Consider the following 53,079-nt stretch of genomic DNA (forward strand, 5'->3'; position numbering starts at 1 on the left):
GCAGTTGGCCGGAAAAGAGTGCAGGACGCCGAAGGCCTTGTGCCCACCGCTGGACCCCCAGGATTCAGCGCAGCGAGCCCAAGGGGAGGCTGGGTTGGTTGGGGAGCAGGAATGGGGCTCCCTCTCCCTGCTGCCTCCAGAGAAATGCCCCAAATTCAGGACTAGCAGCCAGAGAGGGCTTTGCCGCTGGCCAGACCAAGGGTTTTAAGGCGGGGGGGGGGGGTTCCCGAGGACCCTCCAAAGGACAGAAACTTCTGGGCACAAGTTTAACAGGAGCCCATTCAGACAACGTGGGCTAAGCTGACCTGCTATTTAACTAGCTGGGCCTCTGTCTGGGCCACAGCAACCCGCAGAGGGCTTTGTGTGTGTGTGTGTGTCGGTGTGACTAAACCCTTGTGGAATGTCTGTGGCTGGTTTTGCCTAAAAGTGGGGGGAAGCCCTGCACACCATGTTTGTTTATCCAGTGTGAGTTGTGTGTTGTCTGCCCCTCATCTGCCCTGTTCGCGGGAAGGGAGAAGCCATGATGTCACTTTTGCGGAGTCTTCCGGGATTACCTGCAACTTCCTTTTGTTTGATTTCAGTTTAGTATTTGTATAATTTCAGGGCCCAGAAACAGCTGCCCCATTCCTGCATTGATTTAGTGGTAGGAAAAATCTAGGAAAAAATCTGTATAGGATGAAGTTTAACTAACAAAAAAAAAGAAGGCGAAAGAAGAAAGTTTTTTAAAAGCTAGTATCTCTTACTTAAACCATCATTGCCGCCTTCATCCAATCATGATTTATTTCTTACCCCGAGAGAAACTGAAGGATACGCCTTCAAGCTCCAAGAGTAAATAAAAAGGCCTCAGCAGATCCAGAATGAGCAACCTTTGGAGGACCCGAGGCGTGCACTACTTCTTCGCATAAACTGCAAAGTGCAGCTTCCAGAAATGAGGCTTGGGAGCCTTTGAAGAGGGAGGTCCCTGCTCAGAGGGAGGAACTCAGCTGTGGAACATGTGACCCAGAAACAACAGGGCAGGAAGGACGCAAAGAGTTGACTTCACTGCCAGGAAGGGTCAAAGGCTGAATCGCAGCAGATTGAAGGATGAGGGCTGAACTGTTGCCATGAAGACAAAGGTGTTTGGATGGGAGGGATTGGAAAGCGCTAAAATTAGGCTGTTGGTTTGAGCTCCAAGGTTGGCAATTTGGTTGCAAACGTTTCGTCACCATCCAAGGAGACCTCGTCGGTGCGCTTTGAAGTGTGCTTGTCTGTCTGTCTGAATTGTGCTCCTCTGTCAACAGACAAGCACAATTCAAAATGCACTGACAATATCTCCTCGGATGGTGACAAAACGTTTGCAACCAAATTGCCAAGCTCGGAGCTACTGATAGTCAAACACATTTCAACCACGCAAAAATGGCTCTGGGCACGAACTACATACAGGGAGTCCTCTACTTACAGCCATTCGTTTCACGACCAAAGCTACAGTGGCAGTGAAAAAAGGCAACTCACATTTAAGACCATTGTGGTGTCCCCCATGGTCACGTGATCAGATGTTGGGCACTCGACAACCAGCAGGTATGTATGACGGCTGCAGGGCCCCAAAGTCACATGGTTCCCATTTGCAACTTTCCCAGCAGCTGACAAGCAAAGTTAGTGGGCAAAACAGATTCACTTAATTATATCTAAGGGGCTGCCAGAAACGGGAGGGGGGTTCAGCTTATTCTACAAAGCACTTGAAGGCAAGACAAGAAACAATGGACTAATTAACCAGGCAATTAGCAGCTTCCCTCTAGAAGTTGGGGGTGCTTCATTACTGGAGGCTTTCAAGAAGAGTCTGGACAGCTACCTGTCTGAAATGGCCTTGGGTCTCCTGCTTGATCGGGGAGTTAGCAATAGCAATAGCAGTTAGACTTATATACCGCTTCATAGGGCTTTCAGCCCTCTCTAAGCGGTTTACCGAGTCAGCATATCGCCCCCAACAACAATCCGGGTCCTCATTTCACCCACCTCGGAAGGATGGAAGGCTGAGTCAACCTTGAGCCAGTGAGATTTGAACAGCCGAACTGCTGAACTGCAGTCAGCTGAAGTGGCCTGCAGTGCTGCAATTAACCACTGCGCCACCTTGGACTAGAAGACCGCCAAGGTCCCTTCCAACTCTGTTATTCTGTTATTAAGTGAACTGATTCACTTAACAACCATAGGATAAAAGGCCGTATAATGTTCCCACCCGCCTGGCCTTTGGCCATAGTCTAGACCTGACTGTCAGTTGGTTTGGGCCCCAAGAGGGTTATCACACTGGAGAATAGATCTGGAAGGGACCTTGGAGGTCTTCTAGTCCATCCCCCCACCCAAACAGGAGACCCTGTGCCATTGCAGACAAACGGCTGTCCAGTCTCTCCTTGAAAACCTCCAGTGATGGAGCACTCACAGCCTCTGAAGGGAAGCTGCCCCACTGATTGATGGTCCTCACTGTCCGGCTGTTTTCCCTTCGTTGTAAATTGGTTCTCCCCTTGAGGAGCTTCCTTCCGTCACACCTTCAGGTGCTTTGGAGGATAGGTTGACCAAGAGAAGATCCCCCCCCCCTGCACATCCTGTCCTCTCCTCTTTAATTGGAATTATATTGTTATGGTTAATATTTCCCATGGTTTTACTCTCTTGAATGTTGCAAGGCACCCAGACGTGGCTGTGGGGAGGTGGGAGGGCCAGGCAAGTGAAATAAGGAACTGCTTAACAGCTGCCTCTCTTGGTCCCAATTACAGCCGTAAGCCAAGGACTGCCTGCAGTCTGCCTGTTTTCAGGGGCCTCCGATAGCCTGGGGGGGCTGGCTGGTTTCCCTCTGCCCTTGGGGTCTTGCTCCAGAGAGCAGAAGGCCAGGAAGTGGACAGAAGCGGCTGCTGGATCTGAGGCTTCTTCGCTCTTCAAATATTGTCCTAGGGCTGCTAATGGCTCCTCAAGGCCTGGCCATCCCCCACCCCCACCCCCCACCCCGCCCCCAATGCAAGAGGTTTTGGTGGGAAGAGGCTTCAGCTGCACCTTCCTATCAGGCTGGGTGGGGGGAGGCTCCAGAAACAGCCCCTACCCTGCAGCCCCTCTTCCCGCCCTCTTCAGACCGTTGCAGGTGGAGGAGATCCAGGCGGAAAGCGAGGTAAGGAAGGGCTGCAGGGGGGGAAACAGTGCAATTTAGGCAGAAATCCTGGCCGTTTTGCATTATTTCTACCAGGGGGAGGGGGAGGGGGAGGGAAAGAGCTTGGGAATGTTTCAGTGGCCACTCCTGGCCTGGCCCCGTTCTCAGAATCGATGCGTCTGTTGTGACAGGCATTGCTTGTTGTGGCACAACCGTTCTTCCCTGGAAAGGGGATAATCCCCTTTTCCGGTGCTCAAAACTTTATCCAAGTGACTTTTGCCGTTCTCCTGATGTATGAGCTGCTTCGAGGGGGCCCTGGGGTTCATTTGAATACCCTAGAACTAATTAACAGAATAACAGAGTTGGAAGGGACCTTAGAGGTCCTCTAGTCCAACCCCCTGTTCAAGCAAGAGACTTTGTAACATTGCAGACAAATGGCTGTCCAGTCTCTCCCTAAAAACTTCCAGAGTTGGAGCACCCACAAGTTCTGACTGATTCTTCTCTCCACCTGGACGTTCCTCCTGGTTCGCTCCTTCCCCAGTTTCCACCCGTTGCTTCTTGTCCTGCCTTCAGATGCTCCGGGAAATAGATGGACCCCTTTTCTTTGTGGCAGCCCCCCAAATACCGGAAGGCTGCACCCCTGCGCCTCTAAATCACCCCTTTGTATGGGAAACAGCTTCTCAGTGGTTGATTTCAGCAACAAGCGACTAGTCCACAAGTGTTTTCCCCATTGGCCCACAGACTGGCCAAGGATTTCTTTGCTCGAAAGAGGGAGAAGACCACGGAGTGGGTAAAGGCCCCTCACCCAACCAGGGGGCAGGAAGCATTTTACAGTCGGTGCCTTCTCTGGTTCGGCAGCTGGAGAAGAAAGGTGGAAGTTTTATTTTCTTCTAAAAAGTGTGTCCTAATATCACAAGCCTCATTTATACGTGGATGTATACATCAAGTGGCTGTGGCTGCTGGGGTGTGCATCTCATTTGAGGATGGGGAGCCGAGCAGAGAGCGGGGCCCTGGCTGGCCACAGAAGGGGGGCCCCCTGCAGCCTTTGCAAGCGGCCCTTTGCCCGCTCTCGGTCTCAGAAGGCTGGTCAGAGTCGCACACAAACAAGTCCGCGCCAGAATGTGGGGCTTCCCGCAGCGATGAACTCTGAACCCTCCTTATCTCCAAGCCACCACTCTTGTGCAAGGTTGCCCGGCTCTCCTGCTGCCTTCAGAAATACCTGAGCAATGTGTCACTTTCCTGCAGTCTTTTGGCCTGGCAGCTGAAGGAGTGGGGAGTGGTCTCCACAAAACAGCTGATGATGATGGGGGGTGGGGCTGACTCCCTGCTTGCACCACCAGGCAGCACACGGGCATTGCTGCTGGCTGCCAGTGTGTCGAGAGCCAGCCTGGGGAAGCCCACTCTGTCTCTGAAAGCCCCACCCCACACAGACAGCAGTGAACCAAAATAGCTAATTCAACCCTGGGTCGCATGAACAGAGGCACAGAATCAAAACCGTGGGATGTATTAGTGCCTGTAAAGGCTTAGTAAAGCTATCCTGGCACCCAGTCACCACATTTCAAAAAAGATGTTTGGAAAAAGTGCAAGGAAGATGATTAAAGGCCTGGAGACAAAAAATAAATAAATATGAAGAACAGTTGCAGGATTTGGGTTTGGCCACTCTAGAGCAGTGGTTCCCAAACTTGGCAACTTTAAGACTTGTGGACTTCAACTCCCAGAATTCTCCAGCCAGCTCCCAAACTTGGCAACTTTAAGACTTGTGGACTTCAACTCCCAGAATTCTCCAGCCAGCTCCCAAACTTGGCAACTTTAAGACTTGTGGACTTCAACTCCTAGAATTCTGGGAGTTGAAGTCCACAAGTCTTAAAGTTGCCAAGTTTGGGAACCACTGCTCTAGAGAAAAGGAGGACCAGGGGGGTGACATGATAGCAGGGCTCCGGTGTTTGAGGGCTGCCAGAAGGAGGACGGGCTCCACCTCTTCTCCAAGGCCCCAGAAGGCAGGACAAGAAGCAGCAGATGGAAACTTAACCAAGGAGAAAAGAAACTGGGAAACGGAGAGAGAGAACAATTAACCGGTGCCTGGTTTGTCTCTGCTGCTTCTTCCTTCTCTCTCCCACCCTCAACAGCTTCGTGCCCCAAGGAGTGAGGAAGGATGGGCAAACTGGGAGACGGCGCCACCCCCGTGCACAGTGAGCACCTGCCCTTGCTGGCCAAAGCAGCCCCCAGCGCCACCTACCTGAGCCAGCAGGAAGTGGCCGAGCAGGGCAGCGCTGCCCCCTGGCCCGGACTCCGCAAAGCCCTGATCAGCCTGCTGGGCGGCCTCTTCACCTGCATGCTGCTTCTGGCCGTGGCCCTGCTCTTCTCCCTGCCCCGGCCTCGCCCACCCCTGGGCTGGTGGCAAAAGGCTGCCTTCTACCACCTGCCCCCGTCCTCCTTCCTGGACTCGGATGGCGATGGGTGGGGGGACCTGGCAGGTAAGGACAGGAAGACGTGAGTGCTGGGCAAATGGGTCCCAGGCCGTTGGTTCCCCCTCAATGCCCGCTTCCCTCCATGCAGGCGTCAGGCAGCAGCTGGACCAGCTGGCAGCCCTGCCCATCCAAGCCTTGGTGTTGGGCCCTATCCTTGAAGGCGGAGGGGCCAACCTGACCCAGATCGTCCCTGCCCGTGGATCGCTGGCACAGCTGCAAGCTCTGCTGACTGACGGGCACAAGAGAGGTACTGGACAGAACTGCCGGGTGGGGCTGGACCCCCCCCCTGCCCCTTTGCTCCCAGTCTCCCCCCATCCAAGGGGCTTTGAGGGGCCGGTCAATTGCTGTGGTGGGCCCGGTGCCCTGAAAGAGGGGCCAGGCTGGTCAATAGCCAGAAGGGGTCTGTGGTGACCCTTGCGTGGTGTCTGGCCTGGCCAGCTCGAGTGGTTAAGAAATGGACAGTCCCAGAGAAATGGCATCTCTGGACAAATCAGGCCCATGCCGGACACCTGATAATATTTGGGGGGTGAAGAACCCACCGGTAGTTTCTCTCCTCTAGATATTCCCACAGCCAGATCAAGCCAAAGTCCATTGAACTGATGCTGCCTGGGGGATTCTGGGAGTTGAGTTTGAGTTTCATTTTATTTATATGCCGCCCTATTCCCTGCGGGACTCAGGGCGGTGCACAAACCCAAGGAGGGGAAGGGAAAGACACAAAAATTACAAAAGTAGAGGGCATTTAAAAACAACCAACAGCCATACAAGTTGAGAGGGGAAGGGAACTCATCGACCCCAGGCCTGCCGACACAGCCAGGTTTTAACGGCTTTTCGGAAGGCCTGGAGAGACGTGAGGGTCCGAATCTCTGCGGGGAGCTCGTTCCAAAGGGCCGGAGCCGCCACAGAGAAGGCCCTCCCCCGGGTGGTAGCCAGATGGCATTGGCTGGTAGACAGAACCCGGAGGAGGCCAACCCTGTGAGATCTAATTGGTTTTTGGGAGGTAATTGGCAGCAGGCGGTCTCCACAGTAAGTTATCCAGGTTGTAGCAAGCTGACTCGGGGGTTGCTCTGCTTCCCCAAAGGGTTGACAAGGTTCCTCAGAGAACCCCCCCCCCATCCCCCTAGCAGTGACAAGAAAAGGTCCTTTCCACTCTCCTCATTATCCTTCTTATCCCTTGAGGTAGACTGCCTCTGAGCTTGGAGGCTCCATTCAGTTGTCTTCTATATCCATGGATTTCCATTTATATGGCTACCCAACTCAACATGCTGACTTTGGGCAGGGAACAGAGGTTAAAAACAAAAGAAGGATGGCACTCCAGGTTTTGGCTAAAAAGCTGTGAATAAACCTATCCTTTACTTCGCCCAAAAATAGGTGATACAACTATTAACAGAATTGGAAGGGACCTTGGAGGTCTTCTAGTCCAGCCCCCTGCTCAGGCAGGAGACCCTCTACCATCCCAGACAAAGGGTCGTCCGACCTGTTCTTAAAGCCTCCAGTGATGGACACCCACAACCTCTGGAAGGAAGCCGCACCACTGGCGAATATTTCTCACTGTCAGGAATTTTGTCTTTCATTACAGGCTGCTTCTCTCCTTGATTAGTTTCCACCCATTGCTTTTTGTCCTGCCCTCAGGTGCTTTGGAGAAGAGCCTGACTCCCTCTTCTTTGGGGCAGCCCCTCAAATATTGGATGATTCTATCATCTCCCCAGTCCTCCTTTTCACTGCGCTGGCCGTACCCAGGCCCTGCAACCGTTCTTCGTATGTCTCAGCTTCCAGTCCCCTCATCGTCTTTGCTGCAACCTAGGATTGCATTCGCTTGTTTGGCTGCTGCCACACACTGCTGGCTCAAATTAGCACCCCTTGGAGCAGCGATGGCCTCCGAAAATTAACCTTGGGTCAATGGCTGGTTTCTTTGATTCTTTGCCACCTGTATTTCTCCCTTCCTGACCTCCCAGGAATCCGAATTCTGCTCGAACTTCCGCCTTGGGGAGAAGAGGGTGACGCATCAGCTGAGAGCAATCAGACAGTGAAGCTCCTCAAGGTATCACCAGCATTTACAGCCTGTGATTCGGAACGCCCCCCCCCCCAGGTTCAGAGGTGGGCCAGGGGTTGCAGGGGGGCGGCTGGGAGGGTGCAGTGGCACCTTCCATTCTCAGGTAATCTTGGCTTGGAATCAGACTGACGGGCAGGACATCCTGACTGCGGAGGGGCAAATCCATCACGCTGTTTGCCTCAGTTCTGCATTTTCCCAGGCTTCAAATTGTTCAATTCTCTGCAGAGGAGCACAACTCCTGCCCAGAAGTCAGTGCTGCTGTATTCGGCGGCTCCCAGGCTGGGCTTCTGCCTCCATTCCCTTTCTTTTTTCGGCTGTCTCCTGCAGGAGGCCCTACAGTTTTGGCAGTCCGAAGGCGTGCACGGTTTTTTGGTGGCCAAAGACCCTGCCTGGTGCCTCCTCACGGTCAGTTTCACTACTGGAAATCAACTGGTTATTTACAATAACAACCTGAGTGGGATGGAAAGCACCCTGTGATCACCCTAAATCACGCTGCAGCTTCCTTTGCTTGGCATAACATCCTCTAGGAAGTGGCTTGTAACCCCTGATTTAAGGTTAATGTGATGCCAACCTACTGTGGCTTATTCAATGCAGGCCGAACAAAAACAGGTGTAGCACGGTGTATAAACTTAACTTGCTGTATATATGTATTTGTATTGTATATGTATGTGTTTGTCTGTATTTATATCGCATATGTATGTGTTTGCTGCCATGCCTAATCCTTCCTGGAATACAGAGGTCACCTACGCGGCAATCCAATTTCTGCACCCCACAGGCACAATGGCTTCGTTTCGATGCCTCCTTTTCTCTCTCTGCCGCATTTGGGCGCTTCTGAGCACGCTTTCATAGTACATAACATCTTATGGGATCCAAGAGGCATCAACTGGCTTGTTTTTATGCGACTCCCGACTGTTTTTTCCTTTCTTCCTGCAGTTTTATCAGTGAAGGGGAAAAAACATGGAATTAGAGTTTAGAGTTTTAGAGTTTTATTTAGAGTTTTATTTCATTTGTATGCCGCCCTTTTCCCTGAAGGGACTCTGGGCGGCTCACAACTCAAGGGAAGGGGGATACAGACAGTTAACAACAACACAAAAACAATACATAGTTAAAACGCAACAATCATACTATTCGAGATGGGGGCAACAGCTCTTTAGCCCCAGGCCTGTCGGAACAGCCAGATTTTGAGGGCAGCGCGGAAGGCCTGGAGGGTGGTGAGGGTACAAATCTCCACGGGGAGTTCGTTCCAGAGGGCCGGAGCAGCCACAGAGAAGGCCCTCCTCCGGGTAGTCGCCAGCCAGCATTGGCCGGCGGATGGAATTCGGAGGAGGCCTAATCTGTGGGATCTAATCGGTCTGGTGGAGGTAATTGGCTGCACGGGTGTCTCTTGGGAATTCCTGGCTGGAAATATTCCTTCTTGCAGTTTTGCAGCAAACAAAACATAAACTTTTTGTTTTTCAAAGTGTTTACATTTCATTTTATTGCTGAAACGATTGTGGGGAAAAAAAGGCTGCTTCCAGGCAGGCAATGTGTGGCGTGAGGACCTCATGCCCCTTGCTAAATGTGCTGCAGGGAGATCCCATTGCCCGCACTGCATGTATGGACAGACAGACACGCACACAGAGACACCCCTTCGGATCTGGCCCCTTTGATGTGGGGCTAGGGAGAGCAGGGAGACAAACCGTCCCCAGAAAACTCTTATTGAATTAATGCAAGCCCGAATTCTCCCAGCCTTCCTTACATGCTTTGATCCCGACCTGTAAGGGAAACAGGGCTTCGGTTTGGTCTCGGTCAAAACCATGGATCGGAAAGGCTGAAGAAGCCGTACTGCCAAAATGGCAGCCTGGAAGCTTTCCTTGTTTTTTTTAATTACTGTGCTGTATCATTAAAGGACTCTGCAGCCCTTTCATGTCAGCAGTTTTTTTAAAAGAATATTTTAATACTTAGCTGAGGACGCACTTTAAGTAGAAGGATGTATCATTGTTTAATGGAGTTATAAAATGCGAATTGCTGCATACGTTAAGGGTGGAAACGGGGGCCAGTTTGCTGTCTAGCATTTTGCTGCTGCGAATAAAATCTGGAGGACTTGAACTGTGGGCCTTCAAACCGAAGCCCTGCTGATACGCAGGAGGCCTGTTGGGGGGGGGGGAGCCGGAGTCCCCCAGCCCAGGAGTCCTTAGATCAGTGTTTCTCAAGCTTGGAGACTTTAAATCCTGTAGACTTCAACTCCCAGAATCCCCCAGCCAGCTATGCTGGCTGGGGGATTCTGGGAGTTGAAGTCCACAGGACTTAAAGTCGCCAAGGTTGAGAAACACTGTCTTAGATATTCTACCTTAAGCAGCCGGGGGGGGAGATTCGGGAACGATGGATGTTTGTGAACTGTGCTTGCAGGTATTGAAGGCCTGGGGCGCCCTTGATGACCGGAGGCAGAACGATCCACGGGACGAACGGTCAGCTGGGGGCATTTCCACTATTTTGCAATTCCCCCTTCATTGCAGCAGGGAGGGCACCCCTAGTGGCGGCACTGGGGAGTGCAGGCGTGGGGGTGCCAAGACAGATCGGAGATTCTGCTTCCCCCCCTTGCAGGGCCCTCATCGTGTGGGACCGGAGCGAGACCTGCGGAGCTTCTCAGGGGATGCCCAGCAGGGTCATCCTCACCTGCCACCTGCCAGGAACCCAGAGAAATCTCTCTGCTCAGGCGCTGCTGCAGCTGGCACAGGGGTCCCTGCAGCCCCCTGGCACGCCGTGGCCCAGCTGGGCAGTAAGGAAGGGGTTTGGGGGCACACCTTGAGCTTCTGGCTGGTTCTATCCCCAAGCACACCAGAACACTGGGAGCCGAAGCTGCTTCTAGGACCGTGGGTGGAATCCAGTTTTTGTCACCCATGTGGTGCCCTGACCAGCAAGAGCTTGAGACTGGCATGGGCAGCTGGGAAAGAGGGGAGGTGGGCAAAGGGCATCAGGCAGCTGGTGGATCAGAGGAGGGGGACCCAAAGGTCCTTTTGTGCTTTCTTCCAGGTGCCCAGGGAATCCTCGCCCATTGGTGGCTGGGGGGAAATCCTTGGGGTGCTGCTCTTCACCCTCCCAGGAGTGCCACTGGTGCAAGGGGGGCCAAGTTCACCGCTTCCGCTGGAGTTCGAGCTGATGGTGAGAAAATCCCCCCCCCCACAAAGGCCTGGCCCACCTTCAGCCTTTGCAAACCTGCCAAATAAGAATCTCTCCTTAGTGGGGGGAGGGGGAGGTCAGCCTTTACCCCTCCAAAAACAGAGTTGGAAGTCTTCTAGTCCAGGGGTCTCCAATTCTGGCCACTTTGCTCTTCTAGTTTCACCTTAATCCAACTTCCTAAAAAGGCCCAGAGTCACTGGGTAAAACCTTCCATCATGGTCCATTATCTTGAATTCGGAGCAGCTTCAGCAGTTAAAAGTAGACCAAACCCCACTTAGCAATAGCAGTTAGACTTATATACCGCTTCCTAGGGTTTTCAGCCCTCTCTAAGTGGTTTACAGAGTCGGCATATTGCCCCCAACAACAATCTGGGTCCTCATTTCACCCACCTCGGAAGGATGGAAGGCTGAGTCAACCTTGAGCCAGTGAGATTTGAACCGCTGAACTGCAGATAACAGTCAGCTGAAGTGGCCTGCAGTACTGCACCTTAACCACTGCGCCACCTTGGCTCTTCACACGAGATGAAAACTCACCTGTCCTTCACTCATGCGGTTTGCATGAATCCAGCCAAGTTTTAAACCCGAGTTCAGCGAACTGTATGTGGGATAACTTTTTCTTGAAAGTCATTATATTACTGAACTCAGCTTCAGGAGAACTTGCCACTTTATTACTGGTTTTAAAAGTTTCTTTTTAACGTGAATTATTTTACGTCAGGAATATTTTTCTAATTGGCTCAGAGTTTTGATTAACCAGAGTGGAATTCAAAGTGTCACATGTGCAGTGGGCACCCACACAGGTACGGTAGATGAGGCAGGCCAGGAGAGCATTTTGCAGACCATGACATCACCGGGCGTCTGACGTCCCCCGATCACCCCACGGCAATTGCACCCGGGGAAGCCCACGGGCACGGATCCAGGTTCCAGAGGGCACAGATCAGCCGTTCAGGCTGGGGGCCAAGGACAGGCCTACTCGGTGGCACCCCGGAGGAAGAATGGGGCTTTATTCCCATCAAAGGGCACATGGCTCGCGGGCGTTGGGGACGTTCCCAGCGCAAGTGGCATCAACCATTTCTAGGGGGGGGGGGAACCTCGGCTGGGGAGCCGCCTGCTGCGTCCTTCAGTGCCAAGTGAGAGCTGAGTTTTGCTTGGTGTGAAGGGGCCACCCAGCCGCCCTGCGCATAGCAGGCGCACGTAGACAAACCGTAGATTCCGCTTCAGAGTGCTTTCAGCAGGGGCTCCCAACCTCTGGGCCACAGACCAGTACCCATCCATGTCCTGTTGGGAACCACGCTGTGCAAGCAAAGCTTTAGTTGGCATGCGGGGGATCTAGATGGCCTGTGAAACCCTCTCCCCGGTGGTGTCTTCTGCAAATCCGGTCCGTGGTGCCACAGTGATTGGGGGACGCTGCTTTCCAGCCTTCTCTAAGCGGTTTAGAGTCAGCATATTTTCCCCAACAATCATTTGACCGACTGATCAGGATCGAACTCCTGGCTACGGGCAGAGTTAACCTGCAATATTGCATGCGAAGCACAGTGTTACCAGAAGACCCATCTCAGCTGCTGTGGTCTCTCCCCCCCCCCTCTTCCTCCTAACAGGAAGGAAAGCGCAGGAGACCCCCGCTGGCAGCCCTGTACCAGTCCCTCCTGGAACTGCACGCAAAGTCCTTCTCCTTACAGGACACCAACTTCAGCCCTCTGCCCCTCCCCAGCCATGCCGAGGACCTCGTGGCTTTCCTCCGGCCAGGCGCCTGCTCCAGCCTCCTGGTCATCCTCAACCTGGGGCTGCAGCCCACCCAGCTCAGCCTGAAGGAGCTCAGCTTCTCCGGCCAGGCCAAGGTAGTGCTCAACACCCACGCCGAGCCCCAGAAAGAAGCCAGTGTGGAGATGGTGAGGCTGGTGCCCCAGCAGGCCCTCCTGCTCCAGGTGCCCCGAGGATACCAGCCGTGACGGGCAGCCACGGAATTCAGCCAACCGGCAGCCCAAGGATGAGAAAGGAGCCACACGCGGCGGCCTCTGGTGGGGTTTGGGCCGATGCGCGTGATGCTCCTGCCTGAATTACCTGGCTGCTGTAATTGCCTTCTGCAAATCAGTAAAGTTGCTCGACCTCATTGGTTTTGAGGCTCTTTTGGTTCCAATGCAACAATGTGTGTTCTGGACCCACAAATGTGGTGCAGGTGGATGTTCTGTGAGTATGTGGGAATCCACTGTGCAGGAGGACCTGGGGGTCTGGGCTGGGACAAAAAGGCCACCGAGCGCTCACTGCTCCGAGATGCCCACACCTTGGGCAAGCCTGGCTTCCCTCCCACAATCCAAACAGAGGAGAGGAGGAGATGGGTGCCAGCCCTGGGCTTGGGCATAGCTGCCTTCCCCTGCATGGGGCTGCTGGCCTCTTGGGCCCCTGGAAGCAGCTGAGGAAGTGCAGGAGAAAAGGGCCTCTGAGCCTACAGATGAAAATCATTCAGCCCCCCTCCCCCTCATTTAAGGGGGCTCCTCCTGCCCATCCCCCAAGTGGGCTGCCCTTGCACAGGAGAAAACCTGAGTGGAGAGAGCAGGGCAGGGTTAGGGCAACTGCTGGGATGCCATCCCTTGGTGGGGGGGACCAGCTGCAGAGCCAGTAGAAGCAGGGGGGGATGGGAAGGTGAGGGCCACCTGCTCCCCCCCCCCCCAGGACCAAGCAGCTGCTGTCTGACCAACCCCCAAAGCTGTGGGGGGGGTGTCTCCAAGAGGGCTCCGGCAGCTGGCCCTCTCTTCCAAACCCCCTTCAGGCTACGGAGTTCCTCGTTCATCCCGCTCAGCTCCGCCGGGAAGGCCGGCAGGAGGGCGAAAGTCCCGGCGCAGTTTCGGGCGGGGAGGCCAGGCTGCCTTTGCTCTCGGCCGCGACGGTTCCAGCCGCGCCTGCCCCAGGAAGCGCCAGCCTGCCCGGGGGTTCGGGGACCCCAAGGAGCTCGGCCTGCCTCGCAAGGGCGCTTGGTGGATTCAGAGGCGGCTGTGCGCGAAGGCGCGACTCGTAGCCGGCGCCCGCCTGACGCCCCACCGGGGAGACCCCTCTCCCCCCGCCACGCCCGCAGCGGCCCTCGCGGTGCCCCTTTAAGTGCGCAGGCCTCGCCCCCTTTAAGAGGCGCCGCAGCGGAGCCTGCTGGAAAGCGGCGGGCTGGCAGGCGAGCGCGGGCGGGCAGGCGGGGGGCAGCGCACGGGCACCGCCGCCGGATCAAAGCGGGCAGAGGCCGAGCGGGCGCGCGCCTGCCTGCCTGCCTGCCTGCCGTCCCCGCCCGGCCTGGCTGTGCGCGGCGCGGGATCGGGGCCATGAGCCCCCGGGGGCGCCGGGCCCGGGGAGCAGCAGCCGCCGCCGCCGCCGCGGGCGAAGGGGCGGAAGGAAGCGGCCGGCGGGCGCGGTCGGAGGGCTTCCCGGCGGGGGCTGCTGCGGCCGCCGCCTGAGCGCAGCCCGCGGCGACGGAACGCGGAGGCCGCCCGGCCGAGGTGGGGGAGCAGCCCGGGCCGGCCCCACCCACGTCCCCACCCAGCCAGGTCTGGGAAGCGGAAGCGGCGGCGGCGGCGGCGGCGGGAGAGGAGCAGCGCCGGCAGCAGCAGCAGCGCCAGCCGCCCAGCAGCTGCCGAGGCTGCAGCGCCGCGCACAAAGCAGCAGACATGAGGTCAGTACCTGCCGGGCGGCCGCCTTTGTTGTCTGGGCCCGCGCCCGGCCCGCCACCCGCCCTGCCTGCCTGCCTGCCTGGCTGGGGGGCGGCGCGGCGGGGCTCCCGGCTCGTCTCCGCCCCGAAGGAGCCGCAACTTTGGGAGCGCGGCGGGGCCGTCCGGCCGTGCCTAGCTGGGGGCTCAGGGGGGGGGGTCGGCGGGGCAAGGGAGGGTCGCCTCTCCCGCCTGGCGGGCAGCTCCGACGCGGCTTCGGGGGCCGAAGTTGCGGAAGGGCTGCTGGGGAGACCCTCCTCGTCCCGGAAACGGGGCGACCTCTCCGCGTGCGAGAGGGGCTTCGGCGGGCGGAGGGGGGCGCCCACCCCCGGAGAAGATCCCGCCCGCTTTCCGGAGCGGAGTGTGGGCTCTGCACGCCCCTTCCTCCGGAAGCGCGGAGTTGGGAAGCCCCTTCCCGCAGAGGCGAGGGGGAAGCAGGGCTGCCCGCGTGCAATCCCGCCCCCTCCCCCCGCCAGGGGCACCTGGGAGCCCCGGATGACCGGCAGAATGGAGCCCCCCCCCCCCGGCTGATGGGGCCTTTGCAGTCCTTCCCTTGAGCCTCGCTTGGCTTCGCCTCTGCCCTCCCGCCGACGTGGGGGGGGGGCTCACCTGAGACTTTATTGGGCGTGGGGAGCATCGCCGCTGCGACCGGCCGGCACCTCGGGAGGAAGATGGGGGTGCCCAGCGGGGGGGGCTGCGTGGGCCTGGAGTGGGGACAGAGTCCCCGAGGGGCGGGGCGGAGGGGGGTCTTGCGAAGGGGGCGCGCGGGAGATGCCAGGCTGGGGGGGGGAGGGGGGGCATCCCCATCCCAACTGGAGACCCCCTCGGCCTCTAGGCCCCGCCCCCGCCCCGCCCCCAGCCCGGAGCTGCCGGTGCTGGGCCCTTCGCGTGCCCCCCGCCCCCCTTGGCGGCTCCCCCGGGCGCTCCTCTGCCAATGGGGCAGGCGCCGCACAGCTGGGCCGGAGCCGAGGGGACGGGCGCGTGCAGGGGGCTTCTGTGGCAAACGCCCTCGGGCAGCCCGGGGGCGAAGTGGGGAGGCCCTGCCAGCCCTTGGCCAGCGGAGAGCCAGGCGGCAGGCCCTCTGCCCGCGGCGCTGCTTCCTGCCTGCCGCCTTAGTCATCGAGGGCCGGGCCGGAGCCTCCCCCCACCCCGCCTCCCTCAGCCCTTCTGCGGGGCGCTCCGAGGCTGCGGCCCCCCGGGAAGAAGGGGTCTCTGGCCGGCTCTCCGGAAGGCGGATCATCTCGCAGCCGTCGGAAGTTCCGCCGGAATAGCCGGCCAGGTGGGCCTCGGAGGCAGGGATGGCGCCGGGACTCACCTGGCCGGAAGAGCCGCGACCAAGGAGCCCAGCGGGGCGGCCGGGGGTTTCTGCGGTTCGGCGTAGCCTCCCCGACCCGGGTCGCCAGGTTTGGCTTGTCCGCTGCACGGAGCCCCCTTCAAGGTAGAGGGGTTTGGTGAGCGGCAGCCGGGAGGTTGGTTGGGTTGGGAGGATGTTTATTAGGGGAAGGGGCTTTGGTAGAGAGACCCTGGGCTTTGGCTGCTCCCGGTTGCCTCTTTTATAACCACACAACCCCCCATCTATTGGCTCTCCAGCAGCTTTGGATCCCAGTTCCCATTATCCCCAGTAAGAAAGCCCACAGGCCTTCTTGTAGCCCGGGAGTAATGAAATTCAAGGGCCACTTGGAGAGCCCAGATTTGGGGAGGCTTTTAGGCAGCCCTTAAACCAAGCATGAGCGATAAATCAGTCCTTCCTTTACTTTTGCTGTTGGTTTGATAGGTATACAATAGCTGTACATGGAAGCTCTTATCAGCAATTGCTAGAAGTGGACAGTAAACTTCTGTGAATTTGTCTGCTAACCCTTCTTATTTGAGCTTGTAAGAAAATCTTGATTTTGTTTTGTTTGTATGTGGGAGAGAAAAATGCAGGCCTTGGTAGCCTTTGTAAGTTAGTCCACAATGGTTAAGTTTGCTGGGTAGTTTAGTAGGCTTGGTTCAAAGTTTTTGAGGAAGCCAGCTGGATCTTTCCTTCTTCCATGCCACTTGCTACAACTTTTTCTTCTGGCTCAGTGTTTCTCAACCTTGGCCACTTGAAGATGTCCGGACCTCAACTCCCAGAATTCCCAGCCAGCGAATGCTGGCTGGGGAATTCTGGGAGTTGAGGTCCGGACATCTTCAAGTGGCCAAGGTTGAGAAACACTGTGACGAATCTGGCTGCTATATTATTTTTAATCATGCTTTCATCCAAATGGACATGCAGGGTTTCCTTCAGTGGAAAAAATGTTTTTATTTAAAGGTGTGCAGCATCACATTTTGTGTTCATTTTCTAAACCACGGATGTCCATCCTAGGCAACTTTAGGGCCTGTGAACTTCAACTTCCAGAATTCCCCAGCCAGCAGAGAATTCTGGGAGTTGAAGTCCACAAGTCCTAAAGTTGCCCAGGATGGACATCCCTGATCTAAGTTTTGTTTCCTAATTTGCTCCTGACTATGGATGGACCTGCCCTCTTGCGCATTCCCGGGAGGGGGGCATTAGGTGGGAGGGAGAGTGCAAGTGCAGGGGAAGGAATGGGGGGGTTGGAAAGAGCCAAGATGCAGGGACTTAGAATTAAGGCCGGGCTAGCATTTCAGGGAAAGCAGAGGTTGGTTATGCACTGGACCAGCCAGCTCAGGGTATAAATAAAATAATTAAAATACTTTCCTGCAAACTTCTCTCAGGTGAGGAGCGCAGGCCAGCTGGGTGGCCTCTGGAAAGACAATGGAGGCTTTGGAAGCATTATGACAGATACTATCCCATGCCTTGCAGCCAGATTAGAGAGGGAAAGTTTTATGCCTTTCTCCAGCTGCGCCCCTGAGGCCAAGGCAATCAGCCACAAGCCTTGGGAACAAGGCTTTTTGAACTTGGCAACTATGGAGGATGGGTGGACTCCAACTCCCAGAATTCCCCAGGCAGCATGGAGGCTGGAAAACCAGAAGGGAGGGGAGGGGGGGTTTATGGTCACCTGCTTTGTTTCCACTGAACTCCTGCCTTTCCAGACAACAAAAGTCCACTCAACATTTGCTTATCAAAGAGGCAAGTAGAAAACGGGACCATTACCAAATCCACTTCTCCTGTCCTCCCCCCACCATCTGCTCCCCCCCCAACTGGATGGGCAATGGTGGGAACTCTGGGAGTTGTAGTCCAGAGGGTGTAAAGGGGCCATAGTTGTAACAGAGAATCCTGGGTGCCTGGAGGGGGGGAGGGGGCAGGGACGGCACAGCTTTGGTGAGTAACCTGCCCACTTTTGTTCTCTGTGGTCAGCATCAGAAAGAGAAGTTGTGGCTGTGAGTGATTCTCCCCCGTGGCCCCCGGGGGTCTTGCAGCAGCCGCTTCTAGTCAGACTTTTGAGGAAGGAGGACAATTCCCCCCCCGCCCCCCGCCCCAGTGAGCCTCTAGTGTTTCTCAACAGCCGCCCCGTCTGCACTGGAGGGAGCCTGTCTTTCATTTGTATTTATTTGTGTGTCCCGCCTGTATTTATTTTTACAAACAACTCAAGGGAACAAACACACCTACGATTCTTTCCTCCAGTTGTTTCCCGCACAACAACCCTGCCAGGAAGGTTGGGCTGAGGAAGAACGAGTGGCCCAAAGTCCCCCAGCCAGCTTTCATGCTTGGCAGGACTACAAACTCCCAGCCACCTGGTGATTGGCCCCAAATCGCCCAGCCGGCTTTTGTGCCTAAGGTGGGACTAGAACTCGCCACCTCTGACCTGATGCCATAACCACTTCAAGCGCTTCCCTGTTTTTTGTTCTCCTCCCCCCCCCCCCACCCAGAGCTCTCTAGGGGGCTGGAGACTGGGGGAGATTTCCCTGGTGCATTTGGTAAGGGAAGAGGGGGGTGGCACTAGTGGGGGAGAAAAGCAAGCCCAGTTTGAGGGGCCTTTGGGGGGTCCAGAAACTGATCCAAACCGAATTGAAGGGTCCTCAATGCTGAGTTTGGCTGTTTTCTTGCAGACGTTTCATAACCCAACTAGGTAACATCATCAGGGCTTGTGAGTTTTACTTGCTTTAAAGCAGTGTTTCTCAACCTTGGCCACTTGAAGATGTCCGGACTTCAACTCCCAGAATTCCCCAGGGGAATTCTGGGAGTTGAAGTCCGGACATCTTCAAGTGGCCAAGGTTGAGAAACACTGCTTTAAACCCTTCCTCTGCCAGGCCACACCCATCCAGTTTGGATTTTCCCTTCTGCCCTCCCTACTTTTTGGTCTGTATGACCTCTGGAAGTGGAGAACCGGCCGGAGGGGCACTTCTGGCCAGCCGGGGGTTTGGCCGGCTGCTTCTAGAGCCACCAAGTCTGCTGTTTCCCACAGAGCAGGAAGCTGGGCTGGCAGCTCCCCCCAGTTCCCCTTTTCCCTCAAGGCCTGTGTCTGTCTGGGGGTGGGTGGGTGGGAGGCATGGTTCATCTTAGCCTTTGGGGCTCCGGGGAACCGGACTCGGTGGGTGAAGAGTCGGCCCAGAACTCAGCAGCCCATGTTGCTCTCCTTCAACCAAAGTGCAGACCCTTAAATTAAAAGACCGAATACTCCCATGCTTCTGCGTTGCTGAATTTGCTCAAAGGGCAGAGCCTCAAACCCAAAGGAAGGTCTGATTTTAGAGCAGGGGCCTCCAACCTGGGCCCCTTTGAGACCCCCGGACTTTAACTCCCAGAATCCCCCCCCCAATAGAGTCTTGTCCTTGCCTTGCCCCTGTGGGTGAGTGGGTGGGAGACCCAGGAAGCAAAGCAGACTTGGGGCTCCTCAGTGGAGCCTGTTGGAGGTCCCCTCCCCAAGGCTAGAGAGCTCTCCTCCCCATCCCCCTCTCCAAGCAGTAGCTGGGTGGGTGGGAAGCAGGGTTGCTGGGGGGGGTCCAGTTGCATTAACAGGAGAAATGGGGGCCCCTTTGAGCTGCTCTGGATGGGGGGAGGGGAAGGGAATGAAAGCCCAGGAGGGTTTCCTAAGAGAGGGAGGGGCTTCAGCCAGGCCTCCTTGGCCTTCCTTCCCCTGGACCCTCCTGGCTCACGCCTTGCCCGGACCCTCCGATTAGACCTCACCTGCGCAGGCTTCCCCTGCCCCTTCAGAGCAGGTAGCCTTCCCCTCCCCTCCCCCTCCCCCCTTTTCTCTCCCGTGGCCCCTCTGACTTTCGGGCAGCCTTGAACCACTTTCACCCGTGTGGCCGTCTCAGCCTCCCGGTGGTCACGAGATCAGACTCTGAATGCTTGGCCACTAGTTCGCAGTTATGACAGTTGCAGCATCCTGGAGTCCGTGATGGCAAAGTCAACGGGAAAAACCAGATTCACTTAACAACTGCAGGGATTCACTTAATTTTGGCAAGAAAGGTCGTAAAACAGGGCAAAACCCATCCCACGAGAGTTGCTGAGCGACAGAAACGTTGAGCTCAATTATGGGTGTAAGTCGAGGGCTGCTTGTGAATGACCGGGGGATGGCGGCTCAGGGGAAAGGGCCCGGGGCTTCTACGGTGGAGGGAGCCCGTCTGTCAGCAGAACGGAGCCCCCTGCCCCCCTCCCCCTTCCGGGATGCTCATTGTGACTTCGCTCGGCTTCTGCTTCCAAGCCCTCCGAGTGGGTGGAGAGCAGTCAGGCGGTGGCTGCAGGTGGAATCATGGTTGCCCCCAGAATGGGTCCCCCTCAAAGGTTGTAAGGGGGGGGGCTCCCTCCAGAACTAAGAGGGGGAGGGTCTTCTCCAACACCTTCCTGCTACCCCCCCCCAGGAGTTCCTCTCCTCTCTTCCCCCTGGGCCCTTCCCCTGGACAGCCCCCTCCCCTTCCTTGCCCCCCTGCTCCCCCCCCCGAAGCCCAGGATTTCTCTCCCTCCACTGAGGTGAGGGGTCCTGGTGTCAGGAAGTGAGGAACACCCCCCCCCCCACTTTCCAGCCCTTTTCCCAACTTGATTCAGAGGCAGAAGTTTTTCTCAGCCGGCTTGTAATAAAAGGCTCCCCTCAAGACCCCCCCCCTCGTTTCTTTGCTGGCTCTTTCTGGCCCCTCCCCACAGGGTGGCAGCAGCTCCGTCCTGCCCTCCCCTCCTTTTCCTAAAAAGCCCCAAGTTGAAGAAGCCGGAAAATGCCTCCTCCGTCCCTCAGCAGGAAGTGACTCAGCTGCAGCGTCTCAGAGGGCCCGGCTGGCTCAGATGCCTGGAGGGGCCTTCTTCTCGTGGGGCGCTCCTGGCTGCCCCCCACCCCACCTCCCACCGGCCCCTTGCATCCCCCCTCTCAGAAGCCCTGGCCCCCATTTGTCCGAGTGCCCCCCCCAGGTGTTGCATGCACAGGGGAGAACCCTTTGGCCAAGGGCTGGGCCTCCCCCACTCCGCCTCTTGCTGTGCTCCGGGCCCCACAGCTGCATTCCCTTTCTGCCCCACACTGGGGCCTTTGGGGCCTGCTCCGAGGAAGGGGCGGGGGCCCTGGCACTGTGGGGCCCCCTGGGAAGTCTTGGGCCCCTGGAGGCCCCCACACCAGAATTGCCTCTTTCCACAGATCAGCCCCAGCACCTCCCAAAGAGAAGGGGACCCACTCCACCCAGTTCAGGTCTGCTTGGGGGTGGGAGAGGGAGAGTCCCCCCCCCGCTCTGCCCCCCCCAGCCCACCTGCGCCCCTCTGGGGAAGCTGCCTCTCTTGGGCATCAGGGGGCCGGTCAGAGAATGACTTGCTTCCACTGGCAAGGAAGGGAGTGGGCAGCACTGCCTCTGCCCCTCAATCCTTGGGGTCGCAGGGCCCTCCTGCCCACTGAGCCCCTGGCAGCACGTAGTGGGCACCTTTGCTTCCCTTGGCAGGATCACGCTGGGTAAGCCAAAGGCCCCTTTGCCTGACCCCCCGAAGAAGACCCAGGCCCAGCAGCCGGAGAAGCCCCCGGGCAGGTGAATGGGGGGGCATGGGGGGAGGAGAGGGGGGACGCTGGAGCACTCGCAGTGGTTAGAGGGCAGTACTGCAAGCTACTTCTGCGGCCAGCAGTTTGGCAGTTCGAATCTCACCAGCCTTCCCTCCCTCCGAGGTGGAGGAAGCCAGGTGGCTGGGGGCAAGAGGCCGGCTCTGCAAACGGCTTAGAGGGGGCTGGAAAGCACCATGAAGCGGCGTATGGGTCTAAGGGCCATGGCTATTGCCAGACAGCAGGGGTGCCGGGGCCCACCTATGGGAAGTCCCTCACGGGGGGTGGTCGGTGCCCGTCTGCTGGGACCCTTTTCTGCCGGCTTCCTTGGGCCCCCTGCAACTCAGCCCCCCACTGAAGGCTGATTTGGGGGGCAGAGAGCAGAGGCTGCCTGGCGCCAGGCCACCCGGCTGCCTGGCCGCCATTGGGGGCAGGCAGGCAGGCAGGCAGGTCTCCAGGCCCTTCCCAGCCCCCCCTTCGCATTCTCCACGGATGCAGCCAGGCCCTGTAACATACCCTTATAAGGCAGGGCTGGTGTGAGGCTGCTGTTTTCCTTGCCTCCGCCTGCTTCCCTTCCCTCTTCCTGTGCCTGGGGCTGCCTCTGCTCCCTCCCACCCTCCCCAGGTGCCAAGGCCTCCTTGCCTCCCCCCAACAATATGGGGGAAAAAAACGCCCTCAAATCTCTGGGGAGAGAGACCCATCACGAGGACGGTCACTGCTTGCTTCCCTTCCTGGCTCCTCCAGCAGCAAAGTCCCAGGCAGACCACCCGTCTGGGGTGGGGTGGGGGGCTGGGAACGCCTGGTCCTCTGTCCTGAGATAGGCTGCAGCCTCCCTGGGGGCTGTGCCTGCGGGGGGGGGGGAGGGTTCTGCAGAGGCCTGGCATTCTGCTCCACTCCCAAGGCAAAGTGCCAGTCTGGGCCGCTTCTCCTGCTTTTAGAAGGGAAGCAGAGGGTCTCCCCCCCCCCCCAAGCAGCCAGGATCCGGGTGTGACCCCCATCTTGTGTGGTCATCTCTGGCAGCGGCTCTTGGTTAAACATTTCCAGGTGGACCATCCTCCCCCCCCCCCCGCCTTGGGGGTGATTGTGCCTGCAGGAGAGAGCGAGCCCCACCCCCCTCTCTGACCTTTGATCCCCTCTCCCCCCTGCTCCTCCCTGGCCCAAACCAAGCTTTTGCACGGGGGTGGGAGGCCCAAAGGGAGCCCCAGGGATTCAGACAAAAGCAGCCACTCTGGTGCTCCCCCACAGTGGGGGCTGGGGAGGGGTCTCTACCCCTGCTGGAAGTCCAGCGGGGAGGTGGAGGAGTTCTCCAGGCCGGAGGCTCCCTGCGAATTCCTGCTGGGTGCAACGAAGTCAGCACTGGGTGGAATTGGGAGGTGGTCTGGATATTGAGAGGGGGCAGCCTGTCTTGGACCTGATCCAGAGATCCACCCAGCCAGGCTGCCAAAGGGGGCGGAGGCCACTTTGATCCTGCTGTGTGGGTAGATCATCTTCATGCCGTCGCCGCTTCGGAGGTTGTGACTTTTCCCCTTGTGCAACAACATCCTGGGAGGAAGAAGGAGGCTTGTCTGACACAACCTTGGGTTTCCTTCTTTGCATCACTGCCCTTGTGGTGAGACTTCCTTTGGACCAGGCAGCGCAGGGGCCGAGCATGGCGAGCCAGCTCAGAGCGGCCGGTGCGGCTGAACAGCCGTCCGATGTCAAATCCTGGGCCTTTTTCTGCCTGTGACGCATTCACACGTTTTCTGAGCTGGGCTTAGCAGCCAAAAAGGCTGATGCGACCCTTGGTGGTGTAAACAGAGGCCTTGACTTTAGCGTTAGTGCCGCTGTGTAAAGGCTTAGTAAGGCTTACTCCACACCTGGAATCCTGCACCCAGTCACCACATTTCAGAAAAGATGTTTGGAAAAAGCGCAGCTACGATGATTAAAGGCCTGGAGACAAAAACATATGAAGAACGGTTGCAGGATTTGGGTTCGGCTAGTCTAGAGAAAAGATGGGGTGACATGAGAGCAGTGTTGCAGTATTTGAGGGGCTGCCCCAAAGAAGAGGGAGGGGCCCATCTGTTCTCCAAAGCCTCAGAAGGCAGGAGAAGGAGCAACGGATGGAAGCTGATCAAGGAGAGAAAACACCTGGAACTAAGGAGACATTTCCTGACAGTGAGGACAATTAACCAGTGGAACAGCTTGCCACCAGAAGTTGTGGGTCTTCCATCATGGGAGGTTTTAGGAAGAGACTGGACAGTCATTTGTCTGAAATGGCCTAGGGCAGGGGGGGGTCCTCAAACTTTTAATGACCTTTAATGGTCACATGGCTGTGAAAAACATCCGAAAGGCTATTTTTAAAGACTTTTAAAGCTCTTCTTTACAAGGTGCTTTTCATCCCACCCTCCACGGGGCAGATGATTTGCACTAGTTTGCGTAGAACTACCTGTCGGGGCTAAGCAGGGCAGGGACTTCTGGACCGCATGGTACATGCAAAGCAGGGAAGCCGTGTGCCGTGTGGAATGGTGCATAATGCACTGGCTTTGGGAGTGGAGGAGTGAGGAGCTGTGTGGGAGCCGCAGCCTGGCCCCCCGGCTGCCAGAAACCTCCTCTCTCACCTGCCCTGCTTCCCCTTCAGGTGTGCCAGGCCGGGGTTCTTTCCCGGAGCGCAGAAACTTGCTCAACTCTCCCTGGTAATGAAAACCTGCTGCCGTTTTCAGGAAGCTGATTTTTCTCAGTACCTCATTTTGCTTCTTACGTTTCCTTTCAAGCTTTGTGAAGCCCTGCGGGGGTTTTGGACAAATGGTTCTCTGCCTCCTGGGCCTCCAACCAGGGTCACTTGAAGGCTGGGGGGTTCTGGGAGTTGAAGCCCACCAGCCGACCAAGATGGGAGGGGTCTGCTTGGGAGGAATCCTCAGCTGGGCTGCTGCCCGCTTGCCAGACCAGGGAGCAGGTTCAGGGGGGCCCCTGGGCCTGTGTGGCTCTAACCCTTCGGACGGGAGCAGCCCAGGAGCCAGGGACGTCAATGTCTGCCATCGGCCCCTCCCTCCCTCCTTCCTCTTCCAGTGAGCAGCTGTTGGCAGCTGGGCTGGGCTCTGCCCCAACCTGCCTGGAGGTCTGGCTCTCCCAGTTGGAGGGAGGGAGGGAGGGGCTGGGCCTGGAGAGCAACTGCCTGGCAGGGGAGGAACTCACTGGGAAGAGTGGGGGGGGGGGCTAGGAATGTGTCTGGGGGAGGGAGGGGGTCCTGCTTTCCTTGGACTGGTGGAGTCTCCAGAGAGCTGGAATCCTCTTCTTCCTCGGGCAGCTGTGGCTCTGACTGGCAGTTTAGAGTTCACCTGTGGGCATTTCTTTCTGTGCCACCCCCCCAGCAAGGTTTCTTCCGTCCCTGCCCTCCGTGCCAGGGCCTTCCGTTTTTCCTGTTTTGCAAGATGATACAATTTCTCCTTTGAGGAGAAATTAAGAACTCACCGGGCTTCCTCCCTCCCTCCCTCCCTCTTTCTCCCCTTTCCCACAACATCCAAAGAAGAAGCTGGCAAAATTAGCCACCTTCTTTATCCAAATTTCCGATTGGGGGGACGGAGGGAGAGAGGGCTGCGAACAATACGAATTGTTTGACAACATGCAAATACTTTTGCATACCTGACCCTTAATCCTTTTTTTGCATAGGCCACAAAGCCCCCCCCCTCCCCCTCCTCGCTCGACAATGGAAATGCGGCCCAGATAATTTTGTGGGCACTTTTCCTACCCATGAATTGTTCTTCCTGAGAGAGGCTGCACCTTCCTGACCTGAAGGGTTTAGGAAGGTTAGAAAGATGAAATGGAGATAAATAAACGTAACAATCTGGAACCGAGGAGAATGGGGCGGGAGGGGGCTGCACAGCCCCCAAGACCCAGCTCTCCAGCTTCTGATGGGTGTATTAGGCAGCATTGCACCATGGCAGAGAGAGGCCGGGATGTGGGTGCGAGTCTCTCTCGGTGGCTCCCCAGACGAAGTTAACTGGGGGGCGGGGGGGGGTATTGGACAGTGAGCCCCCAGGCCTTGCAGCTGGATAGTGCCGGTGCTGTGACCCCTCTAGGAGGCCTGTGCCTTCACCCAGGGGGCAGAAGGCCTTTTCCCTGCTGGGAGCGGAGAAGGTTCCTCTGGGACATTCATCCTGGGTCCTAAATGGGGAGGAAGCCCCCTTGCACCTGGCCCCTTCCTCTCCCTCCAAGGTTCCTTCTTGCAGTTCTGCATTGTAGCTGTAACTCCAGGCCTTGCAAAGCCAGCTGGGCAACCTGAATGGGATCTGGGCTGGTGTGTGTGTGTGTGTGTGTGCGCTGCTCTGGCAACAGCTGCATTCATTTTTTTGCCTTGTCCACATACTTTTTAAGGAGTGTGTGTGTGTGTGTTCAATCTTGGCCACTTTAAAACTTGTGAACTTCAATTCCCAGAAGTCCCAGGACCCCAGAATTCCATCCCAACTTGAATTCTGGGAGTTGAGGTCCACAAGTCTTAAAGCTGCAAGGTTGGAGATCCCAAAGGGAAAGTGTAATTTGTATGTGAACACACCTAACACAAATGAAGCCTCCTGCCTCGCCTCTTAACCTGGGACGGGTGTTTTGAGAGACCCCGCTGAAGGCAGTGGAGGGGCTGAAGTCAGTGTGGGTGAAAGACTGCTGGGTGGGGGGGTGGGACTTATTTTATGAAGCCCCGCCCCACTCCTGCTGCATCTCACCCTCCTCTCGGTGGGCCTTGTGTTTCTCCCTCCAGCGAGTCGGTGGTCTGCAGCACCCGTGCCACGGTGATGCTTTACGACGATGCCAATAAAAAATGGGTCCCGGCAGGAACTGGCGCCCAGGCCTTCAGCCGCATCCAGATCTACCACAGTCCTGCCAACAACAGCTTCCGGGTGGTGGGCCGCAAGATGCAGCCGGACCAGCAGGTAACTCCCCACGCCCCCCCCCGTGTTTAAACTGCCCCCCACCCAAACATCTAAGGGCCGGCCTGGAAAGCTTCCTTGCTCCCCTGTCTGAGCTTGTGTCCCCATTGGGGGTGGGTTGGGCCCCTCCATTTTCGCCTCTGTCCACCCACACGGGTGGAGGGAAGAATTCCACGCTTCCTTTCTCCTCCTCCAATTTAAAATCTCTTGAGAAGTCGTGTCTTTAATGGGCAGCTCTACTGACCACGATCGACCCCAAAACTTTTGTTGCAAAGCAAGATAGTTGCGACCTTTCTTGACACAGCCTGTTGTTAAGTGAATCACTGCAGTTAAGTTAGTATCGCCGTTCTTAAGGGAATCCGGCTTCCCCATTGGGTGGAATAGCAATAGCAGTTAGACTTATATACCGCTTCATAGGGCTTTCAGCCCTCTCTAAGCGGTTTACAGAGTCAGCATATTGCCCCCAACAACAATCCGGGTCCTCATTTCACCCACCTCGGAAGGATGGAAGGCTGAGTCAACCTTGAGCCGGTGGGATTTGAACCGCCGAACTGCAGATAACAGTCAGCTGAAGTGGCCTGCAGTACTGCACTCTAACCACTGCGCCACCTCGGCTCTTGTCAGGGTTCTGGCAGGCACTACTGCCACTTCGCTCGGTGCAATTGAAAAACAAGATGGCCGTGGGGAGCTGGTCGGGGGGCGTGGCTGGCCTGGGTTGCTGCCGGTTCCAGTGACCCACAACCGGTTTGGCCGAACCAGTCCGAAGCGGTAGGAACCCACCACAATTTCCCGTGGACTTTGTGGGGCTTGACACAAAGCAAGGCAGAAGCTGACACTTTGCTTGTAAAGGGAGTCATGTGACCCTGGGACACTGCGACCGTCGTAAATGCAAATCAGTTGCCAAGAGGCTGAGTTTTGACCAGGTGATCCTGGGGATGCGGCCACTGCCATAAATGTGAAAAATGGTTACAAGCCACTTTTTGCCACGCTGCTGTAAGCTTGAACAGTCACTAAAGTAACTTTTGTAAGTGGAGCTCCTCTACCTGCGTTACGATCCTTCGTTAACAAAAATGACGAATTGGTCGGGGTGCAGTCCTGCGTCCAGGGGAGCGGAGTCACTCGCACCCAGAGCTTTTCCTCCAGCTCTGGAGCCCCCCCAGTCCCTGCCGGGCCCCCTGAGCCCTGCCCGTTTCTCTGCAGGTGGTCATCAACAGTCCGATCGTGAAGGGGCTGAAGTACAACCAGGCCACGCCCAACTTCCACCAGTGGCGGGATGCGCGCCAGGTCTGGGGGCTCAACTTCAGCAGCAAAGAGGATGCCAGCCAGTTTGCCAATGGCATGATGAATGCCCTGGAGGCCCTGGACACGGGTGAGGCCAGATGGGCGGAGTGGGGTGGGCACTGTGGTTGGGGATGGGGGGGGGGGCAGCTGAGCCAGGGGAAGAGGCTCCAAGGGGCCCCATCCAGGCTCTGCGAGAGAAAGCAGCCTCTCCCCAAAAGGGGGGGTGGGTGGGTTAGTAGTAGGTTCCATCTGGGGAGGGGTCTCAGGGGGGGTCTCAAAACTGGCAGACAGGTGGGGGGGCTGCAGGGTCTGGAGAAGAGCTGAACTGCCGGTGGGGGGACAGTTGGGGTGCCAATGTTTTTTGGGTGGGTTGCGTCTCCCCAGGAAACTCTGTGCCCCCCCTGCGCCCCACCCAGAACGGACCCACCGCAGATGATCTGGCCGAGCAGCAGAAAAGGTACCGGAAGCCCTGAGAGGTCTAAAAGTTGCGGGGGGGGGGGGAGGATGTGGGGAGGGAGAAGTTCCTTACAACAAGGAGGAAGTTTCTCTTACTTCATCCGATGGTCTCAGATAGGAGCAGAGGGGAAGAAAAGGGAGTATTGTTCACACTTACATTTGTTTGAACAAGCCACACGCTTAAAAAAAAAAACACCCTTTCCTTTCCCAGAGTGGAAGGGGCTGGGCTCCCCCTTTGGGGGGGGGGAGAGAGCAGGGTCCGCAGGAGACCCCCCTCCCCCAGGTCTGGCTCCAAGCCAACCTTGCACACGGAGGGTCTCCCTTTGGTGCCTGCTGTGCCTGCTTAAGAGGCCAGAGGAATTGCCCAGAGCAGAAAGCGAGGGAGGGAGGGAGGGACGGAGAATGTGTGTGTGTGTGTGTGTGTGTGTGTGTGTGTAGGCCCTCCTTGATCAGATTAGCAGCTAATCGGCTTGCCCGGCTGCCTGCTGGGGCAAATGCCCCCTGGGTTGGATGCGCTCCACCTCGTCCCCCCTGGCGATGTGTGGCGTTCCCCTTTCCAGCCTCTTGCCCGAGCCGCCCGCCCTGCTGCCCAAGTGAGTGTGTTGCTGCGGAGGGCCAAGGCGGGGGGGGGGGCTTGGGAGCAGGAGGCCTGCCCGGGGGGGCGGGGGGGGAGGCTGCCCACAGTCACCGAGGCCTCTTCTGCCCTCTTCATCCCAGGCACCCACAGCAGCTGGAGAAGGAGCCGCCGGAGCAGCCAGAGCGACGGGGGCCCATCGGAGGTGGGTGCCAGAGCGGGTGGGGGCCTCGGCCCCTTGCCTGCCCCTCCCCCCCACAAGGCTCCCAGGATGGGAACTGGGGAAGCCCCCGGCAGCTCTGCAGGGGGGACCTTAGGACAGGTGTCTCCGACCTTGGCTTCCGGACTTCGACTCCCAGAATTCCTCAGCCGGCTTTGCAAAGGAAAGAGGGATTCTGGGAATTGAAGTCCACAAGTCTTAAAGTGGCCACGGTTGCGGATGCCTACCGTAGGGGGCGTCCCCCTGGGTGGAAAAGGGCAGGGTGGGGCGGAGAATCCGGCATCCAGACCTGGGGGCAGCTGCTCGGAGGGCCCAAAGAATGGACCGGTTGTGCCCCTCCGCCACGGGGTGCTTGGCAGACGCAGGGGCTGGCGGGGGAAGAGGGTCCTTGGTGCAGGGGTGGGGGAGGAGAGGTGTGGGATTTCCTATTCGTTTCCAGCGTTTGGAAAGGGGGCACGGCTGGCACAGCTGGGGGCTCCCATCTTTCTCTCTCTGCTTCTCTTGCTGCAGCCCCTCAGGTCGCCCCTCCATCGGGGGGCCCTCCGCCGCCCCCGGGACCACCTCCAGCTCCCCCTGGGCCGCCCCCGGGACCTCCAGGGCCACCACCGGGAGCCCCCAGTGGCCCTCCCCCTCCTCCTGGGCCACCCCCTCCGCCGGGCCCACCCCCTCTGACCTCAGGAGGGGGGCCGCCCCCAGCCCCTCCCCTCCCTGCTTCCCTGGGCCCCGGTGGAGGGGGCGGAGCACCCACCGGCTTGGCGGCAGCCCTGGCCGGAGCAAAGCTGAAGAAGTCGGGCAAGGTGAGTCAGGGTGCCAGAAGACCTTCTGGGGGCCCCACACAAGGACCCCCACCGGCCACATGACATGGGCAGCCCCTTGGGGTACCTTTCCTGTTGGGGGCCCCTGGCACTGGAGATTGTGGGAGGGGGCTGCGCATTGGGTGGGATCCTGGTTTGGGGGAGGCCCCTCACTCCCCCCATCTTCCCTCTTTCGCAGGAGGAAGGGGCCAAGCCCACCCCTGGTGGAGGAGCCCCCCCCAGTGCTCCCGGGGGAGGGGGGCTGATGGAAGAAATGAGTGCCAAGTTAGCCAGGCGGTGAGTGGGCACAGGTCTGGGAGGGTAACCCATTGGGAGGACAGCCGGCATCAAAAGGGTCTTTAGGAGATTGGGGGGGGGGGTCTGTAACATAAAAAAAAATCTTGAGTCCCTGAAAGTCAGCATTTCTGCTGCAGCCTAGAGAGGGGTCTGGGGTCTCCCATACAGCCCACGGCCTGCAGCTGGGTCTGCATTGGCTCCCTCACCCGCATGCTTTTAAACCCAGGCCGGTGGTCTCTGCAGAGAGGGACCCTTCTGGGAAATGGGCTTTAGCCTCTTTCTGTCCTCCCCTCCCAGAAGGAGAGTGGCGGAGCAAAGCGAGAAGGTCGTTCCAAAGAAGGAGGAAGCCCCTGGGCAGGTGAGTCTGGCTGGGGCCCCCCAGTGGACTTTCCCACCCCATCCATCGGAGGGCAAGGCCTGTCAGCTGCACGTCAGCTGGTGGAAGCAGGGGTGGCAGAATGCAGCCCCTGTCTCTCCCCCCCCCAAAAAACACCGCCCAGCTCCGTTGCTCCTGTGGCTGGCCATACCTGCCTGCCCTGGCTGTGTGGCGGTGGGATGCCAGGTGCCAATCAATCTCAAGTCAGACCAGCAAAACGACGCCCCACCCCCTCTCCCTCCTGCCAAAGGGGTCTCCGTGGGAAGGAGGCAGGAGAGGGGGGGGGTGAGGGTGAGTCGGGAGCCCCCTGACTTTTGTCCTTCTCTTTTGCCCCCAGCAAGAAGACGCTGATGCCACTGGTGCCAAGCCCACAGGTGGGTGAAAGGTCCCAGGACTCCCTCTGCTCCCTGGACTGCCCCCCCCCCAGGATCAGCACAGGCGGGGGGAGGGGGACGACAAGCCAGCTGTACTCACACAGCTGGCTGAACCCGGTCACTGAATCGGCCCATTTCCTGGGTTTGCCCAACCTGTTGAAGTGGAAAGAGAGGCAGGGTTAAAATTAGCTGCCTTTGGCGGGCTGGGGTGGGGTGTTGAATGTGGCCCCCATGTCTGCAACTAGTTGAGGAGACCCAAATGGGTCCCTTCCCTCCCGCCTGGGAGCAAAGGGCCAGGTCTCCCCAGAGCATCCTCAGTGTAGGTCCAGCTGTCTGGGTGGGCCTCTTTTTAAGGCTTACCCCCCCCCCCAAAAAAAAAACACCCAGTGAGATGTTTTCCATCCATTCCTTCCTCAAACAGCAGAGAGTTATGGAGAATCTCTGCCGTCTTTTCCTTCGAAAAGAAACCATTCTAGTCCTCGTGATTGAGGGAGAACCTTGGAAGTAACAGATTGTGAAAGGATTCCCCCCCCCCCTTCCAATGTTACCCCGTCACACGTTGATCTGTGTCATGTATGAGAAGACGAGAGCAGGTCCATAGGAAGAAAGAGCTGGAGGCAGCTCAGCAAGTGAGCCCAGCTGCACGGAAGACTGAAGGGCTGGAATTCCACAAAGGGGGGGGGGGAGAGATAAAAAGGCCGTGGGGCCGAGGGGCTGGGCTGCTTCCCTCCCTGTTGGCAAAATGGAAGAACCGCTCCCAAGGGAAGGATCCGGATGGAAGCACGGATGGGGAAGACCCCGCACCCAGAACATGCTTCCCACAACGACCGTCCCTCTCTTGATCGTTACAGATGCCTTCCGGAGACCGTGGGAGAAGTCCAGTACGACATTACCTAGGTGAGGGACAGCCCCCACAGCTGCTCCTGACCCCCCTGCAGTGGGAGGGGCTCTTCTGCCCCCCCCCCAAGCCGAGTCCCTTGCAAGCAGCCCGAGAGAGAGCAGGGACCCCGCCCCGACCCCCCCTCCCAACCTGCAACTGAGTCTCTCTCTTCCCCCCATCAGGACAGCCGTCAGCCAGAAGACCACTGCACCCCCCGCCACAGGTCGGCCACAGGTCGGCCACTTTAGGTATCAGGCAGGAGGAGGGCTGGGAAGCCAGAGATACAGGCAGCAGCGGGGAGGGCAACTGGACCCGGGGACTTCAACTCCCAGAATTCCTCAGATAGCACGGCTGGCTCAGGAATTCTGGGAGTTGACGCCCACCGGCGGTCCACAGGGGCCGACCCCTGCTCTGCAGTGGACGCTCTGCAGACGTTGGAGCAGCAGCTTCTCCACTGACCCAGAGCCCCACAAGAGCTGCAGTGGTCGGAGTGCAGTACTGCAAGCTAAATTCTGCTGCCTGCCGGCTGCCTGCAATTTGGCAGTTCGAATCTCCCCAGGCTCAAGGTTGACTCAGCCTTCCGTCCTTCTGAGGTCGGTAAAATGAGGACCCGGATCGTTGGGGGCAAGAGAGGCTGGCTCTGTAAACCGCTTAGAGAGGGCCGTAAAAGCACCGAGTGCGATGGCTATCCAGGCTGGTTGGATGCCAGGGGATGGTTGACTGGAGGGGCTCCAGATGAGAAGATTGGGGTGTGGGCTTCCCCTTTCACATGCCCGGTCTCAGGACCCCTTCCTGCCCCTGCTGGCCTCAGACTGAGCTAGCCCGGGCCAAGGGGCAAGGAAGGGGGCTGGAATTCCAGCAAGCCAGAAAAAAGGAACCAGACCTACCAGCAGAGTGAAAATGGGGTCAGGAAGAGGATCCTGGCCCCTTCAACCCCTCCCCCCCAATCCCCTTTTCCCCAGAGCCTGCTAGTTTGAGAGCTGCCGGTGCCCACATCTGGCTGCTTTTGCTTCTGGTTCCCCAAAGCTTTGCTCCTCTCCAGCTGTTCCCAAAGCCTCTCCCCCCCTCCTACATCTGGGTGGGAGAGCACCCTCCTCTTACCCCCAGGACGAGGCCCCTCCCTCTCTGCTTCGTGGCCTTCAGCTTGGAGATGCTTGCTGGAAGGGTGGGCATCTGTGCCCCTCTGCTTTGGAATCTCTCTTCCTCCCCAAAGGGCCCGGGCCCTGTCTTCCGGGAGGGTGAAGGCAGCTCTTCCTCCTCTGCCAGTAAAGGAGACTATTTGTAGCTCAGGGTTGAAATGGGGGTGTGTGTGTGTTTCCCCTGGGGCCCTTGGTGGCTTTCTTGCAGACGTTTTATGACCCACCGAGGCAACATCATCAGTGTTGGGGTAATGAAACGCCTGCCAGAAAAGACCCAAACTCAGAGGGCCCCAAGGACCCTTTGCCCATCTCTGTGCAAAGAAGCTTTCATTGCTCCCTGCCAGCCCTGAACCCCCTGCCTGGCCTGGGGGGCGTTGGAACGGCCCTGCTGGGGGATTCTCAGGAAGGGCCGGGGGCCACTGGAAAGACGGCCGTGTTCCTGACCCTCCCTTTCCCTCACCGTCCCAGAATGAAATCTGCTGGAGCCATGACGGCCGGGGAGCCCGCGGGGGGCGCAGGGGATGAATCCGAGCTGGAGCGGGTGAAACAGGTGAGCCGCCCCCCCCCCCAGCCCTGGCGCCTCGGGAGGGTCCGCTGGAGAGCCTGGTTCACGCCTGCACAATTAGACCCGTGTGCCCTGCATGCTTCAGGGCCAACAGGCCTGGTGGGGGTCAGGAGAAGGGGGCTCTCGGACAAGCAGCCCTCATCCCAGCCTGCTGCTTTCAGAAGCCCCCACACACCCACACCCACCCTCCGCAGAGACCCTTGGCCTCAATGCGTCTCCTTCCCCCCCCCCCCCCCAGGAACTCCTGCAGGAGGTTCGGCGTGAACTACAGAAGGTCAAAGAGGAGATAATCCAAGGTGGGTTGGGGGCAACCAGAAGTGCCCCTGGAGGGTCACCGAGGGGAGGGCAATCCTCACTGTGGCCCCATGGCCGAGCTGGAGCAGCAGGGGAGGGCGGGCGGGCGCTCTTCCCGTGGGAAAGCCCCACTGGAGGAGGCAGGTGCCCCTCCAGGCTGCCAGGGGAGGAGCACTGAGGGATAACACTCCCCCCAGCTCTGCCTGGCAACGGTTTGGGGAGGGTCCCAGGGTAGAGGAGGCTGTGATCCATAGTCCAAAACTGACCCCCAAGTATTTCCCCCCCCTCCACAGCATTCATCGCGGAGCTTCGGAAGAGGGGGTCTCCTTAGCCCCCAGACCCAGCCGGTGCCACCCGGAGTCAGCAGCCTAATTCTCCCTCGTGCGCAGAAGAGAATAAAATGGAAAATCACAAAGGCCCCCTCCTCACCTTTCTGGCCCCCTCACGCACTAGACAAGCCCCACCCCCACACCCCTTCCCTGTCAGCTCCCACCGTGCAATTTTGGGGTGGGGGGAAGAGGGACAATCCGTGCTGGCCCCCACCCCAGGAAGGGCAGGACCCCCACCTGTGCCTTACCCAGAGCAATAGCAGGACCCTCCTCCTGAACCCCCCCCCAAGGAAGGAAGCGGGCTCTTTCCCTGGTGGAAGGGGCTCCCCTCTCCCCAGCCCAGGAAGGGCCAGTCTCTCCGCTCCCCCTCCCCATTTTTGGCTCTCGGTGTTTGGTTTCCTCCGCATCACAGAGGGGCGTGTGCCGTCCAGCCAGAGGAGGGGCTGGCGAAGGGCCCAAGGAGATGCCCTCACTGTTGGAGGCCCTTCCTTCTTGCAGCTTGCAAGGGCCAGACCGGGCAGTTCTCCCGGGTGGGGTCCCATCTCCTACCCCCCCCTCCTGGGAGCATTTCAGAGCCCCTCCATCTTCCTCCTGCAGAAGAGGCGGCACGAGTGACGGGCAGAGCATTGGAGGGCCGGTTGCCGGGGCTGCACCCTGGGATGCCCCTGCCAGCCCCTCAAGTAGTTAGGAGCGCTGCTGCTCCTGGGGGGGGCATGCCCCACCTCCAAAGATGGCGCTCTTCTGGGCAAGGGAAGGGCCCTGTCAGTCCCACGTCCCCCCCCCCACGCTTCCCAAGCCCCTTCCTGCATTCCAGGTCTTCTGCTGGTTTCACTCGGTTTTGTAACTTTGATTTTATGCAAGGGGAGAGGGCCCTTTTTGGGATATTTTTTTCTCAAAGGCCCACCCCTCTGGGTCTTTTTTAAAAAAAGAAACGTTCTTCTTCTTCTCCCTTCTCCCTCCTTCAGGCCATGGAGGGGAAACAGGGCAGGCTTTTCTACTGAGCTGTAATTTTTTGACTTTTTTGTTTTTGTCAAGCTGGATAGAATTATTATATTTTGATTTTATTATTATTATTATTGTTATTATTACTGATCTGCTGGGTATCTCTGCCCGACCTCTTTCCACCCTTCCGCCTCACCGCACGCATCGCCCGCAGACGGGCACTAGTATCTCGGGCACGTGCACCAGACTTCTCTTACGAATAAACCTTTTCCTTTTTTGTAAAGTTACAAAGCGCTTCGGCCTCTGCGCGTTTCCTTCCGTCGAGCTTTGGGGAACGGGGCGAGAGGCGGGGGAAGAATGCCCCCAGGTTTAAAAGCTGGGCAAGGACTTGAGAAAGCCTCCACCCACCAGGGGCCAGATTGAAAGCCATGGGGGGGTGGGGGGGGGTCGTGAGGAGATGGGCAGCATTGGAGGCACGTGGCTTTGTTCACAATATACAGGCAGGCCTTGATTTGGAACTGCCCAAAGTTGGTTGTACGATGGAAGGCTATTTGAATGTTTTCAATAAATAAATCCAGCCACAACCTCTATAAACCAGGGATGCCCAACCTTGGCAACTTCAAAAGTTGTGGACCGATTGGGGGAAATTCTGGAAGCTGAAATCCACAAGTTTTAAAGTTGCCAAACTTGGGAGACCCCTGCTGGAAACGGAACAAGATGCTGAACGTACCACAACTCCCAGCAGCCCCAGCCAGCACAGCTAATGGTGAGGGATGCCGACGAAGCTGTGGACCTCCGAATGCTGTGGACTGGCAGGAAATGTCGCCCACCGCCTGAATTTAAGAACAAGGAATGCTCATCAACTCCCTGGTGGACTCTGTCATAGTGGCAATGAGTACTGGTAATCCTCAACTTACAACCATTCATTTAGTGAAGCTTGAAGTTAAAATGGCCCAGAAAAGTGACTTCTGCCTAATCCTCACACTTACGACAGGTAGCATCACCACGGCCACACGATCAAAATCCAAGCATTTGGCCACTGGCACGTATCGCATTCTCCGGGATGACATGGTTGAAATCTGCAAACTTCCCAAAGTCATTGGAGGAAGCCAGATTTGCTTAATGACCACGTGATTCATTTAACAGCTGTGGCAAAAAAGGGGGTAGAATCAAACGCAACTCAACCCCTTGCTTAAGAGATGGAAATCCCGGTGCCAACTGTGGTCGTAAGCCAAGCGCTACCTGCACACCACCGAGTGACCAGAGGTGGCATCCAGCAGGTTCTGGATAAGAGGACATTTTGAGAGCAGTTCAGAGAACCGGTAAATAGCCCCCCCCCCCCACCGCATCTCTTCTCTATTCTGTATCAGTGCCAGCTGATGGGGAGGAAATGGGGATTTTGCAATAACCTTCCCTTGCCACACCCACAAAGCCACGCCCAGAGAACCATAGTAAAAATCTTTTGAATCCCACCAGTGTGAGTGTCCCTGGAAGGACATCTATGCAGGAAGCTGATCTATGGCGGCATTTCTCACGCTGACAAGGGAATTCTGGGAGTTGAAGAAGTCCACGCTTCTTCAAAATTGTCCCGGTCGAGAAAAACCTGTTCAATGGGGCTGTTAATGTTGACGCTACATCATCAAGCCCCTCATTTGCTTTCCAAATCTCCGGCCTGCTTCCTGCTAAATCTCCGAGAAGAGCAGCAGCTGCCGCACCCTGGACACAGCCGCTCTGTCCTTGGGGCTACAACCGAAGTTGCCTCTTCCAGGGAAAGCGAGGAGGGGGCCGGAGCCACTGGATGACGGAAGGAAGGGAAGCTGGTCTTTCTCTGACTTTTTTAATCGATCCAATATTTACATTCTAGGAAAAGCCCCTCGGTTGGGACGTGCATCTCAGCGCCCCAAATCCTAGCCTTCCTGCGGGTGAAGGAGCACCGCGGACCACTCCCCCGGCGGCCTGCGTCCAGATCCCGCAATGGCCCAGGGAGGGTCCCACCCTGGCCGTCCCCAGGGGCAGCAGCAGGGGGCTGCTACTTCTTGGGGGGGGGCGGAGGAGACCTCCACCAGCACCCGGTTCATCTCCCGCAGCCGGGCGTCCAAGGTCTCCAGAGTCAAGCCGAGCTCGGTCACCTGCTCCTGCAGGCCGAGCAAGGTGCAGTTCAGCTCCTCCTCCTTCTTCTTGGTGTTGCTGCTCTGGCGGGAGTACTCCAGGAAGATGCACAGGCCCCCCACCCCGAAGACGATGGCTTCGCCCAGCAGTTCGGCCCCCAGCTCCGCAGCCACATCCTCGTTCAGCGGCTTGATGGTAGCGCCCCGGAAGCCCATGATGCGCATCTTGGCCCGCATCTCCACCCAGTGGTAGACTGCAAAGGAGAGCGAGAGAGAGGGAGAAGGGCCGCTGCGGGTCACAGGCCACCAGCCAGCACTCCAGGGAGGCAAGGCCGAGTTCGCAGGGCCGCCCCCACCCGGCAGCCCCAAGGCGGCGTGCGCGTGTGTGGTGGAGGGGGTTCCGGCCCTAGCAAGGGGGAAGCCCCGGGGGAACCGGGGCCGCTTCCTTTTGCCACGGGCAGGACCGGCAGCCCCTAACCCGGGCCAGGCAGTTGAGGGCCACCCTCTTCGGACGGGCTCAACGTCCCTGAGCCAAAAGGCCGGGGCCCATTTGGAGCGCGCTCCGCCCTCTGCCCGCCGCCCTTCCAGCTAGACTGCTGCTGGGGCTGGAGGCTCCACGGCCGCCCCACGTGCCGCCGCAAAGTCACCTTCCCCGCTGGGCGCCTGCGCGTCGCCTACCCCGCGCGCTGCCCCATTGGCCTTCCCCGCCGCGGGCCCCGCCCCCTCCCGCTCCCCATTGGCTACCCAGCGCGCGGCGGGCTGCTGCCGAGGCGCTTACTCACGCTGCGCGGGGGGCCCGCAGATGTACTGGCGGAAGAAGGGGCTGGCGCGCGCCCCGTCCTTGATGCGCGCCGCCAGGGGCTTCGAGAGCTGCCGGACGCCCAGGTAGAGCAACTTGGCGATGGGGAAGGCGCCGGCCACCATCCTCCTCGCGCTCCCAGCGGCCCCCGCGCGGAGCGGCCCGCCAACGTCGAGCGCGCTGACTCCGGCACGCCCGGCGCGCCCCGCCCTTTGCGTAGGCCTCCGGCGTCACGCCGCGTATGCAAATACACCTTATGAATATGCAAATCTGCCCCGGCCACACCCTTCGGACGGCGGCAGCGTGAGGGGCGAGGCCTGCGCTCCGGTGGCTTCGTTCACTCCTGAATACATAAATCCCGGCCACCTTTCACGCGCCGTGGCGGGTCGCGTTTCCCTTCACTGCCTCTCCCTCCACCCCCCATAGGTGAGGGGAAAGTGTGCCGGCCCCCTTCAGGGGTGAGCCGGAAAAGCCTCGTCATAGAGACGGCGGGGAGGTCGGGGCGGGTGGCCCTTGGCTGGCGGACCATAGAGATGCGAAGCAGAGCGACCCTCCCGCGGCCGCCCTCTTGGCGTCGCCCTCCGGGAGGACCCCGAGGAGCCGCCTCCCCCCTCCCACCAGGTGAAGCTTCGGCTTTGCGGTGGAGCGCCGGACAAGAGCGGGGCTCGAGCGGCCAGGCTGCTGCAGGAGGCGGCGCTGCAAGGCCCATCGTCCTGGCCCAGCGCCCGCGGCCCCCCAGTGGCTCCTTGGGGTCTGCAGGCGCTGTGGGCTCCTTGGTGCCCTCTGAGCTTGGCGGGCTTTTCTTGCAGGCGTTTCGTGACCCCGCCGCGCAACAGCATCAGTGCCCAGGCGGCCAACCTCGGCATGCGCTGATGACGTTGGGGCCCCGGGGACTGTGGCGCCCCCTGGCGCAAGAGGGACGCTGGCCGTTTGCCAGGAGGATTCCGTGGGCGGGGGGCTTTCTGGGGAGTGCAGGAAGGGGGGGCTCAGCCCATCTCACTGGGCAGACGTTGCACTCTGACAACGAAGGTTTGGATTCGAAGCGTCTGCAAATAAACCCGCCAAGCTCAGCCCTGAGGAGCTGCAAAGGCTCGCTGGGCTTGTCGGGGGCTTCGCAAAAGGAGGAAATCCCGCGTTCCCTGGCAGGAAGTTCAACTTCCGGCTGAGTAGCCCAACACGCTCAGGAAAAGCAGTGAAGCGAGGATAAAGGCCGGGCAGAGCAAATGAGGCGAGGAGATGGGTGGTGCCTGGACTTTTGCAGCTTTGGTTCCAGGAGGAGCCCTGCGCCCTCCCTGGGAAGCCCCTGCCGGGCATTTTGTGGCCAGGAGACTGACCACACGGGGTCACGCCAGACCCCGTGAAGGCAGATTGCAGGTGGTTAGGAGGAGAAAAGAGGGTCAGGGGCACCCAAGGCTAAATCCCTTTCCTCTCTGCCCTTTTGTAGGCGCTGCCACCTTCTTTGCCAGAAGAACTAATTGACACCCTCGGGGGGAGCAGCTGCCAAGCGAAACCAACAAGCAGAGAAAGAACCCCCCCCCCCCCCCACAGGTTAGTTCCAGGACTGCCAAACACCCAGGACTTCAAACACGACTCCTTTTGTTGAAAGGGCCTGGGGAAATTATTGCACCACAATCCATCTGGAGTAAAATGTCTCTGGGGATTGTCAGTCACTGAGGTCACGGTTGCCCTAAAGGTGCTTTTCCAAAAGGCACCTGGACTTCCTTGTTTTTTCTTCCCCTTGAAATTGTTTCACTTCTAAAGAACTGAAGAAACTTCCTTGGATGAGAAGCAAAATGTTTTCAAGATAAAAACCCCAAGGGAATCCAGTTGCCTTTTGGAAAAGCACCTTTGGGACACGCCAAAGTTAAAGTTGGACTGAGGCATTTCAGGTCCCAACCCTGGGAAAGTCAAAAAGGCCGTCCTTCCCTTGCTCTGACCCTCATGCAGGCGACTGCCTCCTCTTATCGGCCGTCCAGCAGCCGGAGGATCCAGCCGAGAGAGAGAAAGTGAAATAAACAGCACCAGAAAAAAGTCTCCCATTCTGACATTCGCCCTCAGAACATCTGGGCAGCTGCAAGGTTGGAGGCTTCAGGGAGGAGGGTGAATCCTCCTTTGCCAATGGTGATGGTGCTCCCTTCTTGTCCCTGTGGAAGTGGGCATGTTTTAGGCTACCAGACCCCAAGGCGAGGCGTGGCTGAGGTGGAGGGATGCCTCCTCCTCCTCTGGAGAGCTCTGTCCACTGTCCTCACCTTTGGCCTCTCGTGTTTATTCCCAGGAAGCCTCTCCATCCAGTGGCCCTCGGTGAGGCTAAGATTAGGCTGTTCTCATCTCGGAATGTTACTGATGCTAATCTTTCTTTGTCATGCATTCCCGGAACAGAGAGTCATCCGTGGGGTAACTTGCCAGAAGTCCACATTGATTTTGGATCAAGAGACTTTTTGGAAGCAGCTGACATGCCTTATATCTTGTCCCATACAAAGGGCTGCTTCGCAGATTGTAGCACTACATATATGCGGTAAATTTAGCTATTCTGGGGGAAGAAATACTATTCTTACATCATCTCTGCTGACGTAGATTAATATCCGTCCCCACGCTCGTTCATAAACATGCATTGAAGGGGCAGTTAAAGTCCACCCTTTCATGAGTTCTTAAATAATCCAGCTGTGAATTTAACAGGGAGCCACGAAAGCAGTTCAGCTGACTTCTCAGGCCGACTGGAACGAGGGTCCCACCCAGACCAAGAAGCCTACAGACGCGAACCTGCATTGGTGTCTCTCTGCACAATCAGAAGCAGCCCCAAATTCAGAAAGGAGCACCCGCTGAGAGCTGCCCTCTTCCGGGAGGAAGACGAGTTCCTCCCCCTTTCCCCTTTGGGTGACGGATCAGGCCAGGCTGAGACTTAATTATGCGACAGCCAATCTTGGCCTCTGAAAACGTTCCGTTAATTACCCTTCCAGAAACTCCCTGTGTTCGGCTTCCTGTCCTAACTAGGAGATGGGAAACTGGAACAGGCTAAGGAGAAACAGACACGCGGGGGATTGTTTTCGTCTTCTGGCGTTTGAAGGGGCCCCTGGGGAAGCTTCTGTGCCCTGAGAATGGCTGGCCCTGGTTTGATCCATGGGCTGCTTTCAGCTCATCAGCTTGTTTAAAGAAGCAAGCACAAATCGGACGAGAGAAAAATCGAGAAGCTCCCAGCTTTGTTGCCCAGGAACCAGCGCGAATTGCAACTCGTGGCTCAAACCTTATTGCCGCTAGAATTTTTCTGTCCTCTTTGGAAACCTTGGCCTGATGCTGTCCAGATGCCACAGGAGGGCAGCTTCCAAAGTCATAAACAGCTCTTTGACCTGAGAGCCTGGAAAAGGAAGGAAGGAAGGAAGGAAGGAAGGAAGGCTGCCCTAATGGAAGTGGCTGATTTGCAGCCCTGCAAAAACGATGGGAGGGGGAAGATCCCAGAGGGAGCCCAGTGCCAGGACCCTGTTGCTGCTTTCTCGTAAAAGGGGGACTTGGAGAACAGATCGGGAATAGGGTCAGGGTGCTTTTTACACCCTTAAATGGTAACGTGTGGCAGGCAGATGGGAATCAGCGTAGTTTCATTGTTTGTGTCCATTATGGGACACAATCTGGCTGGCCTCAGCACATGGAATCTGATGGAGCTTTGGCCGTATCCCTGGGCCCTATCTTTATATGATACAACAGGGCCTCAGTGATGAGCGGCTGCTGTGCCGCATGACAATATGAGGGACACTTGCTCTCCTTGCTGTAGTGTGGACGATAAAGAAATGCGTGTGAAGTGGTTTGCGTGCTTGGAAGTGTTAGATGAATGCCAGGTATTCTTATCTGTGGAACATATGACAGAAACGTGCTCAGACACACGGCTGTTTTTAAATAGTCGTAATGTTATTACTGGCCCTTAAAGAATCCTGGGGAAGACCGGCTGCTTCCCCGGGAACAGTCACCGGTTAAAAGTCAGGATCTTCATGTGGAGATCCTCGTCTCCCATCCCCAACCCGCCGGCCTGCGAGGAGGGGGGCAGCCGGAGGGCCGGGGGCTGCCGGCAGAAGATGCTCTTCTTGGTGGACAGAGGGGTGTCGAGGGTGAGCGAGGCGCTGGCCATCTCCTGGGGCTTGGAGCTGGTGAGGAAGCGCACCAAGGTGGAGAGGGCTTTGGCCACATCGCTCCGGGCGCCTTCGTTGGCGAAGCAGTAGAGGATGGGGTCGGCCACGCAGTTCAAGCTGGTGAAGGCCAGGGAGGAGTGATAAGCCACAAAGATCTTCTCCTCAAAGCTGCAGTCGCCCGGCTTGCTCAGGTAGACGGTGCTGCGGGAGAGCAGGATGAGGTGGTAGGGGGCGAAGCAGAAGAGCAGGATGGCGATCAGGCTGAGCGCCAGGCGCTTGATCTTCGCCTTCTCCTGCTTCTCGGTGGAGACGTTGCCGCGCACGGCCCGCAGGATGCCCTGGTAGGAGAAGAGCATCAGCACCCAGGGGAAGAGGAAGCCCAAGAAGACCCGGTAGAGGTTCATCCAGGCCACCCACTCCTCCATGGGGTACTTCTCGAAGCAGAAGGTGTGGTTGTAGCGGTCGTGGAAGAGCTCGTCGTGGAACAGCGGGGCGGAGTTGGCCCCGATCTCGATGGTCCACACCACCGCGCTGACGGCCACCGCCGTCTTGACCCTCCGGAACCTGGCGAAGCGCAGCGGGTGGGCCACGGCCAGGTAGCGGTCCACCGAGATGCAGCAGAGGAAGGCGATGCTGATGTAAATGTTGGTGTAGAAGATGAAGCCGAAGAGCTTGCAGGATTCCTGCCCGTGGATCCAGTTGTCGTAGTGGAGGAAGTAGTCGATCCAGAGGGGCAGCGTGGCGATGTAGAGCAGGTCCGCGATGGAGAGGTTCATCAGGTAGACGCCCAGCTCATTCTTCTGCCGGACCTGCAGGTAGGCCGCCCAGAGCGCCATGCAGTTGGTGGGCAGCCCCAGGGTGATGACGATGATGTACAAGGTGGGGGGGAAGAGGTGGTCCACCCTGGAGTCCACAGGGCAGCTCCAGCTGGCTTGGCTCGTGTTGCACATCCTGGGGGTGGGAGGGAGGGGGGCCGCCTGCCCGGATCCTAGCTCACAGCAGGAGTTTGTGTGGCTGGGCGCGCTGTCTCCACAGAACCACGCAGGCTGCTGAAAGGAGGTTCCTGCAGGTGCCATGAAGAGAGGTCTCCATCATCGCCCTCTAGGTGCCCGTGCGCCCGCTGCCATCCCTCCGATCTCCACGGGTGGCCTCTGCTGGCTGTTCAGATCTGGGGAAGGGAAAGAGAGATGGGTTGATGCTTTCTGCCTTTCGTGGCAAAGCCACACGGCGTGGCTCCGTTCGGAGCATCGGCCACAGAGACGCTCCCTGGGCCAGAGAGCAGAGACGGTGGGAACGGTGCCAGGGGACGGGCTTGTACAAGGAAAACATATGCCGCTTTCCTGGATGTTGAGCCTTAAAATAATCATAATTTCTATCGCGAGGAGCCATCGAGTCCAGCTCTCGCTTGTTCAGTGCGGGAACGAAAACTGAAACTTTTTCTGGCAAATGGCTGCTCAGCATCTCAACACAGACTGCAACCCCCCCCCCCCCCCAGGACACCTGACAGCCCCCCTTGTCCGCTTGGATCCACCATCAAATTGGTCCCCTCTGAGGGAAGCTCATCTTTATTTGGGATGCGTGTTCTTACTCACGAGTATCCCCTCCCTTCTCTTCTCCGAAGGCTGAGCGTCCGGGGTCCTCAGTGCTCTCCGAGCTGGGTGGTTCCCTTGCAGACGTCTCATTACCCAACTAGGTAACATAATCCATGCTAGTAACTATGGAGTTTGTTCCCTGTTGGTGTACCATAGCTTGCCCTGTCATGGAACATCTGCAAGCTCAGCGAGCACCAAGGACCCCACCACGCTCCTCCCCACCCCTTTTAGCACTGATGATGTTCCCCAGTAAGGTAATGAAACGTCTACATGAGTGCACCAAGGACCCCACAGTTCAGCCTGGAGCTGCCTAGGTTCCCTTCTGAAGGTAGACACATCCTCAGGGTCTCCTGGTGGAACATGAATTCCTGATGCTCCATACATGCACACAGGCCCTTGAAAAGGGCTGTGCAGCTTCTGACGAGAGCTGGGAAGCCAAGAAGTCCTCCTCCTCCTCCTCCTCCTCAGGGCAGGGAAAGAGCCGGTGGGGCCTCCGGAGCGCCTGGGAATAGGGGGGTCATTGTCCGAGGCTGAAGTCTCTCAAGGCTCTTCCCTATTTTTACTGCAACACACAAACAGGCCCTCGTCCTGTCACTGCCCCGGAAAGCACCTCCCTCCTTCCCTCCGGATCGCTGGCCTGAAAACGAAGGAAACCAGCACTGGTGGGTCACCCAGGCCCCAACACTCATTTCATTTATTGAATTTCTGTACCGCCCAATCCTGGAGGACTCCGGGCGGCTTACTGGGGAATTCTGGGAGTTGAAGTCCGGACATCTTCAAGTTGCCAAGGTTGAGAAACACTGGCTTAGAGCTTTAAAAGTGGGAAAGGGCAGAGGGGGAATCCGTCAGGGTGTTGGGTCTTGTGTAACTGCGCACTGATCCAGGCAGAAGCCAGCGGCAGGCTCGGTACTGCTGGGTTCCCCCAAAGTCGGCCGTCTCCCTGCTCCCTGCAGACGGTGCCCAAGGGCGCAGCTGAGATCTGCCTCCGTGTGGGCAGCCCCTCCATCCTAGGGGGCTTTGTGTCTAAGGAGCTCTTAAGCGTTGAGGCTGCTGCCACTCAGCTACTTCTCAAGGAAGGGCAGGCGGACTCTCTGCAGAAAAGACTCCTGAAAAATTAATGTTGACCTTTTGGGGAAGCTTAATCCTTCTGGCTGGAACTGAAGGTCACGAGGACCCCCTTCCCTGCTAAGAAGCCCCCCTGCCGGGCTCCAAAGGGCAGAGGAGAAGGTAGAAGACAGCCTGGTGCAGCTACAGCAAGGCTCCTGCCGGGCCAGCCAGGATGTGGGAAGGAGAACCATGCGCTCTGCCTCTTCCCAAATTAAAAGATGGGCAGTTCCCAGTCACACCTGCCACGGTCCCTGGGCCCCAGCTCTCTCTCGCCCTTCAGCCGTGCTGCTCTCCCCAGTGATGTTGTCGGACGGGGGGTAAATAGAGCTTCATCCTGTTGACAGCAAACGAGGAACAAGATGGAGGTTGCTTGGATGTGGTGCAGGTCCTTTAATGCACTTTGACGAGACTCTGGCAGAGAAGTTAAATCTCCACCAAAGTGAAAACGGAGGGGGGGGGGGGTTCTTGGGAAAAAGACAGATCCCACAAGAAGTGACGGATGGAAACTAATCAAGGACAGAAGCGACCTAGAACTAAGGAGACATTTTCTGAAAGTTAAAACAATTCACCAGTGGGACAATTTGCCTCCAGAAATGGCTGCTCCAACACTGGAGCCTTTTAAGAAGAGGCTGGAATGGTAGAGGGTCTCCTGCTCGAGCAGAGGGTTGGACTAGAAGACCTCCAAGGTCCCTCCCAGCTCTGTTATTTTGTTAATGTGCTCTCCATCAGCTTGCTCCAGATTCCATGACCCACAGCCAGCCAAGGGTGTTGTCGTACGAATTCTTTTCTGTTCCGTAAAGCCCCATGGGCGTTGAGAAGAGAGCAGCATGGGGTTCAGGGTCCCAGTGAGCATACTGGGAAGGGGCGGGCCCTCGTGCAAGGAAGAATGGCAATTAGGGGCAAAAGCCATGGATTCTGGGTGGAGATACGACACCGGAGGAAGGAAGAGACAAAGGATTTTCCTCCCCTTTTCCAAATCCGGGAAAAACCCAATCGGTCCTCAAAACCATTTCTCTTTTGAAGAAGAAGGAGGAGGGGGTTCACTTCCCTCAGCAGGTCAGCTGCTGGAAAGAGAGAGCCTGCCTTTGGGAGACCCTTTCATGCCCCCCCCCCCCCGGAGGAACAGCCATCTCCAGAGGTCAGACGGAGGGGGCCCCGAGCGGGCAAAGGCTTCTTGTGGGCACATCCAGGTGAGAACCCAGCATTATCCACTGGAAGTCTTCAAGCAGAGACTGGACAGCCATAGGGTGTAGGATAAGGGTGTCCAACCTGGGAACTTTAAGACTTGTGGACTTCGGTTCCCAGAATTCCCCAGCCAGCATAGCGTAAAATTCCCAGCTGGACACCCTGGATCAAGGATCTTGGATTAGGAGACCTCCCAGGTCCCTTCCAATTCTGTGGATTAATCAGTGGAACAACTCGCCTTCAGAAGTGGGGGCTCCGTCAGATCGGACAGCCCTTTGTCTGGAATGGCAATAGATCTTCCTGCTTGAGCAGGGGGCTGGTCTAGAAGACCTCCAAGGTCCCCTTCCACCTATGTTATGCTGCTACACAGCAGCACCTTGGAGGAGAGGCTGAAACCCAGGAGTCGATCCCTAGCATCAGCCACCCTGGCCCTGCTTGCTCTGAGCCACCATGAAGCGGAGGAGAAGCTAAGCAAGGGAGTTAATCATTCTCCTGGGGTGCTTGTGGAGGGGGGGGGGGCAGATCCCAGCCCTAAGGAAGACGCTATGATTGTGCAACCAGGTGGCTGAAGGCCTCCACCACGGTTGGTTGACCCAGGACGCCTACGTGGTGAGGGTAGAGATCTCCCTAAACCGGGACAAGACAGGTGTGCAAAGAGAGAGTCCTGCTTCCCCCTTAAAACTGTCCGCACACCCACTGGCATCAGGCAGACCTTCTGAACAGACGGATCCTCCTTGCAACTCTTCCTTCTGTCACTATTTGAAGTTGCAGCGGCAGAGGAAAAAGTGGAAAGTCCCACTTGGGACCATTGCCGCATCCTCCTGACTCATACTATGACAATTGCAACATCCCGGGGTCACGCGATCCCCTGTTGCGACCTTTTGACAAGCAAAGTCAATGGGAAAGCCAGATTCGCTTAACAACCCCGTGACTCAACAGCTGCAGCGATTCACTTAACAACTCTGGCAAGAAAGGTCGCAAGATGGGACAAAACAAGTGTTTTGTTTAGCAACAAAATTTTTGGACTCCGTTGTGGTCTTGAGAGCGAGCTGCATACGGAGCATCTTCCGGCAGGACAGTCGTCCTTCGGAGGGTTGAGCCGGGGAGTCAACATCGTGGGGTTAATTCCACCCACCCGATTTAAAGAGAGAAGCTGCAGCAGCTTCTTAACCATGAGTAAAATCCCAGCTCAGCACGTACGCCAGGAGCCCCACCCGGCTGTAGCAGGGGGGCTGCCCTAGAGGCAGGGCAAGGGGAGGAAGGGAAGGGGGCAGAGAGGAGCCCTCTCCCTCCTCGAGGACATGGTCTCCTTCCATTACTGGCCCAAATGGGATTAGGACTCCAATTCCGGGCCACGCTTCCCAGCTGCTACTGAACAGGCGAAGCAGCTGGCAGGTGGCCTCTGATGCCCGAAAGGAACGGTGGGCAGCCTTGGCCCAGACCTGCCACCCTTACAAATGTTCAATGCCTGGAATAAATTCTTTGGTCGCTGCTCCTCGGAGGCAGAGCAGAAATTCAAGCTAGGAAATGAGAACACAAAAGGGGATCTCTTGCTTGCTGGAGAAAAGGCGGCCAGCTCAGAGCGATGGGAGACTCCCGGTGCAGACGCTGGCCAGGAGGCAGAGGAGCCTATGGGGGGGCCTCGCAGTGTCCGTGCACGAGGAGGAGGAAGATGAGTGGAGAATGTCTGCACAATTCTGCAGAATAGTGAAATGAGGGTTTTCCAGCCTCGGCAACTTTAAGGCTTGTGGACTTCAACTCCCAGAATCTGTGCTGGCTGGGGGATTCTGGGAGTTGAAGTCCACAAGTCGCCAAGGTTGGAGCCCCGTGGATGCCCAGAAAGCAGCCGCCTGGTGCTTTTCTTGAACGCCTGGTGGCTTCTCTGGAGGGACACGAAGGCTGGTGTGGTTGCGTGACACACTTCAGCTGATAACCAACCACTTCCTTAGTTGCTCAGCTTCTCCGAGGAGCCTCAACACCCGCAAACCCTCCGTTTACTCTGTGATTCAGGGTGTTTTGCAAATTCAACAGGAAATAATACGATGATTAAAAAAAAAACCCTTCGAGCTAAGAGTCTTGTAAAAATGCAATATGGGTTTTATGAATTCATTCCCCTTGGAGATTGTCCTCTTTCCGTGTCCACGTCTGAGACCGGTAGGTCTGCAGTGGAAGCAGGAGGAGAAAGTGGACTGAGAAAGCCAGCTCAGTTCCTGGAGAGTCAGAAATAAAACGCAGCCAAGACAGGAGCTTCCTCTGTTCCTAGGCGCCCAGACGGTAATCCTGGGCGTTTTCTGCCCTATTAAACATGCTGGGTTCCTCCCAGGCAGCTTCTTCCAACCAGTGGATGTTTTTTGGGGGGGGGGAAGTGAGTGGAAAACACTGGCGGAGGAGAAGGGAGAATCAGAGATGTTGAAAGGACAGAGAAGAGGAACAAAGATGTTTAGGGGACAGGAGGCTAAAACGGATGAAGAACGCTTTCAGGGCCAGTCAGGTGCAAAGAAGGACCAGGGGGGTGACATGATAGCATCTTCCAATATCTGAGGGGCTGCCCCAAAGAAGAGGAGTCAATCTAGTCAATCCCTGAAGGCAGGACAAGAAGCAACAGGTGGAAACCTTTCAAGGAGGGAAGGAACCTGGAACTAAGGAGGAATTTCCTAACCGCAAGGACAATTCACCAGTGGGACAGCTTCCCTCCACAGGTTGTGGGGGCTCCATCAGTGGCGGCTTTCAAGAAGAGGCCGGATAGCCACTTGTCAGGAGTGGCCTCGTTGAGCCGGGGGCCGGACTCCTTCGGTCCCTTCCAGCGCTTTCTCTGCTGTAGAGGAGAGCCCACCTGGATGCTGGGGGCCTCTGTGCACGGAATAACTGAAGGGCTTTATCTCTGGACATGGAGAGGGAGGGCTCTCCTTTGGGGGAGAGAGACCCCCTAAGCCCGTGGAGGCTACTTTGCAACGCTGGAAGGCCCTGGGGAGTGCCCTCCTCCCTCTCTCTGCCCTCCACCTGCCAGTCAGTGCTCGGCCCCCAATTCGATTACTCTGCCATCTTCCTATTTATAGTCCAGAAATGCAGGTGTTTCTGAGGCCGAGAGAAGGACCCAAACGTTCCCCTGGGGTCTCAGCAGTGTGTGCCCAGGATTTGGGGGTGGGGGGGGGGAAGGTGTGCTGTGGGGCTTTGCTGCTGCTTCATCAGAGAGATGGGGATGATGGCCCATCTTGGGTCAGAGGGCACCAACTACAGCTGGGGAGTTTTCCCTGGGAGGCTGGTCTGCTTTCAAGGCTCTCTTTCTCTCCTCGGCCCAGGTGGGAGAAAATGTTTGGCAGAGAACTTTGGTGTCTGCAATAACTGGATGGAAATGCAGAAATGCATTAAAAACCCTCGCAGAAGGTAGAGATCCGTTTCTGAAGCAGCTCTTAAGAGGCTCTCGGGGAAGGGAAGAAAGCGTATTTTCAGCTTCAAAATTAGGCACAGTGTGAGCTCACGTTGGAATTCATCGGGACAGTCAGTTCTGAATCGGTTTTATTGGGGCCTTTGGAGCAGAGAAACTCTGCAGGGGCCACGGGGAGAGGAGCCAAGAGACCGACGGGCAGGAGCAAGGAAGCAGGCGGGGTGTGTGTGCTGCTCTCCCTTCCCCAGACCCCACAATCCCCGGCAAGCCGCCAGTTCCCTGCGTCAGGGCTTTTCATCCCCGGAGGTGTTTGGGTGGGTGTGACGAGCAGCTCCCGGCTAATCTACGGTCTGGCTAAATAACCACGTCTGGGCCTTCCTGCAGGCCCCAGCTTGACCGTGGGCCCAGGCCGGCTGGGGCTCCTCTTGTGGGGAGGGGGGGGAGGGCTGGATGACCTGCCTTCCTTACTCGACGGGCGAATGGTTCCTGCCTGGGAGTTTCAGCCGTTTAGGCCCCCTTCCTCTTCCATCGGGGAGGGAGGGAGGATTTCAGATGAACCCGTTCGAAACTCCGGCTCTGTGCAAAATAGTTTTCCTGAACTTGGTCAACTCAAATAAGGTTATCTTTAGAGATCCAGACCGTCCGAGTGCATGAAGGTGGCCAAGCGTTGCTACAGGCCTCCCTACTCCATGCAGGGGAGCGAGTGGAGGCAGCGTTCCTCTTCCGGCTGAACCCAAGGCCCTGAAGGGGGCACGCACCCATTGCCCCCAGGCCTGTGCTCGAGGTTGTGGGCCACATTTTGCCTTCAGCAAACATTCACACCACAGGTTTGCCCCTGTCTGTTCAAGCTGAGTGACAGTGTGCAAAACGCTGGGCTTCCTTAGCCTTAACCACAGTTAGATGTTTGTGCGTGGCCGCTGAAGTCTCTGAGCCAGTCAGTCCATGATCCACTTACAAGGCATGTCCAGCAAGTGGGCTAATACAGTAACCAAGTTAACCATAAAGCAGAATATTGACACGAGGGGTTCCTGGTGCTCTCTGAGCTTGGCGGTTTTCTTGCAGGCGTTTCATCGCCCAACTAGGCAACCACATCAGTGCTAGTCCTCCGTTAGATCCCTCAAGTTAACTGTGAACACTGAGGGTCCGGCCATGATCTCCAGCCATTGCCAGCTTCATGGAGTTTTAATTGATTTCAGCTAAAATATGGGCAGCCTGGAAGCCACAGGGCAACTCCTTCTCGGGGATACTGCTGGGGAGGCAGTCGGAGGAGAGATGTGCAGCCTTGAGCCCTGGAGCCACGCCAGAAGATCAATCAGAAACACACAAATAGCCACCATTGGGGTGAGGAGAGCTTTAATCCTGCACCCGGGTCACTCGGACAGCTAATCTGCCCTTTGCAGCTAAAACGATTATGCAGCCCTTCCGGTTGCGTCTCTGCCGTGTTTTGGAAGCCTCGGCGTCTCCTGTTAGATCCCCTAACTGCTCTCTTATTATTACTATCAAAAAGGATTATTAGCATTAAGTCCTTGCCCAGCCTGTTTCTCCAGATAAAAGCCTCATCCATCAGGTTATATCATATTTTGGAAAGGTCAAGTATAAACACAATACGAAATACGTAAGTAAGTTCAAATGGTAAATAAATCATCAGTCAGGTAGCGCTAACAGGTAAAACTTTCCTAGAAAGATAAAACAACCCAAACACCGCTTGGAATGGAGGCTACAGAAGGCCCCCAAAGAGAGGCAGAAGGAGGGGGGCGGTCACCAAACTTGGCCACTTTTAAGACTTGCGGACTTCTACTCCCAGAACCCCTGAAGCCAGTATGCCCTGGACGGAGAATTCTGGGAGTTGAAGTCCACAAGTCTTAAAGTGGCCACACTTGAAGCCCCCTGTGGCTTAAAGGAACTTGGATGCACTCTTTGACACCAGGCTCCAGCCCAGTTGGTGGTCTGAGAAGCCAAGGAAGAGCCAGCAAGGCTCCCCCCCTCCGTCCCCTTCGCCCCAAAGCCAGGTTGGCAGAGAAGGAGAAAGCGGTGCAGGTGTCCGTTGCCGGCAGGCATGTGGCAGGGGAGACGGCACGGCTGGAACCAGGCAGGAAGAGACGGCTGCTCGGCTCCCACCCACCAGGTGCCCTGTGACTTCAAAATTGCATTTGGGCTGATTCCATTATCGCCAGAAACTCCATTATCTGTTGAGGTTATCAGCACAATTTTGTTATCTGCGCAGCAAATCAGTCAAGATGAAAATAGAAATGCATTCAGGAGGGTCGGAGGGGAAGAGGAAGAGGGGGGCTGCCTTCCTGCTGCTGCCGCTTCTGCTGGAAACATCCCGTTTCCCCTCCCTGCGTTTTCCCCAGGATGACCTGGGGAGTCCGGGAGGAAGTCTCTCTTGACCCACGGCCAGTTGGGGGGGGGAAGAGCCACAAGGAAAAGTCGCCCACTTGGGGGGTTGCCTGGCGTGTGCCTCTTCTCCTTGGCTGGAACCCCCCCCCCCGTTTCCTGACCTGGGAAGGAGCTTCCTGATGAGGGTTGGGGGTCCAGGCAGGCCTGCGGGAGCCCCATGGGCTGGTCAGTCTGGGTGCTGGAGGGGGACCGAGAACCAGAGCGGGGGCTGGGTCCAGCTTCCGCCTTGGTGGTCAGAGGTTAAGGGAATCCAAAGTCAAGGGGGGACTGAACCCCCTCACCCCCCGTGGGGCGTCTCCCTCGTGCCCTTCTCTTGGGGGGCTCTCAGAGGGCTGGGAGCCCCAGGTAGCCAGGCTCCCCAGAGAGCCCAGCAGAGGGCTCCTCTTGGGCCACCCAAAAACCACCCTCGGCCAGTTGCCGCTTCTTTCCTGCCTGGTGCGGATGAGGTGGGGGGGGGGAGCTCCAACTTTGGCAACTTTAAGACTTGTGGGCTTCAACTCCCAGCAGGCTGTGCTGGGGGGGGGGATTCTGGGAGTCAAAGCCCACAAGTCTTAAAGTTGCCAAAGTTGAAACCCTTCAGCAACATAGACTAAGGGGGGGGGGGTCTTCCCTCTGGCCAGAGAGGTCTTGTGTGCCCTCCACCCTTGCCAATGCCCACCCCTCCCCAGCCGCCTGAAAAAGACTGCTGGTGCATCTGGAATCTTTTGCAGGCAGCCTCTGGGAATACACAGAGTGTCTTTCCCCTGCCAAGGCGCTTTCCCCGTGCCAAGCAAGCCAAGCTGGAGTTCTTACCTGGGCAGCGGGCAAAAGGCTGCCTGGCAGGCTGGGGCTCAGGATCCCCCTGCGCGTTTATTCAGGCAGGATCCGGGAAGTCCTTTGGGGGAGGGGAAGGCTCTCCCCCAGCCCCCCACTGGGCACGGGGTTACTGGATCCCAGGGCAACAGCCCCCCCTGCATCTCAGGACTGTTGCGAGAGAAAGAAGCCCCCTCCCCAAATAGCCTGATCTCCAAACCCCCGGCAGCTTTCAGGTGGTGAAGGGAAAGCAGTTGGTCCACGCTCAGAGCCTGGAAGGGCTTCCCTTCATTCGCCCCCCCCTCCTCCTCCGCCAAGCGACGGACCCCATTCCCGCCCCCTCGTCCCTCCGTGTCCCGAGCGGCGGAAGCTCACGCTTGAGACTTTCCCGGGAAGGTCGTCGCCGCTGCCGCCGCCGCCTCCTCCTCCTCCTCCACCGGCGGGGTCGGGGGGCTTCTCCCGAGCGGCGGCGCTCCGAAGGGGACGCGGGACAGGCGCTCACGCGGCCGGCGAGGCATCTTGCCCGGCTTCCATCGGGACCTCCGCTCGCCACCCAGCTCAGCCCGGAGTGAACGGCGGCGGCTGCTCGGAGACTTTCTCGGCGCGGCGCCTTCTCCGGAGCCAGCCTCTCGGGGCGGGGAGCCGCTTAACCCGTTCGCTGCCGGCTCCCCCAGGCGCCCCGCCGCCGCTGCGGCTCTTCTCCCGCCCGCTGCTTCACCCCGGAGCGGCTGCTGGAGAGGAGGGGGAGGAGGAGGAACCGGGGCGCGGACGGTGCAGCGGAGGGCCAAAGCCGGAGTTTCCTCTCCACTATTCGGGTGAGAAGAGCCG

General features: G+C 57.6%; 4 protein-coding genes across 6 annotated transcripts; 2 read left to right on the plus strand and 2 right to left on the minus strand.

Moving 5' to 3' along the window:
• The first annotated feature begins 1,336 nt into the window (after positions 1–1,336).
• Positions 1,337–12,879, plus strand: LOC116516238 (4F2 cell-surface antigen heavy chain-like). Of its 2 annotated transcripts, none has more exons than XM_032228673.1 (9): positions 1,337–1,557; positions 5,233–5,580; positions 5,663–5,821; positions 7,527–7,612; positions 7,952–8,029; positions 10,013–10,071; positions 10,208–10,382; positions 10,637–10,765; positions 12,378–12,879. In XM_032228673.1, the coding sequence occupies exons 2-9, from the start codon at positions 5,259–5,261 to the stop codon at positions 12,726–12,728; spliced, it is 1,359 nt and encodes a 452-aa protein (XP_032084564.1). In that variant the 5' UTR covers positions 1,337–1,557; positions 5,233–5,258; the 3' UTR covers positions 12,729–12,879. The 2 variants fall into 2 exon arrangements, with proteins under 2 accessions (XP_032084564.1, XP_032084563.1); XM_032228672.1 differs by lacking the exon at positions 1,337–1,557 and adding an exon at positions 2,399–3,127.
• A 1,047-nt stretch (positions 12,880–13,926) lies between these two features.
• Positions 13,927–35,062, plus strand: VASP (vasodilator stimulated phosphoprotein). Of its 2 annotated transcripts, none has more exons than XM_032227733.1 (13): positions 13,927–14,431; positions 26,079–26,250; positions 27,448–27,616; positions 27,913–27,985; positions 28,702–28,763; positions 29,289–29,575; positions 29,772–29,869; positions 30,170–30,227; positions 30,583–30,619; positions 31,471–31,516; positions 33,107–33,188; positions 33,442–33,499; positions 33,791–35,062. In XM_032227733.1, exons 1-13 carry the CDS (start codon positions 14,427–14,429, stop codon positions 33,826–33,828), a joined length of 1,185 nt encoding a protein of 394 aa, XP_032083624.1. In that variant the 5' UTR covers positions 13,927–14,426; the 3' UTR covers positions 33,829–35,062. The 2 variants fall into 2 exon arrangements, with proteins under 2 accessions (XP_032083624.1, XP_032083623.1); XM_032227732.1 differs by having other exon boundaries at positions 13,928–14,431; positions 30,167–30,227.
• Positions 35,063–36,589: 1,527 nt separating this feature from the next.
• OPA3 (outer mitochondrial membrane lipid metabolism regulator OPA3) lies at positions 36,590–37,897 on the minus strand. The gene is made up of 2 exons (XM_032227934.1): positions 37,659–37,897; positions 36,590–37,130 (listed from the first exon to the last, which is right to left on the minus strand). Exons 1-2 carry the CDS (start codon positions 37,798–37,800, stop codon positions 36,676–36,678), a joined length of 597 nt encoding a protein of 198 aa, XP_032083825.1. The 5' UTR covers positions 37,801–37,897; the 3' UTR covers positions 36,590–36,675.
• Positions 37,898–41,593: 3,696 nt separating this feature from the next.
• Positions 41,594–52,807, minus strand: GPR4 (G protein-coupled receptor 4). The gene is made up of 2 exons (XM_032228225.1): positions 52,627–52,807; positions 41,594–42,958 (listed from the first exon to the last, which is right to left on the minus strand). The coding sequence occupies exon 2, from the start codon at positions 42,864–42,866 to the stop codon at positions 41,628–41,630; it is 1,239 nt and encodes a 412-aa protein (XP_032084116.1). The 5' UTR covers positions 42,867–42,958; positions 52,627–52,807; the 3' UTR covers positions 41,594–41,627.
• Between the last annotated feature and the right edge of the window lie 272 nt (positions 52,808–53,079).

The sequence above is a fragment of the Thamnophis elegans genome, chromosome 12 (genome assembly GCF_009769535.1).
Source record: "Thamnophis elegans isolate rThaEle1 chromosome 12, rThaEle1.pri, whole genome shotgun sequence".
NCBI classification, from domain to species: Eukaryota; Metazoa; Chordata; class Lepidosauria; order Squamata; family Colubridae; genus Thamnophis; species Thamnophis elegans.

Excerpts from the sequence above, each read along its gene's own strand:
- LOC116516238 (XM_032228673.1), top strand. The coding sequence starts at position 5,259 with ATGGGCAAACTGGGAGACGGCGCCACCCCCGTGCACAGTGAGCACCTG. Across the intron at positions 8,030-10,012 it reads CTGCCTGGTGCCTCCTCACG|GTATTGAAGGCCTGGGGCGC; the intron begins GTCAGTTTCACT and ends CTGTGCTTGCAG. Across the intron at positions 10,072-10,207 it reads AACGATCCACGGGACGAACG|GGCCCTCATCGTGTGGGACC; the intron begins GTCAGCTGGGGG and ends CCCCCCTTGCAG.
- VASP (XM_032227732.1), top strand. Across the intron at positions 28,764-29,288 it reads GCGACGGGGGCCCATCGGAG|CCCCTCAGGTCGCCCCTCCA; the intron begins GTGGGTGCCAGA and ends CTCTTGCTGCAG. Across the intron at positions 33,189-33,441 it reads AGCTGGAGCGGGTGAAACAG|GAACTCCTGCAGGAGGTTCG; the intron begins GTGAGCCGCCCC and ends CCCCCCCCCCAG.
- OPA3 (XM_032227934.1), bottom strand. The coding sequence starts at position 37,800 with ATGGTGGCCGGCGCCTTCCCCATCGCCAAGTTGCTCTACCTGGGCGTC. Across the intron at positions 37,131-37,658 it reads CTGCGGGCCCCCCGCGCAGC|TCTACCACTGGGTGGAGATG; the intron begins GTGAGTAAGCGC and ends TCTCCTTTGCAG.
- GPR4 (XM_032228225.1), bottom strand. The coding sequence starts at position 42,866 with ATGGCACCTGCAGGAACCTCCTTTCAGCAGCCTGCGTGGTTCTGTGGA.